This window comes from Neopelma chrysocephalum, unplaced genomic scaffold (assembly GCF_003984885.1).
Source record: "Neopelma chrysocephalum unplaced genomic scaffold, ASM398488v2 Primary Assembly neopelma1_22b, whole genome shotgun sequence".
Classification (NCBI taxonomy): Eukaryota; Metazoa; Chordata; class Aves; order Passeriformes; family Pipridae; genus Neopelma; species Neopelma chrysocephalum.
Window position 1 is genome coordinate 18,194,169 of NW_020897690.1, and position 72,089 is coordinate 18,266,257.

At 40.6% G+C, this 72,089-nt stretch overlaps 3 protein-coding genes across 8 annotated transcripts in view; 1 reads left to right on the forward strand and 2 right to left on the reverse strand.

The window, feature by feature from the left end:
- Positions 1-22,715: 22,715 nt before the first annotated feature.
- Positions 22,716-36,833, reverse strand: ATPSCKMT (ATP synthase c subunit lysine N-methyltransferase). Of its 6 annotated transcripts, none has more exons than XM_027681202.1 (5): positions 36,687-36,833; positions 35,793-36,064; positions 34,633-34,770; positions 33,856-33,906; positions 22,716-28,691 (listed from the first exon to the last, which is right to left on the reverse strand). In XM_027681202.1, the coding sequence occupies exons 2-5, from the start codon at positions 36,057-36,059 to the stop codon at positions 28,494-28,496; spliced, it is 654 nt and encodes a 217-aa protein (XP_027537003.1). In that variant the 5' UTR covers positions 36,060-36,064; positions 36,687-36,833; the 3' UTR covers positions 22,716-28,493. The 6 variants fall into 6 exon arrangements, with proteins under 6 accessions (XP_027537003.1, XP_027536994.1, XP_027536980.1 ...); XM_027681193.1 differs by having other exon boundaries at positions 36,649-36,833; XM_027681179.1 differs by having other exon boundaries at positions 36,611-36,833.
- Positions 36,834-36,936: 103 nt separating this feature from the next.
- CCT5 (chaperonin containing TCP1 subunit 5) lies at positions 36,937-45,186 on the forward strand. Its single transcript, XM_027681161.1, has 11 exons — positions 36,937-37,113; positions 38,097-38,157; positions 38,249-38,413; positions 38,908-39,106; positions 39,839-40,031; positions 40,941-41,090; positions 41,411-41,530; positions 41,913-42,098; positions 43,318-43,455; positions 43,833-44,013; positions 44,899-45,186. Exons 1-11 carry the CDS (start codon positions 37,009-37,011, stop codon positions 45,024-45,026), a joined length of 1,626 nt encoding a protein of 541 aa, XP_027536962.1. The 5' UTR covers positions 36,937-37,008; the 3' UTR covers positions 45,027-45,186.
- An 18,330-nt stretch (positions 45,187-63,516) lies between these two features.
- LOC113966464 (serine/threonine-protein kinase SBK2-like) overlaps positions 63,517-72,089 on the reverse strand; it is a 9,442-nt gene continuing 869 nt past the window's right edge. The window contains 3 exon segments of the mRNA XM_027681226.1: positions 63,517-64,433; positions 64,691-64,893; positions 65,644-65,839. Of these exon segments, the coding sequence (XP_027537027.1) occupies positions 63,837-64,433; positions 64,691-64,893; positions 65,644-65,839 (996 nt within the window). The 3' untranslated portion in view covers positions 63,517-63,836.

The following is a 72,089-nucleotide window of genomic DNA, read 5'->3' on the forward strand; positions in this document are numbered from 1 at the left end:
GTTCCTCTCAGCATATTCTTTTCACTGCATCTCTGGGATACTTGTGAAACTCATAGTAAAGTAGGAAACTTAGCGTAAAAAATTGTCTCTTCAGGAGAAAATTCAAATCATTCATTAAATAAGGCACCTAATGAGGTATGGAGGTGTTGTTATGTCCCTTTTTTTTTCTATTATGGCCATTGAAAATAACCATCAGTGCAGAAACTGCACTCCTATTTGCTGAACACTTTAAGGTTTGTACTTCAACATTATCCTAATGTTGAACTAATTTAAATTTCTATATTTCCTAGTTTTTGAGCACTTACACTGCCCTTCTGCTGTCCTAAAGCTCAGCAAGCTGTATATCACAGGAAAAAAATATAAAAGGGCACAGAAATGAGAAATATTTTTGGAATATTAGAAACTAACTGAGTTCAGCTTCAAGTTCAGATTGAACTTTCACAGTAACTCACATTTTATGTGCTCCTGCTCATCCGATCTCAATTAAAACTTGTACATTTGCCAATAAACATATAGAGATCAGCAGTTCATTTATCACATTTGCTTGAGTTACTCATTTCCAAATTATATGCCCATTCCAGCTACTTACCACACAGTAGTGTTGGAAGGACTTATCAAAGAACTTGGTTTCTGTTGCCAGTGACAACTATGATAAAAGTACTTAAAAGGAGGAAGAATTGGATCTAGTGCCATGACAGTAATGTGCTGAAATATAGCAAAGTTTTTAAATCTCAAGGTGAAAGTATTTTTCAACAAGACAGATGCACTTACCCTGATAAAACTAAGGCTATGAAAGCCTGGCTTCCTGAACACAAATCCTGTGAGTTAAAAAACGACAAATCACAATGTACCCATTTAAAATTAAAAATATTAGATATTCCAGTAGCCAAAACTCAAAAAGAATATTCAGTTTGTTTATGGTTTTCTGAATAAACGTTGTCTTCATGTTCAGATTAAGCATGAACACTGATCCAGAAAGACGTGGCAGGGACCAAAGGAATTAACATGCATAGGGGAAAAAATGGTGTGCTGCAGGGGTAGGCATTCCTAAGATCATCCTGATAAAGGACTATAAATCTGCTTGCTTGCTACAGAAAACTCAGTGCTCAGCTGTGAGCTACTCTTCCTTCTTTCTTACAAACTAAACAGTTTGAAATCTAGCTCTTACTTTTTTTTTTTAAGTCAGTCATGCCTTAAGCAGCTGCACAGCACATCATAAAGAATATAAACCTTTCATCCAGTTTGGCAAAAGCTCAAACTACAGTGACTGAACACTTAAGAAAAGAGGAGAAATCAAAGCATTACCTCTGACTTTCCAAGAGATTCTCCAGGATAAAATGAAGTCCTACAAGATTAGGAGCATTCACACAACCCGTTCAGGGAAAACTCCCAAGATATTTGTAAATTAATGTCCTGAATGAACAATGCCTTATCTCATTTCTCTTTTTTTTTCTTTCACTGTAGAAGTATCATGTAAGAGTAAAATACACTCAGTTAAGAAAGTGCACATCTCAGACATGTTTTTATTATTCAAATAGACATTTTCTGACCTACACTCTCAGTTTCCTATACTTAGCAAAGTTTCTCTCAGGTTCACTAAAGTTTCTGCCTGCATAAGTAAGCATGTGGAAACAGCACACTAAGAAAGTTATGTGGCAATAACAGCTATGGAAGACAGCTAAAAACCATCCAGTTGAAAATTCCTGATTTTAAATGAAGCGCGTGACATTTTGGTAATCAGGTCACGATTATATACTGTTTAAAGAAAGGCGTGCCTGCATGCAAGCTTGTCTGTGAGTTTGATTGTTTGTTTGTTTGTTTGGGGGTTTCCCACAAATCCCCACCACTATTTTAGATCCTCCAACTGTTTAGTCGCTGTTTGTTGCCATCTCTTTTACTATATGGACACAACTATGGCTCTGACTTAGTAACAAACTGTGAAAAAAAATGTTCATTTATTGAGTTTTTGGGATTTATTTCTGGTGAAAGGATTTATTGATTGTTAAATAACATATGGCAGTGTTAGATTATTTAGTCATATGTCCAAATATACTTTTCTAATGTTGCTCTTTTTCACCTACCAGCAATGCCTAAGTTATCCACCTTCATGCTCAGGACTTAAAACTGTTTACTGTACTGGTGAAAGTCTTTGGCACAACAGTGGTATGAAAGTACTCAAATATTTATATGTCAGTAAAAGTCCTGAGGGTAAATACGGATTACGACTATATTGTGAATGCAATTGCTATATCCTTAATTCCATGTCAAGCTGAGACTCAAGTAACTATAATCTGATCCTTTCTTTCCTCAATCCTCCAAGTTATAAATGAAGAAAACCAACCATCTGGACCCAAAGAAGTTGGAAAGGAAGAGGAGCACCCCAAAATCCCCCTGCTTCTCAGTCCAGGCAGATACTTTTTGATGATGTATTTAGACAAGTAGCTGAGTTATTTGAGCAATGTGGAAAAAGTATTTTCTGGCAAGGATGAACTGCATCTACAGACTTTGCTAGTAAAGCCAGTATAGATTAGATCCACATATCTCTTTCTTTACCATTCCTCTCTTAACTTTATCCTGCAACCTCCAGCAGATTCTTATATTTTATTCAGGTGTGAAATCACCTCTTAAAAATTGGATTAAGCAGCCCGATAGAAAAGATGTAGGCTTCCCTTGGATCTCCTTTTTGCGAAGGAAGTCGCTGGGACCACCTGCAGTTTCAGAGTTTAGTCAGCTTTTAAAACTTTTTGCAAAACCAGAAGGGAGGAAGAAGGAGGGGAAATGATTTTTCCCCATGCAGTTTTATTAATATATCTCAACCCAAATTTCCATCTCAGCAACAATTCACAAATTAATCAAACTAACATTTGTTATCAAAGCAGTAATTGGGTATCATAGGAAAAGAAAAACTGCAGTTAGAATTGGAACTCAGACCCTGAGTGGAACTGAGACATTCAAAGAAAATTCCTGTAGAGTGAATTGTTCCTTCTCTAAATACTCAATTCAACAAGCAAATAAAAATGCAATGTAACACTCTAAATCCTTTCCCCGTTAGAAGTTTCTTCAAGATTTTGATGTTGACTTTGGAAAGAAAGAGGTTTCTCCTATCTCATTTTCCTTTTTCATGGTATAATAAATTTCTGTGTTTCCCAGTCAACAAAAGAGGCTTTCTGTTAACATGAAACCCACTGGTAGCATGCAATGAGGAAATGAATCACATTCATATGGGTGCGCTTTGATTCAGGCTTTTGAATTCAGACAATAATGAGACCTTAATCTTAAAGTAATAAAATCCCAATGGTTTTCCTATTTGGGGAGTGGAGATTTCAGTCAAGGATCAATAAATCAATGCCATTTTCAAATTCTCTATAGAAAAATGAATCATCAACTCTTTGAATCAGTCAAGCCTTTAAAAGACCGTATAGAATCTTCTGGAATAGCAAAAAAAAAATATCTCTTATTAATTCTAGAATTCTTCAACTACAGATAGAGGAACAAATTCCTTGTAACTTGTTCCCTGTCAGCAGTATTTCTGGATATTTATAAACATGTCCATGCAGGTAAATATAAAATGCAAAAAATTAGTTTATATAAATAATACCCTAAGGTATTGTTATTATTACATTGTACATATTTAGAAGAAATGCATTTCATCAAAATATATCTCATGTTTTCTCTTGGAGAATTAATGCTTCGGGAAAGGTCAAAATGTACTATCATATTGTAAGAAATGTAAGAACATTTTCCCAGGCCTTTAAGGAAAAAATTACATATCCTAAAAGTATGCTTATTGTTCTGTTTCAAAAATAAATAAATCTCAAGTTTATTTGACATGTTATCCAAATAAAATATCATACTTTGGTAAACAGGCAAAAAATGAGATTTTCTAGAATATGAGTGGATAACATCTCAAAATAACTTTCCTCATAACTATCATTTGCATATTATCATTTTTCAAATATCTTTTCTTATATCTCTATGTTTTTACAGACAAACCCAGATAAGGAAATGCACGGTTAATGACAGAATCAACAAGAGGAGCATTAGCAGAAGTCATATGCTTAACAGGACTTGGATCTCAGTGCCTTAGATGTCTAGCCTCTGCTGAAAACAAAATGTCAGGCATGGAAATTTGTTTGAGAACATGTGACAGGATTCTTAATATAGACCTAGACCAACATAAGCCATATACACTATCATCACATTTTAAAATATCTGTAGAAATGCACAGTCTTTGCCAAATTCCACACAGAAGAATTAAACTTTATATCCATTCTCTACTCATGCCTCAAGAGGAAGAATTAATTATGCAGTTGAAAAAGACCTTTGATATAGAACTCTTGCCAACTACTTATATGAAAAGAGAAAGGGAAATTTAAAAAAAAAAAAGAATGAAAGAAATTTCTAGTGCATTTCCAATTACACAAGAAACCAATGATCAAACACAAACTACTTGGCTGCAACATGTGAAGTGGAGAACTGGGGAAGTCATTTCTATTTCCTGCCCAGGAACCACGTCCTAAGTTCTCTTTAGCTTTCTCAGGTACTCAGAGATTTTGGTTTACAGTGTACAGACTCAAGAAAATTGGTCATATCTGCTTTAATGCACAGGCTAGTTTTCCACCTTCAGCATGGAATTGTGTTTATCTCCCAACAGCTGGAAGGTAAGGCTAATGCTGCAATAAAACATGTCCAGATACAAGCTGGGGTCTTTTGTTTGTTTGTCTCTACCAGAAATAAATTGAAGCAGTTCACAAAGTAAAACTTAGAAGGGTTTATATAGACCTTGATCTTCACTGTCCACCATATTATCTACTTTTCTTATCATCATGTTAATAAGTCCCCTGAATTGCTCATCAGTGTAATGGTCTCTCCAGATATCTCATAAGAACCTTGAGATAATTCAAAAGCAAAGGAAGCATTTTACTGACTAAACTAACAATATCCAAGATCTCCACTTTACAGGGAATCTTGGGCCGTGTTAAGTTTCACATCTAACATTATCAAGCATTCTGTTCCCTTACTGCACAAAGTATTATTTCTTCCTAATATTTGTATTCAAGACAATAATTAGAATGGAATACTGTTTCAGCTGTGAGAATATTTATCTGTGTATGAGATTTTTTTAAAATTCAACACAACTGAGTAGAGACCAATGATAGTAATATATTGATCTCTATGAAGTTATGCAACAGCTTTCTGAAAGTAAATCAGCAGACACACAGAATCACCATTGATACCAACTAGTAGTAGACTGGTCATGTGTTTGTCCCTTTGTAAGTGGCACTCTGAAGGATGCTGAGTTTAATGGTTGCACACATAACCTTGCAAATGTAGCACTGAACATTTAAAATTAAACGGTAACTTCTTCAGCTTGAAGAGATGTTGGGTAGCAGGGGTAGCACAAGATTTGAATAGCCATTATCTTCTCAGCACAGAATTTAATGTTAACTTGGTACTCCACTGCTAATTTTACAGCACCAGCAGTGCTTTTCACTGCTATTAAATTTATGGCTGATAATTCAGCACAAACAACTAACGCATACATTTGTTATGTTAGCCAACAGCAGAACAGGCAAGTGGGTGCACTTAAAACTTTACAGAATAGGAAACTGAGTTCAGAGTACCTTAATGTCATAAAATATCTCTATGTTCATTTCCAAGAGGAAAGAAAAGTGTGTCAAAAGCCTTAACTGACCTTGAGATTGCAAGATCCCAAACCGGGAAATACTGAAGCTGCATTTTTTTCCCACACTTCCTAAAATGTAATTATGGGCTGTAAACACAAATATTCATGACAAGTTGAAAGCTGAACATTTTAGACAAATAAGCAAAAAGCCCATAATACTAAGCTATATAACTACCACTAATATTGGTACTAGTTAACCACTAGTAATAGTGGTATTACTTTTAATAATTAACTTAAAGGTTTGAATTGTAATTTAGCTTTAATTGACACAAATTTTAGGTTGGAAAATATTACTGAAATAAAGAAATTTTTTTAAAAGTAAGCTTTGCTTATTTTGCTGTGCTTATTACAGAAAGCACTTTACCCATCTCAAGGCTGTTGGTGAATTTCAATGGCTGGAGCAACAGAGGTTTCTAAGGACTTGAGGGTGAAATAGCGTACATTATCATCACATTCATTAATCTCCCCACAGGGACAGTATCAAAAGTTCATTATCTGCCCATGGGGTTTAACTGTGATTTGGAAAATGCTCATGGGGTTTTTTTAGAAATTACGTTTTCTTCAGTCTTCAGTACTTTCAGATTGTCTCGTACAATAATTTTCTTTTTATGAAGTTAACTACAGTTGTGAACTACAAGCCAATCAAGTCTACTATTACAAGGTAAAATAATCAGCAGATGTCAGAAAACACATTCACAACAGCTACTGGCTTTCATTCTGATACCTGCATAGTGGTTTGATATTTATTCTTCTGATCTATCAGCTGGTACAACATGATGCACAGCACAAAGGTTATGTTCTTCATCAAGACTGTTGCGGCAAACGTAATTAAGTACATGCCTTGTTTGGCTTGACCCTCTACACATTAAGTTCAATTTAATATAGGGACATAGAAGAGAAAGATAGTTCAAAGAAACATCTTATTCAAATAGGCAGAGCAATTATTCAGCACACAATTGGCTTGATAAATTTATATGACTAGCTTAGAGCTGTATCTTTAGAAATGGAAGAAGTATGGGAAATCTGGAAGGTGGTGTATTGTTCAAATAATAGATATATAATTTTTTTAAATGCAGAAATATGCTAAGATTCTATGCACTAATCTAATTGGAAAGCTATGCATGTGTATTATGCCAACAATATATTACTGCATAAGAGCTATTAGGCATTACCAGAAGACATTGTCTTCACAGAATACAATGTGATGATACAATGAACTGATATTTCCCTACTTAAATCATAAACCATTTAACCTTTTCAAACAAACCTGGTTTTTAATTCCCTATGCATAAAAAATTGAGGCATGTCTTTTCTGCCTCTTCCCATCAATCTACATTCATGCAACTATTTAGATAAAAGAAAGATGAATGAATTTTTGTGAAATTTTAAAAGAGACATGACAGCAGGCTAAAACCATATGTGATGAACCTCAAACCAAACATAATCTTTTGTGGAATTTAGACATTTCCAAATTATAAAAGACATTCTCGTCACCTAACATTATAGCTTATACCAGCAATGCCAACAAGTTATGCTCCTCAGAAATTAGTCTGTGGTGTCACATGATGGCAGCTCCTGATTTGGCTTGCAAGCATGGGTGTCACAGACATGATTTTTGAAATGTACAGGAACTTAGGAGCCAAATTCCTACTAGTGTAATAATCTTCCTAGAAGCAAATAAAATTGATGAAGAAATGAGCTCTACAAACACCTGGGGAACCATTTAATGGTCTCCACTGAGACATAATAGGTATAAGAGAAAGCAGAAGGAATATTCAAGAGAGATTTTTAGATGAAAATGTCAATATTTTGGAGAAACCAAGGCATTGCAGTGAATGGAGTAACATCAGACCTGTCACTAGTGGGGTTCTATTGCGCCCCATCTTAGTCCCTATGCTCTTCAATATCTTCATAAATTACTTGGACACAGGACTGGAAGGATTACCAAGCAAGTTTGCAGACAATACAAAACTGGGAGGAGCTGTAGACTCCCTCGAAGGCAGGGAGGCCCTGCAGAGAGACCTTAACAAATCAGAGGGCTGGGCAATCATCAACCATATAAAGTGCAACAAGGGAAAGTGCTGGATTCTGCACCTGGAATGGGGCAACCCTGCATGCTCGTACAGACTGGGGAACGAGGTGCTGGAAAATAGTGCTGTGAAAAGGGACTTGGGGGTCCTGGTCGATGGCAATATGGATTGAATATGAGTCAGCAGTGCCCTGGCAGCCAGGAGGGTCAACCATGTCCTGGGGGGCATCAGTCAAAGCATTGCCAGCCAGTCAAGGGAGGGGATTGTCCCACTCTGCTCTGCCACTGGGATGGCCTCACCTAGAATACTGTGTGCAGTTTTGGGCACCACAATATAAGAAAGATATTAAGCCATTAGAGGGAGTCCAAAGGATGGCAACAAAGATGGTGAAGGGCCTTGAGGGGAAGATGTATGAGGAGTGGCTGAGGTCACTTGGTCTGTTCAGCCTGGAGGAGACTGAGGAGACACCTCATTGCAGTATACAACTTACCCATAAGGGAAAGAGGAGGGGCAGATGTTGATCTTTCTCTTTGGTGAACAGTGTCAGGACTTGAGGGAATGGCCTGAAGTTGTTTCAGGGGAGGTTTAGGTTAGACATCAGAGAAAGATTCTTCACCCAGAGGGTGGTTGAGCACTGTAACAACGTCCCCAGAAAGTGGTCACAGCACCAAGCCTGATAGAGTTCAAGAAGCATTTGGATGATACTCTCAGGCACATACCGTGACTCTTGGGTATGGTCCTGTGCAGGGCTGGGGGTTGGACTCGATGATCCTTGTGGGTCCCTTCCATCTTGGCATATTCTGTGATTCTGTGATTTTGGAAGACCAAAATTCAGAATCTAAGCAAAGAACACAGACACAAGTAGAAACAGAAATTATATGAAACCAGAAATATACTGAAAAGAATAGGGGAAATAAGGAAGCTAAATCAGGTAAATGAGTTGCCTCCCGAAATGAAAATTTACCCTTTTTCACCAGCTCCGGAATACTGAGGTTTTTGCAACCCCATTCCTGTCCCACAAACTCACAGTGATCAGAAAAAGTCCAGGAAGAAAGCTGAGGGCTGGGCTACAGCTGCTCTCAACATTGAGCGGCAAGGCAAATGAAGCTTCAGGCAATAGAACTGCACTGACAGGAAATTAAATGGAAAGTGTTGTATTAATTACCATGAAATAGACATGCTACAAGAGTCAATGATGCCAGCAAGATCCTGTCGTTCCCCAGTCCTAAGCAGTTAATGGTGGTTTGAAGAGCTGAGTCCATCTGTTCTGTCTCATGATAACCACCACTAGTAAATCTTTCTGCAGACCTCTAACAAAAAAAACTCATCTAGAACATTCTGGGTTTAAAAGGAAAATCTTACTTAACATTTTGACAGCACAACTTTCAGCTGCAAAGCATTTCAAGAACTTTTCCCATCCCCACAACAATCTTCAGAAGAAAAAAAACGAGCTCAGCTGGGCTAAAGTTCCTGCTAAAACCTGAATCATTTCTCTTAACAGAAGTCTACATACAAAAGAGTAATGAAACTCATTTCATGGCTAGGCTTCGTGAACAAAGATTTGGGGAGGGCTCTACCCACGTTTGTTACAAGCGCACTGGTGGCTAAAAAGGCCAATACAAGATAGACACGTCCAGTTGCAAAAGGCACAGTGGAAAGACTCCTTAGGTGGTATATTCTGCAAGGCATGATTCTTTCTGCGTTGTCTTTTCTCCTCGAAAGTGATCCTGTGTGCTTTCTCAAAAGCATCAGCAGCGTTATAGATAGTGTGTTTCCAGACCTCCCGATTGGAGGCCAGAGTAGACCAGTTATGGTGATCAATATGGCTGAGATGTTGTTTCAGAGAGTCCTTGTATCTTTTCTTCGCGGCTCCTCTCTTGCAGCAGCCAGTGGCAAGTTCACCATAAAGCAGGATCTTAGGGAGGCGGTGGTCCTTCATCCTTGAGATGTACCCTGCCCATCGCAGCTGTGTTCTCAGCAACATGGCCTCAATACTTGTGACTGCTGCTTGTTCTAGAACAGATGTATTGGTCACATAATCTGACCAGTGAATGTTTAGGATTGTATGGAAGCAGCGTTGATGGAAGCGTTCTAGGAGTTGCAGGTGGTGGTGGTAGATGACCCATGATTCAGATCCATATAAGAGAGTAGACAGCACAGTGGCTCTGTAAACACTGATCTTGGTACTTTTCTTCAAGTGTTTATTACACCATACTCTTTTATGGAGTTTTCCGAAAGCCCTCTATGCCTTTGCTAACCTGTTGTCTATCTCCCCATCAATCTTACCATCCAAGGAGATGAGGCTACCTAGGTAATTAAACTGCTGGACTGATTTGAGCTCTGATTGGCCAATGGTGATATGAGGATGAAGGAAGAATTCCTGAGGTGCCGGTTGATAGAGAACCTCTGTCGTCTTCAAGCTGACTTCCAGCCCAAAGAGCTCAGCAGCATCTGCAAAGCAGGATGTTAAACGCTGCAGAGCTGCTTCTGTGTGGGCAACAAGGGCAGCGTCATCAGCATAAAGCAGCTCCCGGACAAGATGGTTTAAGGTCTTAGTGTGGGCCTTCAGTCACCTTAGGTTGAATAGGCTTCCATCAGTACGATATCGAATGTAGATACCGTCCTGATCATCGAGGTCTGCCGTGGCCCTTTGGAGCATCATGCTGAAAAAGACTGTGAATAGAGTTGGTGCGAGAACGCAGCCTTGTTTCACACCATTGGTAATTAGAAAGGGCTCAGAAAGTGCATTGCCATATCTGACTTGATCAGGCTGATCCTCATGTACTGAGATGATCATTTTAAGGAACTTGGGGGGACAACCTAAATGTTCCAAAATCTGCCATAGACCTTTTCTGCTCACAGTATCGAAAGCCTTGGTGAGGTCAACAAAGGTTACATAGAGACCTTTGTTCTGTTCCCTACACTTCTCTTGCAGTTGTCTGAGAACAAACACCATGTCTGTGGTACTCCTGTTGGCTCTGAAACCACACTGACTTTCAGGCAGAATTCTTTCTGCTATAGTGAGTATTAATCTGTTCAAAAGTATTCTTGCCAGGATTTTGCCAGCAATGGAGAGTAGAGTAATACCACGGCAATTTGAGCAATCTGATTTAACTCCTTTCTTCTTATACAAGGTGATGATGACTGCATCTCAAAGGTCTGATGGTAGTTCGCCTAGTTCCCAACAGCGCACCACAAACTCGTGAAATTTAGCGTGGAGTGCAAGGCCCCCATGTTTCCAGACTTCAGGTGGAATTCCAACAACCCCAGCTGCCTTGCCGATTTTCACCTGCTGTATGGCCTTGAGGGTTTCTCCTAAAGTGGGGGCAGTATCCAATTCGTACTTCACCAGTTGTGTGATGAACTGAATAGCTGAGTCTTAAACTACATGGTTAGTACTGAAAAGAGTCTGAAAGTGTTCAGACCATCGATTCAGAATGGAGGTTTTATCTGTCAGAAGCATTTGACCATCAGCGCTGAACAGAGGATAATGAATGAAACTAAAAAAAAATAAATAACATCTATATAAAGGTATTTGGCAATCTTTTGCATTGGTTCACTCAAATTCATTACTGGACATAGCTCACAGTCTTATCAGTTAATTCAAAACCTGGCAAATGGCCACAGCCTCAGACTCTTCCTGGCCTGGTTGTAGCTGTCCCACTCTCCCAAGATGCACAGCAATGTTGCAAGACACTCAGTTACTGACTGGCAGAGCCAGAGACTTCTTAAAAAAAAGCAAACTCTGAAAAGGAGGAAAATCAAGCATCCTGATTTCAGCCAAACAATGAAGAAACATTTAAGAATGGAAGGGCAAAAACTTTGCAGTTGAATTCCTATTATCTGGAACGTAACAAAACATCGGTGAAGTGGTAGTTAGAAAATCCATCTTAATGGGAAAAAATCAAAGTAATTAAACAGAAGCTGTACATGTGTGAACTGTGTAAAGATTTCTATCATCAGAGTTTCCTGGTAGCAGATCAGAGTTTATCTTCTGTACATTTCATAGAATAATCTTAAATTGAGGCAACAGGTTTTGCTTTCATAAATTAATTATTTTTCAGATACCAATGTTTTTATTAAGCTTGAAGATTTGTCTGGTAAGGCAGTTCTTCCTCCTTGACTACTCAACCCTGAAAGTAGTTCCAATGGTCATTTAAAATTTGTAAAATATATCATATTTAAGCCTGAGTATTGATTTTCAGTTTCTGTTGATGTCAACAGGAGTTGGGGTACTCTCATCCCCTCAAAGCAGATCAAATACAGCTCTCAATAGAAGGTAAGGAGTACTTCCAGATTCTCTCAGTCCTTGACAAAGCATATTAACTCATGGTGGTATGTGAGATTAAGCAAAGTAGAACATTTAACACATGTCATAATCAATGTGGGAAGACACTTGTCTAAATATAAACAACAGACCATTTAATGCTACACTTAGGGCCCGTATCCTAAGGTGCTTCTTTTTTCGAATCTGTGTGCCACAGACTTCATGTTCCCCACATATTCCATCTCTTGGTAACACAACAGTATTAAAGAGAAGGCAGCAGAAACTTAGAAGCAGATTTTAAAATGACCAGAGAAACTTGTACAGAGGACATTGACAGAACTCACACCACAAACATATTGCAAACCAACTGTTGCCAAAGAAATACCTGTAATTCATGTTGGATATTCGTTTTCCAGATTTTTTTACAGCAGTCAGAAGGTATCTTGAAGGGTTTACAGCTATTGTAAAATCCTCTTTGATGCTTAGACTATTGAAGAGGATACTTAACCTTCAACAACCCTTTGTGTTTTCCACTGTTTTCTGCAAGTACTTCTAGAGTTTACAATGTCCGAAGAACTGCCAACTGTCCTGACAGAAGTCTGAGTAAAAAATTTATGAATGCATAAGAAAAACTTGGGATTTTTATAGATCTATTTCTAAGACAAATTTTGAACAAATAAAAGACAAATAGTATTTGCCCTTCCCATAGCTGAAATTTCAGCCTTTAAAAAATAAACAACTTAAGAACTTCAGTATAATTTTTCCCATACTTACATGATTAAATTCGTGCCACACGAATAATAATTATATATTTTTTAAAATTAATAACTCATTATTCTTCTCCCAGACTACAAATTGCCAGATATAGCACTATCTTAGTAATCATCTGAATACTTTTAATGGCTTTTTTTAAGAGCATTCACCTGCCTGAAGTAACATAAACTTTTATCTTCAACTTTTAAAATAAACTAAACACAAACTCAATATTCCTACACATTATTGACAGATTACCAAGTTCAGACAATGACCTCTATTCACTTTTCCAATAACCTAATGAAGTTATCTCTCTACTTATATGCATTTTTCCACTCAAGGATTAAACATGCTTCAAATTTTCTGATGATTGTGTGAAAGTGTAGAACATAATGTAGATACAACTGTCTTTTGAAACCCATTTTTCTGAAAACAGAAGACATATCTCTCTGACTAAGCTCATATCTCCAAAATATTAATAAAAACCTTAATTTCTGATTATACCAAAGATTATCCTCAAGCATATTAAGAATACAACATCTGCTCTTATAAAGTTTGCATTATTTAGAAGATATTGTTATAAACCTCCATCACATCAGGGAAAAAGCTTAAAAGTTCTTATTTTTCCCCTCATGACAATGTCATCTCTATTTTTTACAGTTACTGTCCATTCACTTTTTTAGGATTGAACATAGTTTTTGAGAAAGTGGAAAATGTAGCTAAACAAAAATTCAAAGAAATCTCATGCAGAAGCTGATACTTAAACTTCACCTCTTTTTAAATTGCATCCATTGATTTTCCTGCAGTAAGAAAATCAAAAGCTCTCTCCAATTATTGTGCCTACATGACAACTTAACATTAGACAGCAAAATCACTTTGCTGAACTTGTTCTTAAGAAATAAAATTCCTTTGTTTCCCTGCACCAAGATCAAAGCAGAAACTCTTTGTTATACAATGGATTTGAATGCAGTAAGTTATGATTTTGTGAAATGTCTATGTGATGTCACTGTTTTATGAAAAATCAACTACTGAAAATGTAGCTAAGCAGGCAAGTTAAGGAATGATTGAAATCAACTTTTTGCAAGTATATGCATACATGACCTCAAATCATTGCAGTTAAGGCAACGGTTTACTCAACAACTCGTTTTTGTAAAAAGCTGTTTACCAGAAGACTAAAACATGAGGTGATAAACTGCATGAATACTTCCGATTTTAGGAATACATTCAAACTTACTAATTTCCTGTATAAAGAAAAAGAGTAAGTTCTTGAAAACCTTCCAACTACAGACTTCTACCAATAATTACAGGAAAAATATGACTATGTAAACAAATCATCATTGCTTTGTCATGATGTTCAAACATTCAATGAGAAAGTCTTTGTCAGGATGAGCAAACTACGTGAAAATAAATATGCTACAAACAGATTTATATAGGAACACTTAATAACAAAAAGCAAGCATTACAGTACACAGGAACTGAGCTGGAAGATTTACTTTCAAATTATAACATTGTTGGTAATACTCAATTTTCATTTTCTTATCAGTCACCTTGATGTGACTAGCAAATTTAATGTACTTGAAATTCTGTTTGCTTTACAAAGTCACTTCATTGCCATAATAACTGCAATTTAAAATCTTAACACACTTTCCATTCTTTCAATTTTCATGTCAAACTCTCTTCTTTTTAGCATCTGGATTTATTAATTTTCAAATAACATCCATCTTCACAAAGTAACATGGTTTTGAGTGTCATTCAATCACAGATTTTGAATTCAATTTGTGGAAAGGAATTGATGACTGACTGTTGAAAGTTTTCAAGCAAATTACATCAAATATGAAATACCTTATTCACCCTTTTGGTGTGAATGTAAGATTCAAACTTCTGTAAATAACAAAACAGGCACCCTAGTTCCATCTACTGACCAAGCATTCTCAAGTAAAATGTATCACTCTCTTGTCTTAAAAAAGACTAGTTAGATATTTTATAATATCTCAAATAATTCTTAAAATAAACTAACAAAGACTTTGAATTAATTACCACGCATTATATTTTCAGTTGTAGCACTGTGGTAGTTAAAATTTTGTCAGATTTTAGTTTCTGTCATCCCAAAGCACATTAAAAAATAAAATATTTCAAAAAGAAAAGAAAAAAACTCGATATATTTAAAATATAGTGGACTACAATAAGTATATGAACATGGTATTTTACATTTTCACCATGCTACAACAGAACGCTTTACTGAGCTATGCATTGTAAGAGACTATAAAATAAAACACATCACAAATGACAGCTTGTTAATAAATTGTTAATTATACTCCATATTTAAGTTTTTATATCAACTAGTTTATGCATACCAGAAGATCAGGAAATCAAGATATCCTTTTCAGTTTACATATATCACATAACTGGTAGTCAGAGCTATATCTGCCTCTCATTTAAGTCCAAAAAAAAGATTTACTATGACAGAAAACAAAGCCTTAGTGTTGCCTAAAGTGTTTACAGGTAGAAAATGAAGAGGTTTGTCCTCATCATCAACAGCATCATTGAAACTTGGGAGCTGGGTGGAGCAGGTAGAACCGTGCCCAATGTTGGCAGCGGCCTTTTCCTGCAGGCCATGACCTGCTGACCCTTTGCACAACAAAAGGCACAGGAACCCACGGCCCAGTCAGGGGACTGGACACTCAGAGACACAGAGGGAGCCAACAGGTCCCAGACTTTCCTGTGCTTAGACTGTGAGGGTATAAAAATCCAGGGTGTCCTTCATTTGGGGTCCCTCCTTGGAGGTACCAGCTTGAGCTGTTACTTAGTTGTTGCACCGTGATTAAATTATTTTAAGGATCTGGATATCTGAGACTCTGCTATGGGAAAGCTGGGATTGGACCAATGAGGAAACCTGGTCTGATTTGTGTGAATGGGGGGGATGTAGCTGCGAAGGGGCCTCAGTCCCAGCTTAGGTGGTGCAACTGTGACTGCCAGAGTGGCTCCTGGATGGTAACAGAGAAGTTTCCTTCAGATGAAGAAGCAGAATGGAGTAGACAGCAGATCCTCAGTAGGGAAATGCTAGAGCAAAGCCTCCCTAGGACAGAGAAGTTTCCATATCACTTCTATACCATGATAATGCATGGAAAGCCCTGATTTGCTGAAAATATGGGGAACACAGGTGACATAAGAAGTGAGAGGAGTTTAAAAGAGTTGCTGCTTAGTTTATGACTGGCGGCAGAGAAATTGCTTCATTGTTGGTTAGGATCTCACTGCCAAAGCTGTCCTTCAGTACTAGTTACTGAGATGTGGGACTCACAATTTGTTATAATTTCATTAAATTCTGTCAGAGTAATTTGAGGAATTCACAGCAGCTCAGTAGGAATCAGCATAGCTACATATGATCATATCAATCCCCACCCGCGAAAGTTGTCTGCAACTTCAGTATTGAGGTCAGCTTCAATTTCCTTGGGCCAAACGAAAAAGAACTGTTCAATCAGCTAAAGGCCAGCAGATATGAAAGAGTAGCAGGGTCAGACCAATGACACTTCAGCAGGAAAAACTAATCACTAGGAAAAACTAATTAATATCTTGTCTCCCTCCATCTAGATTCATTTCAGGAGATAGAAAGTTAATTCTACTTTGTAAGTCACATGAACACTGCCAACTATCAGTGTCTTGCCAATAGCAAGAAATAGGCTCTGAACTCACTCTGACATTGCCACCTCTGCAGCACACATTTAAGAGAAGGAAGCACCTTCTCTTCACATCTAGTAGTATCTGTAACTACATGTCTTGTTTAGATTTGGCCTGGTGGCATGCACTTACCCAGTTTGTTTCAGAAAATACCTGGAGACAACAATTAAAAGAACTTAATCTATCCAGAAGAGGCAGATTCCCATGTGAAAACCCCTGTGTGAGCATCCAGGTTCTCCTCACTTGCTGGACATGCACTGAACTGGGACTTTCAGCCGTTGAGCATTAACTTTTAATACGAACACTTTTTTAAAAATAGTTTTTACCAGCATAATCCATAGTCCTCAATGCATATAGATATATATATGTATAGATAGTGTAACAATTTCGTAATAAGGAAAGCAATTTAAATTAAGAGATACACATTTCTTCTCTATCACTTGTCAATAAATATTTTGAAAGCAGCTAGCATAGAACCTTCTTGCTCTTCAGAGAATATTTAGTGTTTTTCAATTCAGTTGGCCTTTTTGCATTTCCCATCCATTCTTGACCATTGGCTTAAAAAGTGTATTGATTTTTACTTGATCTTATGGCTCTTGCTGTACCAATGTAGCATGACAGTAGTAGTACAGATTGAACATTCAGGAGTTACTGCAGCTGGATAACACTACCTAGTTGGCAGTAACTACTGTTCTCCCTGTCCCCTTTTCTTATTTTATGTAATTCTAGTAGTATTAATTACATGTGTTAACATATTGAACCAAAGTAGTATTCTGCATAAGGTGATACAAAGGAAAGTCTTTCAAGCCTTGGGGCTGGGGAAGGGCTGTCACTAACCTTTCAACTGTTAACTACATGTTACTATGTAGAAAAGAGTCTCAAGCAGCCTTTTCTGTATACCCATTCTGAATAGCTTTTTTTTTTTTTTTTGTAAAGACTGGTCTGATTCCGTGATATCTTCTCATGATTCAGTGATCAGATGCAGAAATCAGCAATGTTGTTTACTGCACTGTTGCTTTGACTATGTTTACTTAACTAATAGATAAGCTATTTGATTGCCATGGTGGAGGTAGTGTATTTGTTCATACATTGCTCACTATGCATTTTCCTGCATAAGGAAGAGAAAGTATTTTGTCTTGGGTTTGTTCATATTTAGAAAATATGTCAAGTTCTTGCCTCATATTTTAGAAAAATCAGACACAGAAAATAATCTAGCAAGAGCCCACACATGATTTCAGCAGCCTGTTTTGTAAGTAGACTAATATAACATCCATCATTGCTGGTTTTGAGCTGGTTAAGCAGATCACTTCTGAAGATCAAGACAGTGACTTTACTTAAAGCCAGTGCTTATGTCAGAGAAAAATGAGTCTGGGATCGTCAGGACAGAAAGTTATAAAGGCAAGGGCTGTTGACAAGTCACAGCAACAGAGAGCTTTTTCATTCAATTCCACATGCCATTTTGATGAAGAATAAAGTTATTAAGGCCTAAAGAAAATAGTTCTTCTCTCAGATCGTCTCATTGGTACCCATGAACAAATATAGAAATAAAAATGAGAAATAGGAACATGTAGGCTTACTAACATAGGCTATGACAAATCAGTCTGATGACTTCATAAAAATTAAGTTTCTTTTATGTTTAGTGAAGTGTCCTCAGGGAATTAAGACACAGCCCACTCACAAAGAAAAAAAAAATTATAAGACAAGTAAAACAATAAGATATGGAAGTCACAACACCTATGCTGGATTGAAGCCTATTTATATTTAATATTCCCATAAAAACAGATTTAAGTTGTTCAAAGATGGAACTTTTCTGTCACAAGAAAATAGAAAGCATGAAAACAGTGAACCCTCACACAAAAATAGGCCCAGATGTAGTAGATCGTGTAAAGTTGTATACTTCAATAGAAATAATGAGTTTTACTATTAAGTAGCATGTATAACCAAATGAGAGAGATCCACATGCAGTTAAAAGCAGTAAGCATGAGACATCAAATATGTTAAGAGCTAATAAAATTGTAAGACCAAAGAAACAAAACCAAAATCATAAATCTGACAGGCACAACCACTGCAAGTGCTATGTCTTACAGTTGTAAGCAGTAAGAAAGCACTACATTGCATAGGTGAGCATTTGCCCTTTCTATCTTTGGCTCCATCTGTTGTGAAAGCACACAGGTACTGCCACCCTGAGGAGCAGTCATTCAAAAAACACATTCTTCCAGCTGTAGACACAGGCATGCAGTTGCAGACTTCATTTTAATCACAGCATTACCACTTATTACATTGTGGTCTCGAACAAATTAGCTCTTTGCTAGTTTTTGCAGTTGTAAAGGGTGAAGATAACACCAGTCAACTCCACAAAAAAGTGTTGCTAGATTTGCTATTCAGTAGCAGTTTGAAAATGAATACTATTGTATAAACATCGCATTTTACTGCAGGGCTGAATGCAAACTAATAACTAGCATTCCAACTGCCATCTTCTATGCTTACTTTTATTTCTTTTTAAATACATGCAAACAAATTCCCTAAAGTTAACAGGCACAACACATACTTACTGAAGGGAGAACAGACTTGTGTCTCCTTCTCCAATTTAGAAATCTCTGTTCAGTAACTTTCAACTTAGTCTATCACCAGAATATTACTATAAGAAGATTATTCTTATATTTTTATTATATTAATACATTGTGATATTTTTACTGAGATATAAAAGAAATTATGCTACTGTAAGGACCAACATTTGGTTTTTGATATTTCCCAAAGAGGCAAGCAGACTGAGAAAGTCCTGCTACTCCAAACTTCCATACCAGACCCAGCATCAAACCCCTTGAACTGATCTTAAGCCACAGGTAATTATACAAAGTTTTTGTTGAAAATCAAGATGTTCTTAGTCCTAGTTGTGGTCCTGACAAATGGCATCTGATATAAATGTATCAGCAACAGGAATTTCAGAGAAAGCCTTCTTATCTCTACTGGTACAGGATCTTTGGGCTGTTAGAGACTTTCCAGAGAGGAAGGGAAGCCCCTCAGTGAAAGAGCTTTGGTCTTAAGTTTGTGCTGGAGAGGAAGGACCTCTTTGTTAAGTCTTTCCCTCCACTGAAGGGAATGGGCTGTACCAGAAACAAATCGCAATGTAAAATTAAAGAACAACGTTCTACTACTATTAGGCAGAGAGAAAACTGGAGCGAATTTAACCTTTGCTTTGCAGAGTTCCAAAACTAGGGGAGAGATCAAATTTGGCAGCACTAAAGCAGTCTTTATAAAAGTCTGTGAAAAACATTAATGCTTTGTTCCATCATGCTACGACAGTGAGCTTCAGGAAGTCTTCAGCACCCAGAGCCCACTTATTTCAGCACCTTCAGAGACTATAAAGATTTCTTAGGCAGACCTTTGACTGATACAGGTGAAGCTAAAACTGACCCTACTTTCACCAAAACATAAGGTGAGCAGGCCCATGGCCTAGACAAAGCTGGAAAGTAACATCGCCATTTGGACTAGCATGTGAAAACCAAAGAATATATTCTGATGGATGAGGTTGAGATGGGGGGCTGTTTATTTTGTAGGGGTATGGGCTGCGTGTAGTGATCAGGGAGGATCTAACAATAAATGGAAACTGAAGCTCAGTACTTTTGATTGGGTTATCTGCTGTAGAACTTGAGCTCCAGTATCCTGGGTTCAATGTTGCTTGGACACCCTAACAAGAAAGCTACATCGTTCACAACCCTGATACTTACAAGTTTAGGCAGTGAATGACCTGCACATCCAACACCAGGAAGGCAACACTGTCTCACCAGGGTAATAGAAGTTCTCAAGGCCAAAAAAAATCTCCTGTGTATTTTGCATAGAAACGGAAAGAGTCTCATATTGCCAACATAGATTCTTCAGGCATACAACAGAATAGAGAGACAAATGAGTGACAAGCAACTTCTAGTTTTATGCCTGTGGAGATGAAAATTTTACCAGAGCCAGACTAAAACAATACTATAGAAAGAATCACTATTGATCACATATCCTGAAAGGGATCAAAGGTATGCTTCAACATCTAATTTGTCCTTTGCCCTTACACCTACAAGTATCACCCAAGTGGAAAAATGTCCCCATTCCAATCATCTGATATTCACAGACTTCCAAAGTACAGACAAACATGAAGAAAACAGCTATAGACAAAACCTCATGACAGATCCAGCATCCTGGCTTCCTGTGCATGGAAAGTGCTTAGACTACTTCATTTTCATGCAGTAGACAAATAATCCTGAGAAGAGTGCTATTTGATCAGTGTTTCTATTAGAATAATCAAACAACCTAATTCAGAGTGTATGTCCAGGAGACTCAAAAGAAACATTAACTTCTTCTAAGTAACTTAAACCATTTTTTAAGTCAGTCTGAATCTGACCTACATTATACTTCATGCTCTCTGGTAAATAAGACCCAGTTGCTGAAGCAACTTTTTCATCTTGGAAGCTGTTTCCCAATGTTTAATTTCTAAAGGTGATAAATGTAGTTTCCATTTTAATTCTGTAATGTTGACACTCCAGAGGGTTGGGGAGTTTTTTGTGTGGGGGAGGAAAGGGTAAAGAAATTATGTGAATTATTTATCTATAGGACAAACACTTCAAGAGGCTCAGTAGTTTCATAAGCTCAGCCAATAATACTTACCTACCATCATACTTTTTATCAGAAAAATAACTGTACTTAATAATTTAGATAAAACCAGAAGGCAGCCTCTGAAGATAGCGTTAGAAAACTAGCGTCTTTTAAAGCACAACACACAGTGCTGCTTTGATACTAGTCTTCCATTCCCTGACTTTGATTGACACATCACATTACCCACTAAAATTAAAAGTACCTCAATGGCAGGAGACTCTACCATCCCTAAATAACACTAAATAACACTAGTATTTTAGATTTAAATTTAGATTTACCATCACTAAGTAACATTTGTATTTTCCCATGATGACCATTATTTTTTTCATTCCTGCTCAAACTCTTTTTAGAATTACTTCAGTGCGACATCTGTGTGTGCAAATAAACTTAATTGGTATTGACCACACTCACAAAGCTGATATACGGATTGAGCATAAAGATATTCAGAGAATAAGTCTGGTTTCTGTGTACTGAAAAGAAGGAAGCAGCAATAAAATACACATGAACACAGATGATGAAGGTCCCTGTACACAATTTAGAGAATGGCCCACTTGGACATATAAATTATTTTGATTCATGTACACTCTGATGAACTTGAAAAAACAATAGGAAAGAGAGAAAAAGAAGTATACTTTCAAGAAGAGCTGCATAATCGTAGGGAAATTAAAAAAAAAAAGATCATCAAACCTTATAAGGCTGGAGTGATAGTGACAGAGAAGGCCCCTTGGATTTTGGCTATATCCCTCACCACTCACATTTTTCTCTCCCAGAACTTTTATTATTTCTCAAGTTTTTATAATTTATTTTGTGTCTCCTCTTCACACTTCCATTTTCAATCAAAAAAAAATCAAGAATCGAGAGCGTATGCAAGAGAGAAGTATTTATGTCTCTCTGAACCTGAGTTCTGGCATGGACAGCTACAGACATTACATCTTTAAGAGTTTCACAAATTCTCTTGGCCTTTTAGGCAGCCTTCATCAGGTAGCAGTTCATCAGGTGTTTTGAAGATGTAAATTTAATGTTTAAGCAGTTCCGAATAAAAAATTAATTAGACCATTATACCAGGGTATATATAATAAATTTCCTATGATATATATCATAAATTACCTATGATATATATCATAGAGTACCTAAAAAGATAGAATTATTAGAATGCAATGGGAATGTGCAAAACCATGCAACTGCTCTCACATAGCAAAATAGGAAGTTACATGCTTACCAGAAAAGACACAGAGGCTCATGCATTTGTACCTCATGCAGAGGTTCAAAGCTCAACAATCCAGGCAAGGAACAATAGAAAAGGAAAAAAACAAAAAAACTCCTCACTTTGATAAATTCATTTTCATTTAGTTAATATCTTAACATAAACCCATATTTTTAGTTCAGGGATTCTCAAATGACCGTTCCTGACACATTAAAATTTTCCAGTGGAAGAACACAACCATGGGCAGCAAATATAAACCTACTGATAGTAGATGTGCTTTTTAAATTACTTTTTGTGGATTCCTCAGAAGGTAGCCACAAACCTCAGGTTGAAAGCCAGTAATTTACTTCTTCTGACCTTGCAAAGACCTCTTTGTGCCACAAGTTTTATATGGCCTTCAGAAACCTAATTTACTTTTAAAAACCACAACATATACAGTAAGCTGAAAAATATCCCTGTGCATTTACTGGTCAGCAGGTTTTATTTCATTTTTACCAATGTTAGCAGTTCACCGGATTGCATCACAGTGATTATTCCAAGTCTGTACAGCAACTTGCAGAAAAAACATCCATCTGACATTTCAACCAAAGCCCCTAATAAAAACCTCAATATTATACTAAGAAAAAGAAGTCAGCAAAAGTCCCACCTGAACAAATAATGCAAATCCAAAGAACTACTGAAGAAGGGATAAAAAGCCTGTATTCATTTGCCAAGTGGTGAAATATAATAAAAAAGTGAAATTAGGTGCTTAAAACTCCTAAATAATCAGAATTGTTGTAGACCAAAGCTATTTTTCAATCTAAATACCATTGGGGTGGATGTGTTTTTCTTTCATCCACTAGAAACAAAAGTCATGCTGTGTCAGCATACAGACTGCTAAATAAATCAAGAAGATAAGTTAAATGCATGTTAAAACATTAGAGAGAAAAAGAACATTCCATAACATATTTAGTCTTCCTGAAATTACTCGGGAAAAAACCAAAACCAAAAAAAAAACAGCCACCCCCAAAAACCCCCTAATTTCCAGAAAAAAAAAAAAAGGAAATTAGAAGATCTGAAAGTCAAACAGTCAAATTGTAAAAAGACAATATGAAAAAATAAAAGCAAACAAATAAAAAGGCAGAATTCAGAAATAAAATGGGAAAAAATTGTAGTTATCCTTGTACAAGTCTCCCTCAGTAAAATATACAAGGGTGAAAAGAAAGATTATCATGCAAATAAAAAGCCGCAGAATTAATATGTTCACTAATCTCACTTAAGGAGATTAATTAAGGGTAATTTTTAAGTTAAACATAGTTGTCATATTGTCTCATCCAAGAATTCAAGAAATCTTCTAGAAGAAACATATATTACTTCTGGAACACAAGTTGGGACTACATTTTAAACCTAGAGAACTGCAATCCTGTCAAATGTAAAGGAAAAATCAGTCAAAGTAGAATTTACTGGCATTAAATCTGATATTAGGCTGGCCTCTTCAACCATAGAATCATAGAATATCCTGAGTTGGAAGCAACCAACAAGGGTCATCAAAGTCCAACTCTTGGCCCTGCACAGGACAATCCAAAACTGAACCATTAATTGGAAGAATTCATGTCCTTTTTTGAAAAAATGCTTCGGTATTTGTAAACCATGGAAAGTGAAACTATGGAAGTATGAGGCAATCTATCAATAGTTTGTCTAAGTGTAATGGTATCAGACATGAACCCATGTCTAAGTGAATTCTCATCACAACCTATTCTTAGTATGGATTTTCCTATTCAATGAGAAATTTGCACAGATGATGGGCAAGTCTGTCAAACTGCTTTTGAAACAGATATAACTGCCATATTTGGTCCATAAGATCCCTTTCCTCCTTTCCTCCCACAGCTCAAAATATAAAAGATAACCAAAATGTTGCCTCTGCTCACTTCCCCTACAGATCCTAGAATGGTATTAAGGTGCTAAGAATTTTGAAGAACACACTTCAGAAAAGCAAAGCTCAAGTAGTTTTTTAAAAAAATATGCAGAATTCAGATCTCTATTGCCTTCTGAAAGGTGTCTGTCCTTCATGGAAAGTGAAAGACTTCCCCAAAGCCTGGGCTTTGAAACTTTTTTCCACAGATCGTACTCATGCAACTGATTTGTGAAATGTGGTGCTTTATTTGAAAGTGGATTCTGTATCTTCTTATCTGGCTACAACTCATAACTCAGAAATAAACAGCAGCTCAGAGCCAGAGGATTGGAGGAGTATTAGATTAACTGACAGAATATAATCAGACCAGAGGATAAGCCAAGAACTTCTATACACTCAGTGATACAGAAATGCCTAAAAGTCACATGATATGCATATATTTCCCAAACAAAATTGGACAGGCTTTGTTGATATTGCAGTGTGGCTGTAGTGACTGTGCAGTATAATGAGCAAGCTGCCTATCAGATGGCTCTCTTGTAGCCATGACCATCTCCTTTTTCCTAGAAAGCCAATTTATGCAAAATGGAAATGGGAAACTAAAAAATTAGAATTGCAGCACTCAGATGCTGCATTGGTACAATTTATCTTGCATCACAAAACCTGTGGGGACATAATGTGTCTTAATATAAGAAGAAAGGAAAAAAGGGGAGAGGGGAGGGAAGAACAAAAAAAAAATGAAAGTCTGACTCTGACCAGTATTATTTGCAAAAAAATCAAATTCTACACTATTTCAGGAAAGAATTACTCGTTCGATAATGTAACAACTTTTTTTGCTAAGATCTGGTAGGGCAAGGAGAGAATAAAACATGTAACTCCCGAAAGGCAAGTGATTCTACTAGAAGATACAAACAAAAATAAACTGTGGGGTTTTCTGTGTATCTGAATTACTTTGGTATTGAACAGCATGTGTAGCTTGAAGATTTCCTCTTTTTGGCTTCAGACCTACACTGTAATTTGATAAGGGCTGTTCTCTTTCCTGTTTTTCAGAAGAAACAAATTTGTACTCTGAAGTAGCATATCAACAAAATCATAATACATTACCTTAGCAATTGGAAGTGTATCAACATAATAATCCATACAGTGATAACTGAAGTCACAGTTAAGTATTTAATCTTGCAGACCAAATGGAGAACATAGCAAGTGATAGAAAAATTGAGGCCAATATGATCAGAAAATGATTTCCCAGTTCTCCTGTGTAAATTAGAGCAATTTGCTTTCCATTTCATACCTAAGCCATGGAAACAGGAAATACAGCACATTTCCTTATGTTGTAAGGAATTCCAAACTTTCAGACCGCTGCTATTTTAATGTAGGCCCCTGAATGTAAGTGGCCAGAGGAAGAAACAGCCCTCTGCTTTACATTAAAACATTTAAAAATCTCTCCTTGCCTTGACAGTAGCACTTAGTTCTCCTAAAGCTCAGACCATCACACCATTAATTCTATTTCACCCTCTTAACAAATATTTCTGGAGCAGTAGGTGGTAATTAAGAAGTGCACTTCCCAAAACCATTACCACAGGTAGAAATGAGAAATTCAGTTTTACCTGTTAACAGGCAAACATTAATGCAATAGAAAAATATATAGTCAAACACAGAAGAAAAAGCAAACAGCTGCTTCATTCCCTACAAAATAACTGCAGAGAAATTAGGCTGCAGAAACCTGTGTCACAGCACTGCACTGCAGATGGGTCACAACTCAATTGATCAAAATCTTTTGCATCCTCTTCTCCTTTATAATCATTTGAGGAAGGACCCTGCTTAATTAGCTAATTTACACTTTGTATGATCTTTTTCCAATAGAAATAATTTCAGATTTCTTTTGTCTAAGGTTCCAGTTTTATGGCCTTGGGATATTAAATTCAGTTGTTTTAGATAAGCCACTGTCCTGTCACTGTGTAATAATCATAACATTTAGATCATGACAGAAAGAATATAGTGTAGTTTTACAAGATGCTTTATGTAACATTGCAGCGAAAGGCTGTAAAAGTCTGCTTACCAGAAACCAATGTACTTCAGTATACAGTCTCCACGTTTACAGTTGTGCCTTGCCATGCGAGGCTGAAATTACCTCTCCTTTGCAGACTCCAGATACATTTGCCCGTTTTTTCCCTGTTTTGTATACCTTATCAGGACAAAACCATGCCACTGCTCCATTTCAAATCCTCAGTGTAGATTTGTATTTTAAATTCTCCTTCCTTTCCCCTCACATCAAACCCAAAAAGCCTGGATACTGGTATCATTGTAGGCAACACATCTCAAATAGCACACAACTTCTCTTCAAGCCAGATACTATTGTCCAGCAAATTTGCTTTCCTGACGCATAATAAAATGTCACAGACTTTGTATTTACCTGAAATTATACAGTCTCAGCACTTCTCTTGGCCTGAGACAATTTTAGTTGTGATAACGACTGCCTTGAAGTCAGGTGACAATCATTTAGCTTGTTTAACTTCATTCTATGGGTATCATGTATGCAAAGGTCTGACAAACTTACATAGTCACCGCTTAACAAACAGGCTATATGTTAACTGGGGCCAAGAGAGCCTGACTATGAACTTTGACCAATTGTTACTGGGTGAAAACAGTAAAACTTTACTTGGGAACCAGAAAAAAGAACAAGTAAGCAGATAATGCTTTATAAAACATTTCTGTTTTATAAAACAGAAAAGTGCTGTAACCATGGTAGAAAAGGAAAATGCCAGTGCAGTGACAGTACCCCACTGCAAACCAGTATTGGCAAAAGGACAGGGAGAACTTGCTTCACTTAGACCATGCAGCAATACCAAGGGTTTCTGAGATCTCATCAGATGGTATAGAAAAGTAGAAGGGAAAAGAAGTCTAATTGAAAACCTTCCATCTCATCTCCCATCATAAATTAAATGAGGTTCAATCAGATTTAGCCAAGCTAGCCAGAACAACTAGCTCTGGAATCACAGACAGCCTTCAAACATTCAAGTAAGCAACTCTCATCCATACCTTTATCCAAAGTTTGAGCACACAGAAATGTTGACACTTCACTGACAAGTAAATGACTTCTGAAACCCCTTCCTAAAGCAGAGGCGTTAGGAAAAATTATGGCCATCTGCAAAGGCTTATACCAATAAGAGTTCAGTAAGAGCATATTTCTGCAGTTTGTTTTCACATAAGTGAAATTAAAATTCAGTAATATAATGAGAGGCTGTACTTATGTTAATGAATAAACAACTTATTATATTTGCTTCTTTCATCATACTCAACTACTAAAGGTACACATTCAAGGTTGAGGTGTGAACAATCAGTATCACCATCGTACTCTACTTGGAGTAGTTTTGTGTATGCAGCATTGTGCCTGCTTGCCATACACAATGAAGACATTTGGGAACTACAGCTCATTTGAGAAGCCACTTGCACACCACTTCCAACACCAACACCAAATTCTACATAGGGTCAGAAAGAACAAATATATTAAGTTCACCAATTTGAGCATTTTATTCACACAGATTCCCCCTAACAGTAGTGGTCTGTGGTTTTTATCCCATTTTCCATATTAAAGCTTTCCACTTCTATAAAACTTTCTCATAATTTTTACTAGCTACATGTCATGTTTCATCTGGGATAGAGTTAATTTTCTTCCTAGTAGCTGGTAGAATGCTGTGTTTAGAATTTAGGATGAAAATAATGCTGATAACATTGGTCTTTTAGTTGATGATGAGCAGCATCTGCCCCAAGCCAAGGACTTTTCAGTTTCCCATGCCCTGGCAACAAGGAGGCATTCAAGAAGCTGGGAGGGTGCATGGCCAGAATAGCTGATCCAAAGGGATATTCCATGCCATCATGCCCGGTATATAAACTGAGGGGAGTTGGCAAGGAGGGGCCAATTACTGCACTGGGATAGACTGGCATCAGTCAATGAGGGCATTGCTCATCTTTCTTGGGTTTTACTCCTGTCATCTTCTGTCTCTCTTTTCAGTACAATTTTTAATATTATTAAATTTATTTCAATTATTAAACTATTCTTATCTCAACCCATAGAAATAATCTTTTTCCCAGTTTTCCTTCCCATGACATGGGGGGAGTGTGAGAACTGGGGCGAACACCTGTGTGGTACTTCATTGCCAGATGGAGTTAAACCAGGACACTACATTAAGCCATTTAATTACATCTTTCAGTAACCTTTGTTTGCTTTCAGATAAACAGTGCACTTCAGTTCTTTAAGTGAATATATATATCTCCATATGCTGGGGCTCTATCTTATCTTCAACAGGTAAAGTCAAAGTTAAAAATTTCAGTATAAAAAACAAATTAGTTGTTTAGGATTCTGTCTCTGGTGTAATTTCCAAGTGTTTTGTTTCACATCTTCTATAATGTTTCAAATCATAGGCCCACACAGTGTCTATTCCCTCTCCAGTAGTATGATCTGGAATCCAGCAGGGGAAAGGAAATCGACAGGCAATGATTCTGGCATCACATTCAAGTTCTTCTTCCAGCTTCTTCTCCAACTGTGGCATCTGTTGAGTAATAATAAAAAGCTTTCAGAAGCAGTAAAAAACAGAAGCATTCTCTCTAGAATCTAATTCAAGTGTTCAAGAGAAGTCCAAGGTTTGAGGGTTTTTTTAAACTCTTATGAAAATATTCATGATATATATTTTGGCTTTGATGCCTTGACAAAGAATATCTAAAACTAGAAAATGGCTATTGTGCCCAATTGGTGACATCGAGAAAATCGTTAACTCTAAGTTCTAAAAATTAAATCAAAAACTTATCCCTTAGATTAAAAAAAAAAAAGACAAAGAAAAGACTTTGCATGTTCCAATTCATGATTCCCTTCAGTGAGATTCTTCTCTGTAGAGAATGAAAGTTCTACATGAATGTCCTCTGAAGTCCTCTGAATTTATGCTATTTCTGACACCCCTAGGTTCATGAGCTATTGTGTGGTACTCAAACGTCACCAGTGCTCATAATTTACAGTCTAACCCCAAGACAGATCCTAGGACACTCAAAACATCACACAGACAACAACCGAAAGCAAACATTCTGCTGTCACTGTATGGAGAAGTGCTGGTATGTGAAATGCCATTGAAATTGAGCTTTGATGAATCCACAGTCTGTTAACACATGCATGTAAGTCCCTGCAGCAGCACTGCATGAAACAGAATGTAGAATCATAGAATGGTTTGGATTGGAAGGGACCTTTAAAGGTCATCTAGTTCAACCCCCCTGCCACGGACTGGGACGTCTTCAACTAGGTCAGGTTGCTCAGAGCCCCATCCAGCATGACTGCATATTTACAGTGATGGGGTACCTACCACCTCTCTAGGTAACCTGTGCCAGTGTTCCACCATGATAAAAATTTTCTTACATCTAGTCTGAATCCACCCTCTTTTAGTTTAAAACCATTACCCCTTTTTTTGCCACTACAGGTGCTACTAAAAAGTCTGTCCCCATCTCTTCTAAGTACTTCAAGTACTGAAAGCCACAACAAAGTCTCCCCAAAGTCAAGTCTTCTCCAAGCTGAAGAACCCCAACTCTCTCAACTTGTCTTTATAGGAGCGGAGCTCCAGCCCTCAATGCTACACCCTCTGATCATGCTTGTAAGCCTTCCTCTGAACCTGCTCCAACAGATCCATATCTGTCTTCTGCTGAGGACCCCAGAGCTGGATGCAGTACACCAGGTGGGGTCTCACCAGAGCAGAGTAGAGGGGCAGAATCCCCTCCCTCAACTGGCTGCCCACACTGCTTTGGATGCAGCCCAGGATACAACTGGCTTTCTGGGCTGCAAATGCACATTGCCGGCTCATGTTCATATTTTTATCCACCAGCACCCCCAAGTCCGTCTCAGCAGGGCTGCTCTCAGTCTGTTCATCCCCAGCATGTATTGATACCAGGGTTGCCCTGGCCCAGGTGCAGCACCTTGCACTTGGTCTTGTTGAACTGCATGATGTTCCCATGGGTCCACCTCTAGTCCAGGTCCTTCTGGATGGCCTCCCATTCTTCAGGCATGTCAACTGCACAGCTTAACTTGGTGTCATCTGTAAATTTTTCTGAGGGTGCACTCGATCCCACCATTTGTGTCATTAATGAAGTTATTAAGCAGGACTGACAGACCCCTGAGAAACAGCACTTGTGATCGATCTCCATCTGGACATTGAGCAACTGACCATTATCCACTGGACAGAGCCATCCAGTCAATTCCTTATCCACTGAATAGTCCATCCACCACACCGATCTCTCTCCAATCTAGAGAACAGGATGTTGTGGGGGATCATGCCACATACCACTATGCAACTCTCCTTGGTTGAACACCTATGGTCTAGCTTTCCTCCATTCACAAAATCTGAGAGGATATGAAAGTCGAGGGAAATACCACTACTCTTCTAGAACAGAGCAACACCCTTCCTAATCAGATGCTCTCCTCGTAAATTTTGCTATGAATTGAGAAATGAACGCACCTAGAATTCAAAGATATTTTTTTCTCATCCCAGATACTGATTAAGTTCTGGATGAAAAAAAAAAAAAAAAGAGAAACTTAACAGATTTAGCCATTTTTGTCCTTTGGAAAAGTTTGATGGCATTGGCATGCTTAAGCAGATCAGCAGTACACATCCATTTGGAGTTCCTTTTATTCTTACATACTGTATGTATCTGAATGAGTAATTACAACAGCAAACTCCACAGGCTACTTCTATTATGTGTAAAACTCTATTTACTTTGATACAATGATGCAACATTTAGATACTAAAAGGTTAAAAGGACAGTAGTTATTTACAAATGTAGCTCGCCCTAAGACACAAAGACACAAATATATAAAAATTCCACAAAAATAAAAAAAAAAACAAAACAGAACATTATTAGAAAACAAGACTGACTGAAGAAAATGCATTTCCAAAGGGTGCAGGTAACTTCCACTGTCACATACATGCAGGGTGTGCCTTTCATGTAATACCCTATTATAGCTGCATTTAAGCTTACAAAAGAATATTTTAGGAACATTATTACAGTCATAGACCCAATATATCAAAGAGTTGCCTCCAAATATTTTTAAGCATTCTATGCTCTCAGTTCATCCATACTGTAAATGCTTTTAAACATTTTTGCTACCACACCTTAAACAAACTAGAAAAATAAGCCCACTGTGGTACCTAATACTAAGCTGAGACAGCAGTAGAAGAAGGTCTGATTTGTTACAGAAATTACAAATAGAGACATGGCCTAATTTTTAATGAGTTATTACGAAAATTAGTGAAACTGCATATCTATGTTCCCTTAAATTAGAAAACATCATTAATAGTTCAAACAGGAAGAATTGCATCCTTGAACCACTCAAAATAGTTTTTAAGCTAAATCTATCAGTTACTTTAGCTATTTTATGTATATTATCTCAGGTGGAGGCTGGGATTTTTTTGGTATGTCTACATAGATACATAGTTTAGTAAACCTTTTGAACAGTATATAATCAGTTAAATACACAAAAGCTGTGAACATGAACACCTGGTAAGAATTCCATCATCCAATCTGAACAAGTAAAGGTCTCTCTCTCCCTCTACAATGACTCAGAAGCAAATGCACCTTCCCCTAGATGCTTGCAAGAACAAGAGAGGTCTTAGTCTTCCCTGAAGATCAATAAATCCAAATTTTGTAAGCTAATCTTGCATATGAAATAAAAGCACTGTGTGGCAGCATCAAATCAGACTAGCACTATTAAAAAAGCTAAAGAAATCTATTGTCCTCAGTAAAAAAAAAGAAAAAAATGTATTAAGGCTTCTAAAAAACTTAATTCAGTCACTCCAGAGGGCTGTGACTGAAGTAAATTTAAAGGGGATCATAAACAAATGAATGCTCAGGAAACACAGGTTCGTATGATTGCATCTGTTGCATTTATGACAGTATTTCTACTGAAAGAATTTAGCCTAGGATTTACAGAGGTTTTTCTGAGCCCTATAGTTACTCTTTCTATCACAGCTGTTACTAATTTATCTCACTTTATTACATTTAAAGTTAAGTCCGCATTTCTGCTGCGATTACCCACATTTTCCCAGGGCATTTGTTAATTTCTAATTCACCAAAGCTGCTTTCTTCACCCACACTTTTCCCCCTCGGTGCCATGGCAGAATTCCTGACTGCAAATCCAAACGTTTGCACTGCCCCCTGCTGGAACTCAAGTAGGAGAGCACTAAAGCAGTCTATGCAACTCAATTTCTACACTAGTTTTAAAGAATGCATTTTCCCAGGGACACACTGAACATAGGCTAGAGAGCTACTTAAAGTATTTGTGTACCTTCCTAAACACTCACAATCCACACGTGGGCAAGGGGTCATTTCAATATATCAGCTGCTGGCCTACTTGAGGTGATCTGGTTTTTGGAGAACACAAGCAAAGTTCAATACTCTCCTCCAACAAGGCTACAAAAATTTCCTACTCCATCTTCTCCCTGTAAACTCCTTTTTTCGGAATGAAAAACTGAAATTTCCAAGAACCAATTTATCGGCTTCCCTCCAAGCAACTTTAGCACAGCAGTTTTCATTTGATTCCAAATGAATGGACAGAAAATTCTTCTCAAAAACAGGTGTATTTTCAGAGCTCCAGTCTGCATACTGTCACAAGTTTTACCAGGCTTTATCATGGACATTAAGAAGCAACAATGAAATAGCAAAATATTATTATTTGGGATCAAGTGCACCCTCAGCAAGTTCAGTGACAACACCAGGCTGCATGCTATAGTTGACATGCTGGAGGGAAGGGATGCCACCCAGAGGGACCTTGACAGGCTTGAGAGGTGGGCTGATGCAAAGCTTGTGAAATTCAACAGACCAAAGTCCAAGGTCCTACACTCAGGTCACAGAAAACCCAGACACACCTACATGTTGGGCAGAGAAGTGATTGGGAACAGCCCAGCAGAGAAAGACTCAGGGGTGATGGTTGATGAAAAACTCAACATGAGCTGGCAGTGTGCACTCCCAGCCCAGAAAGCCAAACCGAATCCTGGGCTGCATCCAAAGCAGCATGGCCAGCAGGTTGAAGGATATGATTCTACCTCTCTGCTCTGGTGAGACCCCATCTGGAGTACTGCATACAGTTCCGGTGCTCCTAACATAAGGATGTGGAACTGTTGAAGCAAGTCCGAAGGAAGGCCATGAAGTTGATAAAAGGACTGGAGAACCTCCCCTAGAAAGACAGGCTGAGAAAGTTAGGGCTGTTCAGCTTGGAGAAAAGATGTTTGTGTGGAGACGTCATAGCAACCTTCCAGTGTTTGAAGGGGGCCTACAGGGAAGCTGGAGAGGGACTCTTAGGCAGGAACTGAAGTGATAGGACAAGGAGGAATGAGTGCAAATTAAAAGAGGGGAAATTTAGGTTAAATATTAGAAAGAAATTCTTTCCTGTGAGAGTGGTGAGACCCTGGAACAGGTTGCTCAGGGAGGCTGGGGGTGCCCTGTTCAAGGCCAGGGTGGATGAAGCTTTGAGCAACCTAGTGGGAGGTGCCCCTGCCCATGGCAGGGAGGATGGGACTAGATGATCTTTAAGGTCCCTTCCAACCCCTTAACATTCTATCAATTCTGTGATTGTAACTGACTACCTGTGACCTGCTACAGGTTGGTTCATTTTGCAGATAAATGTACTATCACTGAATGCCTTAGTATTAAAATAATTAAACAGTGTAAAAATAGTAAACTTACCATCTGAGGTACACCAAAAACAACAATATTTGTATAATGGGAAAAAGAAACCTAAAATAAAAATTGAGAACAAGTCTTAATGAAAATGGCATTTATATTTGGAGACGTCCTCACCATTCTTTTCTCTCAATCCCTCTAGCTGCACTTCTTTCAACAGGCATTTAAACCAAAAATATGAAAGTTTTCATCACACAAATTTTCGCATAAAGAAAACTTTATATTGCTGAACAGCAAAAAATTCTACTGTCTGGCCAAGAATATGGCACCAGTTCTAGTAGCACAGGAAGCAATAATTTAGAAAATACCTACATGACTTTATTTATATCTAAGTTTGGAGTTTTTTCATAGCTTCTGTAAATGTTAAAATCATGTATAGTTTAAGTTTTTGTTAAATGTTAGCTAGTTATAAAATCATACCAGGCATTCTAGTGCCTGGGTTCTTCCAGTCAGTGCCATGGAGTTTTCCTATGTTCCTCTCTGGAAAAAAAAAAAAAAAAAGAAATCCCAAACCCACAAAAAAAGCCCCACATAATTCATCAGCCACAGGCCCGCTCAAGGAGCCTTTACGGATAAAGGGCAGCACATTAACAAAGCACAGAACCAGCAGAGCAGCATAGTAAGCCTGTAGAAACTTGACTCCCAGCACAAGTACTTTGCTCAAAGCCCAGTACAGCACCTTGTTGCCAGTCAGCATTCTGGTTCCTTCAGGAAAATATTTCCAAACTATGAAAATCTCTCAGTCATACCAGATTCCTTTTTACATACTTCACTACCTACCTTCCATAAGTCTGAAATATAAAATTTGGTATTCTGATGTACTCCATCTCTCCAGGCTCTGTATCTGGAGTACCAAACTAGCCAGGGATTTAATTCATAACCGACAGCTTTGAATCCCTTTTTTGCAGCTGCTATCACCTACAAGAAAGAAAACAAATTTTCACTTAGAAACGTAAAAGCCTATTCATCTATGCAGGAGCACAGAGTTTTATTTAAAATATAAATCAAAAGAAAACACTTGTGTAAGTCACTCAGGTTTAGATGCCCAAGAGTATAGTGCAGTATAGTGAACAGAAACTCAAAACTGCATTTTACTATTATGACTAATCCAACTGAAATTAGTATATTCAGACAAACAAAATGAATTTGTAAACATTCATAGGGCAAAACTGTGACCTTGTAGTACATGTATGACTTACATAAAAGTTTAATTAAACACATTCACAACACTATCTTGGAATCAAACAGTACCAAAATTGACCATGGAGAGAACAGTGAAACACACAAGGAAAAATGCTCAAAATTAGGCCACTTATTTGAAAAGCAGTGAGAGGTAGGCACTTGAGCAACCCCTAAATCAAAGCCAAAAAGACATACTAATAGCAAGAGTCTGAAAGTAAATACAAAAAGACACCAGTTTCTAGAATAAAGGTTTAAGACATAATTTAAAAGGTTACTGATAAGTTTTAATCAGGAAACTTCTTCTGATGAACTATGAATTTTTATTCTTGTAATCCATCAGTCATTTCTCATTCTCCTTTTCTCTTGTCACCTTTATACATTAAGCTTGAACTGCAGCTCCAAAAGCACAGTGTTATTTAATCTCACACTGTCACTTGCTGCAGCTATACACCTATGTGGAATCACAGCACCAATATTTTGATGGCATCTGTTCATGTGAATGCAGTGCAATTACCTCCAGTCACCATGACGAGGCTATCATTTTGTATGCTGCCCTGGGCAAGCTGCAAGACTGGAGCAAAAAGTATCTATTACTCACCTAAACTTTCTCAACTTTGATCCTTTGCATAAGACTCAAACAAAACCACTGAATGCCAAAGACAAAACATTCGTAAGTATGAGAAAACAGCAGCCACAGCTACAGAATTTGGTACTTTTTTGAGACATGGTATGAAAGGAAGGCAATGTCCATAACTTACAATGCGGCCATCACCGCTACCGATGTCAACTAGGGGGCCACTTCTATTTTCCAACATTTTCAGCACATTCTGGACCTGAGTGGCAGTTGCAGGAACAAAGGGCAGGCACACCTTCCTCAGGGCTGGGGTCACAAAGGGGGTGACCACAGCATAGAGGGCCACCAAAGTCCCGCCGACCCCAGCCGTGACCAGCAGCCCCCAGCTGCTCCTTCTGGAGCCGCCCTCGCCATCCTGCTCCGGGCTCTCCTTCGCTACCGCCTCGGACATCGCACCTGGGGGCTGACAAAGAGTATTTTCACTAACAGCTTTATTAAACGCTTGCTTGAGATAAAGCAGTGTGTTATATCAAATAGAGAGGACATTCGAAACAAAGCAAAACAAAACCAAAAAAACCCAATCAAACAACCCCCTCTCCCCCTTATATTCCTTTAGCCGATTCCCAGACCCTAGAGACACGCTACAGTTGCTGAGAAGCCGAGGCACAAGGTTACACTGTTTCAGGGCAGGAGCGCAGTTTCCATGCAAGCCCACAGCCCCCCCACCCGGGAGCACCTGGGAACAGCTCAAGGGCGGCGCAGGCAGGGACGTTCCTGCCAGGGACCGCCCGGGAGCCTGCGCCCAGGGAAACATCCCGGAGGAGCTCTTGTTCTTCCTCCCAGGAGAAACTTTTTTCCAGGGGACGGCAACATTCACCAGTGCCCGTCTGGACGCCGCAACGACGACCAAAGACTCCCAAACCAACCCACAGTCAACCTTGTCCGGCGGGATTTATAGAGAAGGGCAGTACCACTTCGCTATGCGGGGTGGGGGACAGAAACCTTTCTGAAGGCGCTACGGAGAGGGGCGCCGCGCACACTTTTTTCGTCGTGAGTCTGTCTTCACTCTGTCGCGCACACTTCTTCCGTCGTGTGTCTGTCTTCACTCCGCCGCATTCACGCCACCCCGTTCGGCCCGCTGCCGCCGCGCTCAGCGCCCATATTCCACCCCCATGGAAGAAATCCTCCCTCCCCGCCCCCGCGAACTGGGTGATGCCACCTCCCCCCGCGCCGGACGCTTCCAGAAGGGTCCGCTGGGGGCGCCACAAAGGTTCCGCCCGCGAAATATGTCCCGCTGGCGCCGGCTACGCAGGCGCAGGGCCGTGCGCGGCGTCACGGCGGGCGCGGCGGCTTCCGGGAGGAGCGCGCGAGCGCCGGCGGCAGTGGCACGAGTGGGAGCCATGTCGGCCATGGGGACTCTGGCGTTTGACGAGTATGGGCGCCCCTTCCTCATCCTCAAGGACCAGGAGCGCAAGACGCGCCTGATGGGGCTCGAGGCGCTCAAGGTGAGCGAGGCGGGGCGGCTGCCGGGGCCGCTGGTTCACCCGTGGGCCCGCGCTGGGTGGGCCGCGCCGCGCCATGCTATGCTGTGCCGTGCTGTGCTGCTGAGAGGGGTGGGAGGACGGAGCCTCTGGTGACAAGACGGTGCCGTGCTCTCCGGCAGCCCCGCGGATGGCGCAGGGCGGATGGAGCCCGGTGTAGGCCCGCAAGCGTGGGAAGGATGGAGGGAGAGGAAAGACATCGCCCTCGGGGCCGGGAATCCGCGGCACAGCGTCCGTGCGGTCACCATGCCGTGAATCCGCCCCGCAGTTGCGGGCTTTTGGGGCCGTAACCCCGCAGGTGGTGCAGCGCGCCCCTCCCGCGGCTCCCGCAGCCCCTCCCTGGGACCGCCGCCCCCGCCCGGAGCGGTCGCTGCGGGAAGGCCGAGGCTAAGAGAGCCGGCACCGTGTGAGTGCAGGTGATACAAATAGCGAGGGAAGAGCAGAGTAAGCACTGGCACAGGTTGCCCGGGGAGGTTGTGGGTACCATATCCTTGGCAGCGTCCAAGGCCACGTTGGATGGGGCTCTGAGCAACCTGGTACAGTGGAAGGTGTCCCTGCCCCTGACAGGGGCTTGGAACTGCTTGATCTTCAAGGTTCTTTCCAACCCAAACCATAATAAAGTGATTCTGTGATGAGTAAAATTGCACTGACTTCTCCTTGTAGCGTTGCCTGCTCCTGTTGCTGCCCTGCTTTAAAGCTGGGTGCTGTCTCTTTGGCTGCTCTGCCTTTGCATGCTTTAGCGGAGCCAGTACAAGCAATACAAGAAAAGTCGTAGGAAATGTTTCTGGCATAAAGATAATACACATATATTGGTTTCTTTTTTTCAGTCATAATTGGTTGTTCTCAGTTGAATTACAGTATTTGCGTTACTGTATCTTTTTTAGCTTATCGTTATGAATTCAGAATGCATGGTAATGATTTACCTTCTTTTTCCTTTGTTTTTTTAGTCTCACATAATGGCAGCAAAGGCTGTAGCAAGTACTCTAAGAACATCCCTGGGGCCCAATGGTAATAATGAAACACTTCTACTGGTTCTCTCTTAGTAATTGTTTTGAGGGATTTCCTAGGTTTTCTTCATGCTTTGAACATGTATTTTTAGGCTTGGATAAAATGATGGTGGACAAGGATGGTGAGGTGACTGTGACAAATGATGGTGCTACCATCCTGAATATGATGGATGTGGATCACCAGATAGCCAAACTTATGGTGGAGCTGGCTAAATCTCAAGATGATGAAATTGGGGATGGAACTACTGGAGTTGTTGGTAAGAAAGTATTTTAAATTTAACTAAGATTTTGCAGCTTTAAAATCAAGTTTCTTTAGCTATTTTGAGAAATTTTCTGTGAAGTAACAGTAAATTTTCTGTAGCACTTCTTTAGAGTATTGCTGCAGTGTCCTTTTAGGTTCTTTTATTAGAAATGCTTTAATCAGAAAGACACTTTTGTGTCTTTTCTAAGTATTTTAAGGTAATGCTGAGAGCCCTCTTTGTACTTTAAACATTTTTCTGCATAATTTTCTTCCATAATCTTCTACCTGTCCTGCCTTGGTGCCTGTGCTTCCTTTTGGTCTTAACATTAATGCTGTTTTCTTTCTAAGCATAGCAAGTAGGGGGTTGTTTAGAGTTACTTTGTTATTTAGGAAATCTCGAACTATAATATTACAGAAAAAATGAGAAACTACGCTTTTTAATGTGTTGATAATGTATTAAAAATGATGCTCCAATCGAGAATAAAACTTATTTTAATTTTTTTTTTGTAGTTCTAGCTGGAGCATTATTGGAACAGGCTGAGCAATTACTAGATCGAGGTATTCACCCCATCAGAATAGCAGATGGTTATGAGCAGGCAGCCCGCATTGCTATTGAGCATCTAGACAAAATCAGTGACAGCTTTCCAGTTGATCCACAAAACATTGAGCCTCTGATCCAGACAGCGAAGACGACTCTGGGCTCTAAAGTGTAAGTCACAAAAACTTCAGAATATTTAAGCTTCCCTTGAAAACTCTTTGAGTGGAAAGGAGAAATCCTGTTGTTTTGATGAATTATTAAATTGTTTGCGTTGTTGAAGTGCTGCTGAAGGCCCTCTTATGTTTCATTTTGGCTAATTTCTCAGTGGACTCATGTTCTGAATCCTTTGTCTCTAAATGGTCAATTCCATAAAGTTAAACAGCGCAGAATCAGCTTCATTCTAACCTGTTAGTTCCAGATTTCTGCATCACAGCAAATTCCAAGAGTAATGTAAATCTCATAAAAATAATTATGTGTAATGTTTCAGAGGTTTCGTTTGTTGTGGGTTTATTTCCCCTAAAAAAATTTTACCTCAGGATAGTTCCATAAGTTTATTTTCATTTATGGATTCTGTGTGTAGTTCAGACATTGGAAGGGCTTCCTTTGCAAGGCTGTCTTAACTGTGGTTTCTGACATTTGAATGCTTATTGGTAATTAGTGCTCCTCACTGTACTATGTCCACAAAGGCTGTTTACACCAACCCTATTGTGTGTTCTGTTTTCTGCCATATCCAGCACCTTTTATTTCTGTAAGCAAGCAGACAGGACCCTCTCTTTTAATGTAGAGTGCAAAAGTTTCTAGCTATAGTGATACTTCCTGCTGTTTGAGATTGATAGAATCACTTTTTTTCTCCCAAATTGAAGAACTGTAATTCAACTTAATTGTATTTTTTTTTAAATGTAGAGTTAACCGTTGTCACAGACAAATGGCAGAAATTGCCGTGAATGCTGTACTGACAGTAGCAGACATGGAACGTAAAGATGTTGATTTTGAGCTGATCAAGGTACAAGGCAAAGTGGGAGGTAGACTGGAAGATACACAGTTGGTTAAGGGAGTGATTGTGGATAAAGATTTCAGTCATCCACAGATGCCTAAAGTAAGTGATGTCCCTGTGTGTGTCTGTCACGTATAATGGCTTAAATAAGATTGTCTTCACATGCTATCCTGGCATTTGTTTAATATTTAAACAACCTTGTGGTTTGGCTTGGCTTTTTACCCATGTATCAAGAGGAAGGGGAGAGCAGTGTGAAATTCTTCATGTTGGAAGTTTAGAGTTTACAATAATATTGAGAGATTATGGCAAGGGGAGGAATTGCAGTCCTCCTAAGTGAGGACAATTGCAGAGTTCTATGTTAAAGCAGAAATAATCATCCATAGAGTGTGATAGGCTTAATTTGCTTAATGAAAGTTAATATCAAGAAGTGCTTCTTAATCTTTGAGTTTCCATGTTGTGCTGTTTGGAACACCCCAGAAACTGTCCTTGTATTATATTTAGTGTAGATAAGGTCTCCAAGTCTTTGGGCAGTGGGCAGTGTACTGCAAGAAGAATGGAGGCAATTAAAAATTTCTACTATTCTTAACTATTTTTCTAGCTGGTGACGCTGTTTATTCTGTAAAAAAAGGAAGACTAGTGAAAAATATCAGTCACGTAGCACTTGAAATGTTGCTATAAAAATTATTAGTATTCTCAGTGGTCACTGTGGATAGGGCGAATAACAGTTTCATTGAATTTTTTTCTGGTTTTTAAACATTAAACTATAAAAAGACATCACTGTTAAAGATTGTTAAGGGCTTAAACAGCATCTAATTTATTCTAAGAGGCTTACAGAGATTATTGACAGAATTATTTAGTTATAGTTAGTTCCACTTGAGCATAAGTTAGATGGTCTTCGCATTTCCTCCTATGCCCATGTTTACGAAGATATGTCTCTAAGTTTTGCAAATATAAGAAAGAGGTGCTAATGAGGTCAAAACTCAACTTTTTGGTTTTTTTTTAATTGCACAGGAGCTAAAAGATGTTAAAATTGCAATCCTTACTTGTCCATTCGAACCACCTAAGCCTAAAACCAAACATAAGCTTGATGTCACATCTGTGGATGACTACAAGGCACTGCAGAAATATGAAAAAGAGAAGTTTGAAGAGATGGTGAAGCAGGTAGTCTTTAGGATTATTTCTGTTTTCTTTGTCTTTTGTAGCCTTTACACAAAATAGCGTAATGCATTGATTTATTCCTGGAAATGCTTCTTTATAGGAGGCAACATACAAGCAATTGTAGTGCTATGAATAAAAGTAAAGTTTATGTATGAAAGAGATACCACACTGGTTTAAAATATATTTTGATCTCTATGTATGCCAGAGGGTTCTTCTTCAAAATTCTATTTTGAGAAAATTATGAGAATTAAAACCACGAAGAGATTGTTTTTCATTCCTGTGTTAGTTCTGATCAGAAGATTGATGATTTTTGTTGCTTTCAGATAAAAGACACTGGTGCAAACCTTGCTATTTGCCAGTGGGGTTTTGATGATGAGGCAAATCACTTGCTGCTCCAGAATGAGCTGCCTGCTGTTCGTTGGGTTGGTGGACCTGAAATAGAAGTAAGTAAAATTGGACTTTGTACCAGTTGTCAAACATTTGTTAAATAATAGGCTGTACCAGCTAAAAGTTCAGGCTTTCTGGGTAGAACTGCATAATTGTGTGCGTGGGTGGCTATTGGAGAAAAATCACTGGGGATCTATGGAGGAACATACAGCGAATGGGATTATGGTTTATAATTGGAGTTTATGTATATGACTTTAGATGTCTAGGAACGTTTCTGCTTCAGTCTTGCAGTTTGCAGAAACAAAGCATCGCCTGAAATACTTTCAAGTCGTGGGAAGATAAGCTTTTGGAGTAGGCATTTGACAGATTCTTTTTCACTAGTTTTGTGTTATGAAAAACACAATGGAAAAATCTTAACTGATGGTTGTTTAACTTCAGTTAATCGCCATTGCGACTGGAGGACGCATTGTTCCTCGCTTCTGTGAACTCACACCAGAGAAGCTGGGTTTTGCGGGTGTTGTCCGAGAGATCTCCTTTGGAACAACAAAGGACAGAATGCTTCTCATTGAACAATGTCAAAACTCCAGAGCTGTGACCATTTTCATCAGAGGAGGAAATAAAATGGTGAGATGCTTGGTTTGTTACAAATGTTTGATACATAAGTTGCAGAATGTGTAGTTTCTTTCTAAAGCATGTTAATAAACTCCTCTTGATTTTGTCTACATTTTCCTTGCAGTGTGGACAAATAGAAGGGATACAGGGTTGTAGGCAGTCATGACTGTGTGTCAGAAATCACTTGTTAGATTCATATTCTGTGTTTTTAAATAAAAACTTTGCTCCCTCTCTGTTAGACTGTATAGTTCATAAATATAGAAATAGTTTTACCTGTGGATTCTCTGGTTTTTTTCTCATGGGTCACTTTTATGAGTAAATACTAGCATCTTTGAAAGGTTTTATTGTAGACCTAGTTGTAACACTTCTGATTTAGTCCATTTAAAAAAATGAAAAATAAAAAACCCAAGCCAACACACACCCTACACCCCCCACCCTCCCAGAACGAGACCATTTTAAATGCTTATGTACTTAACCTGGGGTTTGGTTGTACTATTAGCACTAAATTCTATTTACTATAGGTCAAGTCCTACTTTGAGTGAAAAAAAGTTAGGAAAAAAGAACATATCCCGAAAAGTTCTTTAGGGAAGCAAACATACTGCTTTAAAGGTTAGCATAACTTGTTAAGTCCTCCTCTGTAACCACAGAGCTGGACAGCTAGATTGACAAATTCTGTCTCGATGCCGACATACTTGTCCTGGTGGCAAATTCTGAATCAACATTGATGCAAACTGAGAAGCAGTTCTTTCACAAGCTGAGTGAACATCTGTCTCAGCCCAGTATATTTATTTGTTAAATATGTTTGTTAAATGTATGTTGTTAAATATATAATGGTGTTAAATATGTATTTGTTAAATATATGTTAAATCCTCCTGTGTCTATTGAAATTGGGAGTTGACAGAAACTGCAGTTGAAAAAAATGTTGGCATTTAAATCTTGGTGTTTTGTGTCTTGTAAATATAGCAGATTAAAAACCCTACTACGTAAGGTTTTGTCCTTCTTAATTACAGATTTAACAAATAACACTGAAATGATACACATTTTTATTCTTTCTTTGTCACTGGATGTCTAACATTCTGTATTTTGAAGTAATAATAGCAGCAGTAGAGCTGCATTAGAGCCATGAGAAGATCCTACAGTTTAGTTGCAGTTTTCATTTCTGTGTTAGGAAATACCTCTTCATAGCCTTGAGATGTGTATACTGTAAAATACATACTTTTTGTAATTCCAGATTATTGAAGAAGCAAAGCGATCTCTTCATGATGCATTGTGTGTAATCCGGAATCTCGTTCGTGATAATCGTATTGTGTATGGTGGTGGTGCAGCTGAAATTTCTTGTGCCTTGGCAGTCAGTGAAGCAGCAGATAAGGTGAGAAAGGAATAGTTAAAATTGTCTTTAATTTATGAGGGATTAAGTCTGCCTTTAGAGATTCCAGAAAAACATCAAAGATCTTCCAAAACATGCGTGTTGTGGAACTTTCTGACATTCACTGATAACCAGCATTAAAAGTTTTCCTTCTCTTCTCTGTAAAAAGTCATTACTAATACTATTTTTCCTTTTATGATAAGAGCAGTTTAATTTTTTTTTTAATTTGCAAGTAGTTATCATCCAGAGGTATTAGCTCAGTTAATTTATTCACAATAAAATCTGCATGTTGTGCATATATATTTTATAGCTAGTATAAAAATCTGCTTTTACTAACATTGGCATTAATAGCTTCTGAATTCAAATTTCTTGTCCTCTAGTGCCCATCTTTGGAGCAGTATGCTGTGAGAGCTTTTGCAGATGCCCTGGAGGTAATTCCCATGGCACTCTCAGAGAATAGTGGTATGAATCCAATACAGACTATGACCGAAGTGCGGGCTAGGCAAGTGAAAGAAAATAATCCAGCCCTCGGCATTGATTGTTTGCAAAAAGGAACAAATGGTAAGAACTGCAGTGTGGAGAAGGAGGAGCTTACAGGCTTTTCTTCCTCAAAAGCTCAAAATGCTTACTATGTTTTTTTTTAAAACAGCTTCAGTTATTCAGACTTGCAGCTTGTCATAATAAACAGGAAGGCAGGTGGAGAGATACATACATGTCTACCAGGAAGAAAATATATATTGCTTGAAAACCTTTATTTGGTGGCAAGATTAGTTGAAGATGTGTGCTGACATTGTGGCACAGGAAAAAAAGAAGCTACTCTCATAATGAGACAAGAGCAGGCTGTGTTTTAAATACTGTAGTTTTAGTGATCCAGTTTACACTGCAGCCCTGCAAATAATTATGAGGTAAACAAAAGGCTGAAAATATTTTCATATAGTATTGTTCACACCGGTAGGTCTGCATATATAGACCTGTAACAAGCATATGAAGACTAAGGAGCCAGTATATAAAACCTTATTTTCTTCTGGATGTACACTTTTCAGAAGAACAGGGTAAATTGCAGAATTTGTCGATTCATAACTTTTCTTTGATTAGGTGTTTCTGTTTTATGACATTTGAACTTGCACTTCTTTAGTGGTTGCTCAGCCCTTAAGGTGCTTTCGGTATATGTGTATAGAAACTGTGCTTTTCAAAAAGTAATGCAGAATGGTGAAAAGTTACAATTGGGGAAGAGCTAGTTGGGAAAAGAGTTGGATCTTGATGTCCCAAGATCATTGGTAAGAACCCAGATGTAAAACTAATTTGTACAAATGATGTTTGTAAACTACAATGGCCAAGAATAATAATTTCAAAACGTTCTATAAAATTACATGAAAATCTATTTCCGGTTAAATATAATATCTAGACTTGAGGAAACTGTCTAATTCCTCTGCTTTCCTTTGGCAGATATGAAACAGCAGCATGTTATAGAAACCTTGATTGGTAAGAAACAGCAGATTTCTCTGGCGACTCAGGTTGTTAGAATGATCCTGAAGATTGATGATATCCGTAGGCCTGGAGAATCTGAAGAATGAAGGTTGAAAAGCAAGAAACATTAAGGGGCCACAACAGTAGCGAAGACAAGTAGTATACTGATGCTTCATCTTCAGCTATTTATTTTGGACGCTTTTTGTTTCACATACTGTAATGGCTAATTGTTGGAAATAAAACACAATTTAGCATTGGTGATTTCAAGACTTGTTTCAGAAGTATTGTTGCATCTTTTCTTAGACAAGTGTGAATATTCATAGAAAACACTGCCTGAATGTATAGGGAAAAAATATAAATAATGCAGCAATAAAATTCCTTGGGTCCTTTTCCATTGCTCCTGCAGCTAACTGTTAGCTGCTTATGAACAAAGCCCACATAGTCTAATTTTAAGAGGTCTGTCATTCTTCAGTGAAGCAAGCAGAAATTATTAAAATAAATTTTCATTTCATTATTTAATTACTAACTAATTATTTTAGCCTCCAGTAATTCTCATATGTTAAGTATATCAAGTATGAAGGTTCAATCTGAAGATTTAAGGGAACTTATTTCATGATTTCAGTCGCTTCTATTTTTTTTCTCTTGTTGGTACCGTGTTCCTGATTTATGTATGAGGAGGGTTTTCTTTCAGGAATAAACACATCCACCTGAATGTTTTTTTCCCCAGAACTATGTCTATAATACCACAATTGAGAGTGTTTACTTCGAAGGTCCCCTGTATGATCTTAGAATGGTAGAGTAAATGGTAGTAAGGTACCTGGCTTGTGAAACTATCAGCAAGAAACAAGTGGTAGACCAGAACCTAATGTACAAATTTTTTTTGCGTATTTCAAAAGCAAGGGAAGTATTGTAAATATCAATTCAGTATTACTTGTGTTACGTTTCACATGCATAGTTTTAAATTTTCAGTGTAGTGTAGGACAGAGGAGACTTTTTCCTGGTTACTGTTTGCTAGCAGGTCTTATTCTGATTGTTTTTTGCTGTGACTATACCTCACTTGTGCCAAGCAGTGAGTGTTGATAGAGGGAGAAGGGTAGAAATAACAAGTTTACTTGTGGGACTGGTTATATTTCTAGAACCGTTTGAGGAAAATCATGCAAAGCTTTATTGTCATTGTTAGTGAGTAGTGGGTGTTTTCTTGTTACTCTTTTACCTTTTCCCCACTTAGCTTCATGTACATGCAGTTCACTGGACAGCAGCAGTTATTCAGTTTTACTGCTGCTGAACTCCGGCATTCTGAATCAGTTCAGGGTTGTAAGTGTGAATCTCAAAGCCCATCAATACCTGAGCTCATGTAGAGCCATCTCTTACGTTTTTTACTAACACAAAAAAAACCCCAGGTGTAGCCAGAACTTAAAAGGGAGTAATGTAGTTGTACTAATGTACCCCTTTCACCTCATAGTGAAGTTGTACATGTGATAGAGAGGAAGTGAGAAAACAGTTATTCCCATTTTACTAGTTTTTTCTTACACCTCCTGTCCCCTGTAGTTGTGGTTTAACTCAAGCTGGCATCAATCACTTCTTCCCTGGTGCAGTGAGGGAGAAAATCAAAGTGAGAAAACTCATGGGTTGACATAAAGACAAGTTTAATAGAGAAAGTAAAAGCCAGGCAAAGCAAAGCAAAATAAGGAATTCATTCACCAGTTCCCAGGGTTAGGCTCATCCATCTCCAGGAAAATGGCTCTATCATACATAACAGTGACTTGGGGAGCTTTGGCATGGGCTATCCCTGGGGCTAATTCAGGTCATCTGCCTGGTTGTGACCCCTCCCAGCCTCTTGCACACCCCTAGCCTCTTTCCTGTGTGTCAGGGACAATGAAAAGCAGAGGCTGCCTTGATGCACTGTTCAACAATAGCAAATACATTGGTTTCAGCAGTGTTTTGGTCACAAATCTTAAAGCACAGCCCCATACCAGCTATGTGAAGAAAATTAACTTCATCCCACCTGGGGCCAGCACACCTGTCTGTCCACATTGGTGAATTCCATTACTAAATTATTTCAGTTTCACCTATCAACTCTTTTTCAGTTACTTTTCCTTTGGCATGGCTTAGATATTGTGACTCCTCTGAGATGTGAGGTGCCAGGAAGAAATGGACAGTACTGCGCACCACTTTGTCCTGAGTGGAAGATGTAGAGCAGGCACTGCTGCAAGTGGCCAGGAGGAAAGTTCTGCAGATGTGCTCTGCAGATGTGCTCTCCAGATGGTACCTAGGGTTGGTTCACAGCAATTGGGAGCTGACTGTAGCGTTGGACAGAGCATCAGCAGGATGAGCTGGTAATCTCTAAGAGGATGTGAGCTGAGACATGGTCAGAACTTGGTGGTAGTATGTTGGGTTTGGGTGGTTTTCTTTTTCTTCCCGGGGCAGATTTTAACTGTAATCACTGCTTAATTCAGAAGCCTCTAGGAACACAGGACAATTTATTTTGAAAACTGAAATTGTGGCTTTGCTGATCTGACTTACGGAAATAAACGTTTTGTGCTCTGTATATAAATATTTTTTAACATTCAAATAGATCTTAGTATGGGAAGTCTGAAGCTTGGTAATGGAACTTTGACAAAATTGTAAGACATTGAAGAGGTTAATTTTTCAGAGGTTTGTAGTTCAACATATATAGCATTAGCACTGTCAGTCATGGCTGCAAGGAGGCAATTGCAGGACAAATGGCTTTCATCACAGCACGCAACACACAACTGAAAGTATTAAACCAAATTAACGAAACCAGTGCAGCTCAAACTGGTACACTTTTGTGGCAGGAGTAATTAAATTTGTGTTTTGACAGAACAATGGGAATACCTGTATTGGGACTTGGTGTGCGGGTCTGGTCAAACAAAACACTAAATGTATCTGAATAACGACAAGGTTGTGGGAGACAAACTGATGTTCAAATTAATAATGGTGCGTTTGTAACCACTGGGAAATTAAACCTTAGTCTAGTGGTGTGTTTGGAGCTGCGGGCCCCAGTCCCTTCAAGTACTACTCCCTTACTCCAGGGAAAATGCGAGGTTCACCACAGGAGGGCAACATATGCCTGTCACTGTCATAGCAAACTGTATCCAGGTTTTTTAAAAGCGAGATGAGGCAGCCGGCAGGTCTTTCCCAGTATCGCTGACATGGCATATCTACGTCATCAGTAAGAATGAATCTTTCTGAATTCCCCTCAAGGGATCAGTGACTTGAGCTAATTTCATGACTGCCCTGTGTCCTCGCTCACATCCAAGTTTTCACATCTTCCTAGGACCCTTACCAAGCCCTGCCTCTATGTTACCAGCTGGCTGTTCCCAGCCTCATTTCTTATTCTCTCTTGTGTTCCCAAGCCTGGGCTCCTTTCCTCTGATCACTCGCATCTCTATGCTGACCCAGTGCTTGTCTGTGCAAGCACACAAGGCAAGGCTGCCAAGAGCACAGTGCACAGCACAGCATGTAGATTCCTCTCCATGCCCTCCTGCTCACACCCAGCCTGCAGCAGCTGTGGGGTGCACTGCTTGAGCTCAGGGCCATGCTTCTGAGCTTAGAGCTGAGCTTCTGACTTTGAGCGCGCCACAGTGATTCAGAGAAATCGGGTTTGAGTGGATTTTTTTTTCAGGAATAGGGTTAAGCAGACCTGTGAAACAACATTCTTGTTTCTCTACAGACACTTCTTATAACTAACGTATTTTTCCTTTGTTTAGGAAAAAACCTGCTGTTTGACCATTTCTGCATACTTCACGGGGAAAAATGCCTCATAATGTGAGCAGTTCCTGTCTGAATGGTCCAATCTGACAAGCTTACAGATGGGGTCTTTAGTGGAGCAAGTCAAGCAGTCTTGCTAACACTCTACCAGCTATCTTGCTAATATCAAGACACCTGAATATTAGGATACCTAGATCTAGACCTACCTAAACTAAGCTGAGCAGCTCCAGAACATGCCAGGGCTGTATGTTTTTATGCTACATCTGTACAGAAAATAGGGCACCGTCGGAGCTGGTCTCTTCTATGGGAGGATGGCATGACTGTCCCTTGCACTGCTAAAAATTACTGTTACGTTGGCCATGGGGATGGTTATTACATTCTCTGGACTCAGTTCACCATCATCCAAAGAGGGATGATTCAATTGTGAGGTTTGGGTCTGGGACACTAGCCTTGTATGTCCTCCCTCTCCATTTCACATCTTGGAGGTTTTCCCAGGAACTCTCTGCCAGGGAACATTTCTCACCATGCTAAAGAGCTAATTAAATGGACTGACAGGGTTTAGTTTGTAAACAACTCATCTCTGTGATACAAGAGAGACAGTTTGCTAAACTCAAATGACTATGAAGTAAACCTTTAGTACATTCTCTGTAACACAGACTCTGTGATTCCTGCCTGGTGTACATGCACTAGAATCTGCATCCTCGTGAGATTCCTCCCTGAGCTATTTGGGACCAGTAATTGTGTTGTGTTGTGATGAGGCTCCTGCCTTGCAAAGCTGAACAGCAGCAGCACAGGCACTGGTCTCTGCCAGCTCTCTGGTGCCTGCATGCTCATTGAACATGGGACACTGTTGTCAGGGCCTGAGTGTGCTCCCCTTGCTCCCCATACCAGGGGATTGGCTACTTGTCACCTTAATCAGACTGCTGGGGAAAATGCTGGGAGTGAAAGAGAGCTGGGGAAAAGCTCTCCCACTTTTGCTCCAGAGCTGCATTTAAGCTCAGCCCATGTCCTTGCTCCTTGCCTGAACTATGTCTCAGCTATGCTTGTGCCTTGCTGATACTGATGCTGGATTGACTTCCTGGCTTGTCCTTAGCCTTGCCTTGTCAAGTCAGACTTGCCTGATGATCCTGACTTTTCTCTGACCCTGGTTACTGCGGCTGGACCTGCTCTGCTTTTCTTGCTTGGGTACAGTGATGTCAAGGAGCTCTGGAAGAGAAAAGCAGCCAGAAGTTGTCTGGAAAGAGAATGTCAGGAGGCCATTGAAGGAGTCCTTACTCTTTGGCACGGGCAGCTCTCCTGCAGTGTACAAGCGAGGTCTAGGAAAGCAGAAGTGGAGCGAGCAAAGGAAAGCTGGGGAATCTCAAAGAAATCAGCACTTGATTATAGTGAATGGTGGGCACCTGGAACTTTAGTCAAGTAAAGAAGAACAAAATATTAGAATTAGAAAATAGATATCATTATGAGTAATGCTATCATGGTTTGCTGAAGACATCAGCTCTGTGGGATGGGGTACTACCATAAGCTCTCTTGCTCTCTCAAAAAAGTCGAGCAGCTGTGAACACAGGATTATAAACCCTTGGTGTGTATTCTAACTCTTTTTCTGTTTGCTGTAGGGCCCATAATGGGATACAGTGTTTTCTGCCAACAAGAAAAGATCACAACTGCTTCAGCTTCATCTTTGAATTATCCCAGTGCAATGTTTAAGGAGGGAGCAGCAATGAGGAACTTCAAAATGCTATGAGTGAACTATGATGCTAGACTTGGTGATTGTTGTGTCCCACTCCTACAAAGAAGGGAGCACCCAAGATTCATAGATGTCCATGGTCAAAAAAAAATAGCAAAAGCCAAGAGGATCCAGAGAAGAAAGCTCACAAAGTTTTATTAGTGAAACACACTCAGCATGGAAATTGATAAATGTTTTGCCCCTACTTTCTAATAATAAGACAAAAGACTAAAAGGAAAGAGGGAAGAAGAGGAGAATGAAAGAGAGATCAGAAAAGAGAAGAAAGAAGACCACCAGCCAATCCAGCCAACAGATGTCGAGGGTCCTGAGGAAGCCACCCAAGCTTTGTAGAGGCACCTTCTAATAGGTAATTTTTCCCTCCCTGGGGTGGGATTTCTTACTCTTTGTGTGAGTGAGCATGAGCAGTCCATTCTTCTGGACCTTTCTGGAAACCAGTTGGGAGTCTTTGAGGGTCTTTTGGTGGTCTTGATCCCCCTCTACTGGTCTTGCCCACTCCTTGACCCCACTTCTGCACTCATGCTGTTCTGTGTTGTGCACTCTTCATGGACCAGAACAGAGAAGTTGGCTCCAGAAGGGTGCTCTCCTACATCAGTACTTCCAGGCACATCCTGTTCTAACTTGTCAGCTGCAAGGTTCACTGGTGCTGGAGGCAGAGCAAAGCATTAACTCCTCACTGCTCAGCTGCTCATTTGTACTGTGGTCATGTCTCAGGGATTCCCATTCTACTTAGCTGGTGTTTCACTTCTTCTTTGCCTCCATCCAAATGATGGCAGATTTCTTTCTTCCTTCTCTCCGTGAACTGGCAGCACTGCCAAGGACTACATATTCCCTTCCCTACACTCCAATGTGTAGTTTCATTCTCAAATCCATGGGGGAGAAAAAATCTATCAAGGACCACTACATTTGAGGTCTCCATTTATCTGCAGGCTCCTCCTAAGTCAAAATCTGCTGAAAACTGGGAATTGTTGTCACCATATACTTGATCTGTTCTTATAACTATTTTTTAAGGGACAAGATATTAGATAAGACGAGACGTTTAGTAAGTATAAACATTTAGGAAGTATAACTATATTGAGGCAAGCTCTTCAAACTTTGTGCTATATAGATAAAACTGGCTGAGGTAAAGAACAGGGAGTAACTGGCTAACACTGGTCAACTGGCAGATAGATTCTGATTCTCATAAAGCAATTGTCAAAATTATGTAGTTGTCTAAGACTTTTAAAAAGGCCTTTAAATGTACCTCTTTTCTTGGAACATAATCCAAAGTTACAGGAAGAGTACATTCTTCCTATACCCTAAGTTCTGGCAGAAAATAAATAAAATTGTTTTATATTTGGGTCAATATTGTATCAGTTCAATAAGCAAAAAACTTTAGCTCAATAAAATTTACAGAGATGACACTGAGGCAGCATTGCTTTCCTTCTCTAAATCTTTTTATTAGCTGGATATCAAATGAATGGTCTTGAAAAGATTTCCTTGAATTCACGTTTAATTTGAAATTATTTGTTTTAAAAAGAAAAATAAATATAACACAAATATTTAAAAATCTGTTTTGAATTTAAAGATTTTGTGATTTCTGATAAAGTATAGTACCTTTTTAAACCATGTGAAAACACCTAAGTAACTAATCTGATTCCTAAAAAATGTCATTTATTTTGTCACTCCAGATCAGGAAGGAGTGGTTTCGCTGCTGGCACAAACAGAGCCCATGTACTCAGGGGACTATCTAGTGTCACCTCAGCTGCTCAGATCTCAGGGCATCAGGGCCTCGGACTATCTCAGTTTCAAGAAGCTGCTTTGATTTATGTGCCTTATGGCACCTAGTTCTCAGAGTATCATTAAAAAACCCTGCCTAATATGAAAATTGCTGAGTTCCCACTCTCTAACTGAACTGTCTCATGGTGAAATTCTCTACCAGCTGCTCATATTCATCACTCACTGACCATCCTCATCATCCAACTCACAAGTGAAAAGTCCTGAACAATCTCCTGACCTTTCTCCTATGTGTACACCACTGACTCCTCAGCTGCCTGCTGCCAGGTGTGTGTACCCGCAACCCACTGGCAGGAGCTGATAGTTCCCACACTCAGTTGGGTTTTGCAGTGAACATAACACTTCTCCAAGGACCACTGAGCCATCTCTTCACGTGCTTGTCCCAGGTGGTCTCTGTTGCTCTTTGAATATGAGTCTTGCTCTGAGCTGACATTAGCGAGTTTCTTTTTTTCACATCCAGCTACTGTGCTGGCTGGCATTTTGCAAGTGCCTTGACTAGACACTTAGATATGAGGTCTTCTCATTAACACGTCTGTTGTAATTGAAAGAAGGCCAAAAGCCGAGAAAGGCAAGTTTCCAGCACTGCATTTGATTTAAGGGCAGCACTAAAGGTTAAGTGAGTGCAAGTGCTAGTGACAGGCAATGAGCACAGAGGGACAGAAGGTAATGTATGGCAAGTGCTGGGGAAGAAAGGAATGACTGAAATGACTGAAAATCCACTTAGGAAACATCCTTAGCCGAGTAACTTTGGCACAACATTGCAATGGCACATCCTCTTAATACTTGCTATGCTGCTTTGCTTTTTAGCTATGTTGACTCACTCCCTAAGAAAAGCTACTGCTACAAATCCCATGGACTCCTCAGGATCTGGGTCAAGCTCTCTCTCTTGCTATTTCATGCTAGGATCATGCAAGTGTCCAGGAGGTGGACAGATCAGCACAGCCTTGCCTTCTCTTCCTTGACAAAGTTTTCAGCAATTTCTTCTCTTTTGCTAATATAAAAAGTATGTAACCTCCAGCTCCTGATCGTTTAGGAAGAGCAGAGAACAGAAAATGTACCTATTCCAAAACTGGGCACTGAATATTAATGCTTTCGAGTAGAAGTGCAAAAGCTAACAGAGCCAACAAAGTTCAGTGGCTGTTCAGAAGTGATTTCATTCCTTGGCTGAAACTAAGCATGGGAAAAGATGAAACTCAGTTCTGGAGGGAGCAGTTTAGAGCTGGTGGAAAACAGGTCATGTTACTAAGTGCCAGGCAAATCTGGATTCCTGAGGCAGGGATTATTGTGGGTATGGGTGTTTGAATCCCTGGCACACTCCCAGCATTGGAAGCTTCTGCTACTGCAACACAGCAGTGTGAGCATCCAAGGGACTAAGATGTAGCAATGAGAATCCCTATAGTGAAACAGTCTCTTTAAAGTAATGTAAAAACCAGATCCCACTTTGCTTCAAAAAATTACTCTGCAGATAAATCAGAATGGGGACAGGACCACACACCGGTGACAGTGAGTGTGGGATTATAATCCTTACCTCCAAACCTGAGCTGTAGGCTCTGCTCCAGGTCATTAAAGGAAGACAGGCTAGTTCCTATTAGGGTTTAAGTAGTGCCACAAATGAGATATCAGAGGTATTGTTGAGCACACAGAGAAGGTAATTCAGTGGCTCTGGTGTCCTGATTGTCAACAACAGAGACCTGGTCCTGTTGGCTTCTGCTCTAATGTGCCAGGATTTCTGTGAAAGTCAGGACCTGAGTGATCAGTAACAGTGCACACACAGGCTGTGCTCCACCATGGAGGAGAAATACAGAGAGGGTGTGCTGAAAATAACTCAAAATATTCTGTGAAACCTGTGAAATCATTTATACATATCCCAGTTTACATACTTACCAGAGTTTACCAGCCCCTAATCTAGGCATGTTAAATTTATCTAGTGTTCGATTTACTCACCTACAGAAAACATATACGTATCCTCTCTGGTACTAACATAACTAAATCCCAAGGTGAAGCTATAGGCCTGGAAAGGCGACATGGTTCTAGAAGGTTATAAAGCCCTTTCTCAGGAACTATTCTCAGCTGTTTCCTAATCATTACCGTAGTGACAGTACTATAAGAAAAGAATAAGTGTGTGTGTGAAGACAATCAATAAATGCCTCATCTCTGAGGCTGTGAAGTCTGCCTGAAGACATGCATTGGCTGATTTTCCATTCTCAAATGTTTCTTTTCAGCCCCAGGACACAAGGAAGAAATTATCTGCTTTAATGACTGCCTAGATATGACTGGTGTGCTAGTGCTTGCCTGACAAGTTATATAGAGGGGTGAGTTTTAGTCCTCTAATCTAAGAAGTTTGTCTACATGAGGTTTTTCCTTGTCTGCAGGCTGACACATGGTAGTCTTTGGTTCGTAACTGCAATAAAATGATCTGTCAATGAAATGGTGAGCAGATTTATTTCTGAAGTAAATAAATACATGTTAGAATCACAAAGACAATGAATCTAAGGCTAATGAGGGAGATTTGCAAAGCAACAGCCTTGTGAATAGCATGGAAATTCCTCCAGCATCTCAGGAGACCCCACAATAAAGGGAGGAGTCAGGAAAAAAGAGCTTAACACCATCCATCCTAAGTGACCCTGCATTGCAAATGATCTGGGTTTGCTCATGGTAAGGAAAGGTTCCTCACCTCTAGCAAAGAGTTTTTCATTTCTCTTTCTTTTCCTTTACCATCATCTAATTAGGGTTGCTAATGGGAAAATAGCAGATTTCCCATGCCATTTTCCTCCAACCTTAAGAACAAGCTGAATGTTTAGAAGCAGAGATGTGAAATCCAATTTCATCCAACCTGAGTGTTGGTCCTGACCTGCTACTCTCCCCTGGATAATTCTAACATGTGGGTGCTACCCAGCCATCCTCTGCTAGCAAGATGAAAAAGTCCCATGAGCCACTGAAGAACAACAAAATCTGTATCAGAGCTTGGCAGAAGGAGTAGCCATGTCAAAAACTGGGAACACAAAAAACAGGACCCGAGCCCATACAGGCATTATTGCCCCTGCTTTCCCTAACATGAGGTAAGAAGGGAAGGAGTGGAAAGGAAAATGAGAAGTCAGGGTCAGGACTTGCAATTCTTTGCACTCTGGCAGAACAGTGACATGTCTACTGGTTAAGGAGACCTGAAGTCGGGATTATGGAGTACTGTTCCCAGGCCCAGCCTGCTGGGTGAGCTGAGTTACAACTCAGGACTTTGTTTTGTGTCCAAACTTCTCACCAGTGAGGTTTCCACTTATTGAACCAAACTGATTTTTGGTGGTGGGTAGCAAATTCCCTTCTTGAGGTCCCATCGTTCCTTTGGCCAGTGCCACTTGGCAGCCCCCAATACCACATGCCATAAACTCATCTCTCTTCTGTCACGGAAAGAAAGGAAAGGACAGGGGCATCCTATTACAGCCAGGTCTCTGCCAGCCCTATCCAATTCCTGACATGCCTTTGTGCAGCCAGGAATCAGTGGGAGGGTGGCAGGCTGCTCAGGGGTGGAGCAGAATCGCTGCCTATCATGGCTCCCACTTCATCCCCAAATTTCCATTAGGAAGCAGTACAGAAGAGACCAATCAGTTCAGCAGTTCCTGGGGCAGCCCAGCAACAGTAAACTCAAACAGAGATTGACAATGGCCACCTTCAAAGACATGCAGATAATCACCAGGAGGTCCACCTTCCCTCTGCCCTAACCTCCTCCAGCACCGGGAATAGAAGCTGCCCAACCTGCCTGCTGAAGTCCCCTTCCACCCTGTTACCAGCAGTACCCAAACAGCAGCTGCTCTTTGTGCAAGTGTTCTCTTATGTTTCTAGCTGAGTGATAAACAGTCTCGTTGGGATAAAGGCACTGCACTCTTCTCTGAAGAACTAGGAACAGTATGGGCATGAGAGAGGGGAATCTGATGACGCAAGTGCATGCTGCTTCTTGCTACAGCCTCCCAGATCAGTGGTGTAAGGAAATAAACTGATCCAAAAGAATAGCACCTTTGCCAGATGGAAGAAAAGAGCACTGAGCACCCTGTATTGTTTCTTGAGAGCATGAAGTCTTACAGAGTTTTGTATCGAGGGATACTTCTTTTACAGCAGGATGACCTCATCAAGGTGAGATAGTGGATAGGCAAGTGATGCAAAAACAGGGCTAAAGGACTGAGAAAGATTGAGCCAAGAGCAAGAAAGAGAGAGAAGAGAAAAAATACCACAGAAGGAAAATCCCTGAAAGTTCCTCAGAGCCTAAGGAGGAATGAAGTCTCTGGTAGGTTCCTTTCTTCAGCATAAGGGATGTTAGCCCATAGCACCATGAACACTGTAATGTTACCAAACCCTCATATATATGGAGCAGCTCTCACCACTCACCTGGGGCAATCTGTACTTTTGAGCATAGCACAACTACTACTGTCATGCCTTGGTGATACGTGTTTGGCTGTATGCAACAATGCTATGAGTCCTGGACTAGAACAGGCTTGTGTCTGTCTGTAGTCAGATCATCACATAAATCTGGTGTATTATGAAACTCCTGCACTCAATCTGTATTGACCAGTTCAAAGGTATGGAGGTCTACCATCTGCTCATCTTGCTTAGTTTCAGGGGTTTTGACTGGTAAGCACATCCACACCTCAGGGTGTGTGACCTGTAGGTGACAAAGGGCTTATCCCATCATAAAGGTACAAGTAATTAAATGTGTTTTGGTTCATTCCAAGAGGGCTGAGCGGCCAGAAGTTATGCAGCAGCAGCAGAGAGGGGTGCAGGGTAAAGCAGTGAGATGCTCTGCTGAAGGAATTGTCAGGAGTTAAGCCTGCCCGGGATGCCCCTGGGGAAGACAATTATGAGTTAGCTCTGCATTTGACTATCTCTGCAAGATTTACTGTCCTGAAGAGGAAGATGAAATAATATCTCAAGGAAAAGTGTCAGCTGGAACAACTGTTAATGGCAGAACAGGGAATGTGAAAGCTGTCACTTTTTCCCTACCTGGCTTTGGAGAGAGCAGATTCAGCAGATGTCAACCAGCGTCCACACATTTCTGTCCTTGCTCTGTTTCCATCTCCTACTCCACCAGTGGAAGTGAAGGTAACCAGCTGAGCAAGGCACAGGGCAGCGCAAGGACAGGGGACTGTTCAAATGGCATTTTGCAGACCATCTGCACAGCATCTAATCATGGTAATATGATTGCTTTGCCTGAAGCCAGCTCTATATAACCAGATGTCAGATACAAACTAAAAAATTTACTGTTTTATCACTCTAAGATAAATTGTCTCCTAAGCACCTCACTTAAACAAATCTGTATAGTTATAGATCATCTCTCTCACTACCCCCTAAGAAATATGTTAGCAAAGCTCAGGTGGAAGCTCCACTCAGTGTTAGCACACAGAAGGTCAAGAGTGGGAGCTGGAGCCTTTTGTGATTCCACCCTGAGACAGGAGCCAGACAGAGACACGAGTCCTTGGTGGGGGGCAGCTTGTAAACAGCAAAGAGGTTAGAAGTGCAATTAGTCTGTGTGACAACCGTGACCACCTTCTGTCACCACCCTGGGTCAGGCCAAATCCCCTTTCCTCCCTCTCTTGCACAAAGCTGAGCCAAGGCCCAGGGCATGAGCATGCCCAGCTGCCTGTCAGCCCAGGGGAAAAAAAACAAGTGCACCCACAGCAACAGACCTATATATGGGCAAGACCAGACTACTGGCTGGTGTGTCTGGCTGTAAGACCTCAGTGGATCCTAAGCAGGGAAGTTTAGGATACGGACTGATACTAGACGTTAGGGAACTTAGCAGTGGTCAATTCTCTTCTTGTGGTCAGCACCGATGCAGATAGCCCAGCACAGTATAAGGGGAACTAAAATTATAGTATGGGTAGCAAAGTACCACGGAACCCAAGATACAAGATGTGGAAAATGCCAAGGCAGTTCATTTAGTCTCTCTGTCCAAGGTATTTCCCTTTGGTTTATACATCTTCACCCAGGGATGCAGGATTGAGGTAAAAAAAGCCTAACACCTGAAACTCCATGAGCCATTTCATGCTTCCCAGTCAGGGACCAGGTATTTTCTGATCCAGTTGCTTTCAGTGTTGCATCTCTTTGGCATGACAATGGCATTTTATGACTTCTCAGGGTTTCTTGGCTACAGGTAGCTCTAGAAGACATCAGCTGGGTTGCAGTTGTTGCCAATGTGCCCCACATGAGTAAGAATGAAAGGTAACAAATTCCCACCATCTTTATTCCATATCTATTTTCTCTTTCCATCCCTGCGCTCAGGATGGAAGGCACGTTGCTCAGAACAGGGTCATATTTTATGGTTTTTTATCAAAGCTCTGGCCTACTTTGAAGTTAAAGTCAAAACTCAAGAACAAGCAGTGTGGGAAGAGGCAGGCACAGGCATCATGCAGTCCTGCATCTGCCCTGTCATATTGTCTGGCCTGAGATGCATTCCCCCATTCATTTTTGGTAACTGGAGCTCAACTCTTTTGCAGTCTTGAGACCTGACATCTGAGTGCAGAGTGGGCAGGGCCACACAGGATAATCAGCATGTGGTCTTGATCAGGAGACAAGGCTACCAGGGAACACTGTGGAATACTACTCTTCCTCAAAAACTGCAGTCACAGTCCTAGTAATTATACTTAAATGGCCTTTAGTGGGAAGGGATGGAAGTAACATCTGACAAGGCTGTAACTGCTGACAAGGCAGAAGGAAGGTTATATACTGCAAGCTTCTAGAAATTATGCTGGAAGCCTTAGTGGTGAAGTCCTGAAGGCTGGGCCTCTGCCCTGCCTTCAGTCACTGGGTCAGCATCCAATAGAGTGACTTTCCACTTCCTGTAGAAAGAGGAGATGACATCAACCCCACAATCCAACTTCGTCCTATCCTCAGTTTTATGTCCTGAGTCCAGCCAGCATCACAACACAGTCTATATCTAGAGGACACTGCTGACCTGTGGTTAGTCCGAATAATTTGCCTACAGGTTATCTTTAACAATCAATATTTTAATTCTGAGATGACTCAGCTGGGGCACTGTTTAACCATTATCACAACTTGTGGCATCTGTCTGAATTTTCACATCTCTGTCCAGCAAACAGCTTGCACTTTCCCTTCTTCCTACCAACACTTCCTATCTGGGAGAAGAGGGACAATTAAGATATCTGTCCAGTTAACAGACCCAGGCTCAATCCATTGCCCTGCCCCTTCAATACCAAAGTGCTTCCCTACACCCTGCAGTCTCTGATCTGCACCACAATCCCCAGGCCACTGCTGAGCGCAACTATTGAGAAGCCATGTGGACTGCACAGTGCAGAAGACAGAGCAGAATCCGAAGTGAGGTGCACAAGGGGATCTGGAAAGACAGACCACACATCCCATCCGAAGCTATGGGATCCACGCTCCCGGGCTGCATGTGCAGTGTGCTGCAGGTACCAAGGCACTAGGGCCTGGATTCACACTTCATGGAGTCGCTGCAGCCAGACCTCACATCGTGGAGTGAGCTCTGTAATTACCCAATTTATTTCTTCATTCCATCCCAGAGAGGAGTGAAGTACTGCATCTTCCCCTCCCCTTTGGAGCCACCTGATGCCTCTTTGGGCATGACACCAGATCCACCCCATACCTTGTGCCTACATTAGCTGAAGTGTTGCCCTTTATGGTGCTGGGCTCCTGGCCAGCACTCCCACAGCCAGTGGCTGCGCGTGCAAAGGGCCAGCATGTTTGCACACAGCTCTGTTCCATTCATCCTCTCCCAACAGCTGCTCTGGGAGGGATGGGGACAAGCAGATCCTTTATCAGACCCCCTGGGGATAGTCTTTGCCAGGTCTGTTTTTTCATTGATTTAAGAAATCCAGCTGTAATTATGATCAAGCTACTGAGAAAAGGAGCCCAGGCTAGGGACTTGGCTCAGGGCAGGGCTTTTCACCACTGTGCTCAAATCTGTGCTTGCTTCATTGTAGCCCTTCCTGCACCACCATCACATGCATGACACAGCCACAGTGCTGATTTCATCACTTCACTATGCATCACACAAAGTCTGAAGGCTCTGTGACGAAGCAGACAGAGAAACAATCCTGGTCATTGCAACTCCTCACTGCCATTAGCCTCTGTCACACTGACTCGTCAGGCAGCATTGAATCCCTGATCCTCATTGCCATAATTGGGTCCTGCAAAAAAACAGCCTTGGTCCTGGTGGCATTCGGCAATTTGATCTGTTTTCCCGAAGATGTCAGTGTTCCATCAGCTCAGGTTCACTTTAATTTGGCTTAAACCCTAAAATCTTACTAATCCTTCCTTGTCAAGCCAGTTTCTTATCCTGTGCCCAGTTCTGCTGACCATGCTGAGAACTTCCAAAGCAGAGACATTTGGGAGCCCTAAACATCTCCAGCTACAACATAGAGTGTCCTCAAGATGAAAAATGTTGTGGAATCCAAGCGTGGCTTACAACAGACAGGACCTCTAGAGATTGCCCACACTAATCTCCTGCTCAAAACAAAGACATCTAGAGAAAGTTTACCATAGCCTTGTCCAATCACCTTTTGAACATCTCCAAAGACCAACATACACAACTAGTGTTACAAAGTTTGGCCACCATCACCATAAAGCCATTTTTCTTATGTTTAAATGGAATTATCTGCATTTCAGTATGTACACATTGCTTCTTATCCTGTCATCCAGTACAACTGCAAAGACTCTAGCTGAGTTATAGGAAGCTATAGGAAACAACGAGGTCACATTTCAGCCTCCTTTTTTCCAAACTAGACAAGCCAAAGTCCTCAGCCACTCCTCACAGGACATTCCTTCTAGCCTTCTCACCAATTTAATCACCCTCTTCTGGGCAAATTTAAGGACCTTCAAATCCTTCTTTAATTGTAGGGCCTAGTACTGCACCCAGCACTCCAGGTGAGGCTGCACCAATACTGAATGCAGCAGGATAATCCCCTCTCTTGACTGGTTGGTGTTGGAGTATATGATGCACCCCAGGATGGGGTTTGGGCTCAACTCACACTGAGCTGCTGCTGAACAGCCCCCACAGGTCCCTTCCTGCAGGGCTGCTCTCCAGTCACTCCTCTCCCAGTTTATACTAGTGCCTGGAAGTATACAAAAGTATAAGATCCACCCTGACCCTTCTTGTCTCCAGGCTGAACACTCCCCAGTTCTCTCAGCCTCTCTTCATATGATAGTTTCTTTCACTAGGCAAGAACCCTCACTGCTGCAGTGTTGAGGCTTACTTGAATGTGTTTGGCTTCACCCTCTCATGGGTGCCCTTGGACCTTTCTCTAATTAAAATAGGTCATTATTAGGTGGAATTTTCTTCCCAGTATTCTATACCATAACCAATTCACCATCTAGTCTTCCTATTTTAGATAGTTTAGATTGTTACCTTCTTTAAGACTTTCTTACAGACTTATACCACAGCCCTACCAGGGTTCTTTTCTGAGCTGTCTCCAATTTTCCAGCTTTCCCCAGGATTTCCCCATGAGATATCAAATACTGATCACTCACTCTTGCTTCCCACACTCATATTTAGGCCAGCATGACTCTCGTTAGCTGCCTTTGTTGGAGATTTGACCACCCTGGCTGTCTGCTCCTCTTTAGCTGTGCAAGGAGCCCATTAGACTTTTTTGACAGCAAAACACAAGGAGAACTCTTGAATGTGTTTCTCCTGTCTGTAAGAAAATGTATTTTGTTTGAATATACTCAACTTACCACGTTTTCCAGATCTCTTTGAGTGGCCTGTTCCTCCTCCTGCTTATCACCCTATTCATTTTTTGTGTCATCTGCAGGGTTTTACTTGCAGTGGTTTTTATTTTCCTTAAAATCATGGTTGAAAATGTTAAATGGTTTTCATTCAACAATTGATCCCTGCAGAAAACAATCAAAATACCCAAAGAGCATTCCAAACTGACAATTATTTCTTCTATCCACTGAAAGTTCTCAATCCACTTAATCTATGTTCTATGTACCTTGCACAATGCATTTTCTGAATCAATACAGCATACCATAATTTTCTTTATATCAATAGGTCAGGTTTTACAAAAATTGTGTACCATAACCCTATGAATTTAGTTTATCAAACACAAATTTATTATAAAATTGAATGCTGAGTGTCGCATTCCAAAAAGCCACATTACTGCTATAATTCTCAAGCACCTGTATCAGATTTTCAATTATTTTTCAATGGATAGTTGCCAGCTACCTGGCCTATAGATCCGTTGGTCTTAGGGCTTCTCCACTTTAAATACAGGAACTGTGTTGACACCTTAACATTCCTCTGCTATTCCTACAGCAATCAAAGAATAATTAAAGCCGAATCTCAGCAGGCCACAGTTGAGCAGCATTTTTTATGATTCGGGGTAATGAAAGATTCTAAGAGATGGAAGTAAGAAGAACACTTTCTATCTTGAACACGGTGAGCATTATGTTGGTTGGTAAGGTAGGCTGGGGAGTGGGAAGGAAGGTACAAGGCATAAGTGATGTAGGGAGCAGGAATAGTACAAAATACTAGTACAGAGGTGATGTTGTTGAGAAAGGAATGAGCAAAAAGTGTTCACCAGGTGACGGGTAGTGGAAATGGAATGTTAGTTGGGAAGTTAAGTAATGATAAAATGCCAGTGGATGAGAAGAAGCTGAAAAAAAAGAGCTGGAGGTTGGCAAAACACAGAAGGAGTGTGTGCAAGAAGAGGCCTGAGATGAAAGCAAATCTGGGATGCTAGAAAGTTTAGTACTGGAATACTGCATTTTTAGAAGTTATGAAGCCCCTGAGATTGGAAACCTAGCCGGGGATGTTTCCAGCAAAAGGACCAGATTAAGTGCTGGAAAGGACTACCGACAACATAATCCTGGGGACTGGAGAGAAGTAGAAAAGTAAGAAGGGCTCTAACCCCTAAGTCTCTCCTTGCTACTCCTTTCCAGAATTAAAATGTGCACCTAAGAAGACATTAGGAGAGGTGTGTGTCTGGGGAAAGGCTGAAGTAGTGATAGGAAACAGGAGAAAGAAAGTCTTCTAGAGGGGTAACCAGGCATCTAAAAGACCATGAAGGACATTGTCTTTGGACCTGAAGGCAGTACAAGGCAGGAGATGTAGTAGGGCTCATGTCAGATAACCCGAATGCCATAAGAATTTCCCAGCTACCATCCACAGCCACATGCTGGGGGCTCCACAGCATCTCCACCCCACCAGCCTGAAGCCAATTTTCAAGGATCCTGGTGGAGACCCAGGTAGCATTCAGGGATGGCCCCTGCCTTGAACAGTTTGTCCTGCGATAGCTGCATTCTCTGTCATGCTCCCTGCTCCCCAATAGCAAGTGGGTCCCAACAGGCGTTTTTATGAGGGAGAAAGAGCCACATACAGAACACAAAAGTACATACTTTGCTCTATTTTGAGACAAGGCAGGTGCTGCAGCCTAGAAAACTCCCTGGAGTTCCTGTGGCCAGGAAATGAGAGGATGCCTCATACATTTCCAAGAGAAAGGAGATGTTTTCAAGTCATAAGGGAGCACAAGGAGGTGGCACTGGGCAGCATTGAGTCATGGGGTGAGGACCATCAGCTGCAGAAGGAGCTTGACTCTGTGGCAGCAGCAACAATGCTGCAGAGAAGTTGCTCTGGGTCACCACGGCCTCTCACATCCAAGCGACCGAGGTGCCCCAAACCATGAAGTCCCTTGCAGGGTGAGACCTTCCTTCACTCCTGCCACACAGGGAGCTGGCTCTTGGACTTCACAGCAGTTTCCTCACTGCGCCCATCCCCCAGCCTCCAAGGGCAGTCAATGTAGCGCAGCACCCCGCTGACGGGGCCACGCTTGGCGGGATCTAGTGCCAGCAGGCTCCGCAGCATTAGGGCAGCCTCGGCTGTCAAGCGCTTCCAGTGGTGGGGAACATCCTTCTCTAGGCCTGTCTCCTGCCACAGCATGAAGTCCTCAAAGAAAGGGTCGTCTGGCAGGCTCTGTTCCCAGGGGAAGTAGCCGGTCAGCAGGCAGAAAAGCAGCACACCGAGGGCCCAGGCATCCATGCTGCTGTCAATGGGCACCCCCTGGGCATCAGAGGTGTTGCTCAGCTCAGGGGCGGTGTAAGGGATCACCCCAGCCACCAGCTTGAGCTTGGTACCCTTGGGCCGCGTAAGGCCAAAGTCAGTCAGTTTGATGAGCCGACAGTCGGGATCGAAAAGCAGCACATTTTCAGGCTTGATGTCACGGTACACCAGCCCCCGGCTGTGGATGAACTCCAGCGCACTCACGAGCTGCTTGGCACAGTGCTTTGCGGCTGGTTCAGGGATCCCATCCTGCACAGGGAGAGACACAGGCGGTATGGCAAATGCCAGGTACCTCGGCAGCCCTGACAGCTGGGCCCTCACCATCATGCTCTTCACTGGGAGAGACTTTTACCTTTCTCATCTTGCAATCCCAAGGCTGCTTCACTGCTGCAGACCCCAGAGAGACCCATAGCCCACTGCCTTTATCTCCCTCCCTCTGACCCAGCCAGTCTGCACACCAGCCGAACGTGCAGCCCCAGTCCTCACAGCCTTGTGGCAACACTCACACGGGGCTTGATGATAGAGATGAGGTCTTTGTGCAGTGCTGGTTCATAGAGGAAGCCATAGTACTGGCTGGACTCAATGGCAATTCCAAACATGCTGATGATGGCAGGGTGGGTGGCGAGGGAGAGCGCCACACAATACTCATACAGGAAGGTGTGCAACTTGGTACTGGCTTTAGGTAGGAGCTTGAGAGCCATCAGAGTCCCTGGGAATGAGAAGAGTGGGTTAGGCTCCTCTGAAAATCACTCATACCAAGACAAGACAGAGAGGCCACTGAGCAGCCATGGGTCTGGGCACTCACAGCCACAGGGATGTCTCTGGTCCAAAGCTCTGTGTGAGTATACCCTGTGCACACCAGGCTTGGGAGCAGGCATTACCACTGGTGTGAGTTTTGAACCAGTCAGGGTATGCACAGGAGGCACTGGGCAGAGCAAGAGACATTCAGGATACGTGGGCTCATAAGTCTGAGCTGAGACTACTGGGGAAGAGCAATGTTAGGGCCCTGTGGGCACTCAGATGGCCAACCCAGGACCTTCATTCACACCCTCTGCCCATGGGCCTTAGGGCACCACTTCAGGTGAGTCTTGGGGCTTCACTCCCTGCCTGAGCTCTGTGGTGTGCCAGCGGGTTTCCAGCCATATCACATCCACGCTGGTGTCTAGCTGTGAACTCTATTGATCCTGACTTGTGCATTGACTTCCTAGCTTGATCTTGGACCTGCCTCATCACCATCACCTTGCCTGATGTTCTAGGCTGCCACCAGTCATCACCTGCTCCCTGGCTGGGTGTAATTGGATGGCTTCTGTCTGGGGAGGTCTCTGTCCTGCTGGTCTCCCTGGGGATCGCCCCACCATGCCTGATGCCTGGCCCTAAGGAGTCACCAGCCTACCCCGTGCCCTCATGAGCAGAGAGGAGACAAAGCACAGTAGTTCGCAGGGCGCAGTCATTTCCTTACCTCTCTGCCTGTGGGTCACCAGCATCACGTGGCCATACTTGCCCCTGCCCAGCTCCCGAATAACCTCATAGTGCTCAGTCACCTCGGCGCGCACCAGGCTCTGAGCGGTGATCTCCAGGAGCTCATGCAGCATGGTTGGTGCCACTGTCCCTGACACTGCTGCAGTCGCAGCTGAGCTGTCGGCCATTGCTGAGTGCTGCAGAAACACCACAGCCAGAGTCAGGGACATCACAACATGAACAGAGAAAGCTAGATTGGACATGCAACACAAACCATGCCATGGCAGGGGATATTTCTGCCACTTGGAGCCTGATCACTCTTGCAGCTGTGCTGGAGTTGAACTTGTACTTTCATTCAGCACAGCTCTGAGCAAAGACCCTCACCATATAAAAGGTCCCTGTACTGAAGGGAAACTCTTTCAGCCCTCCAATCTTTCTGCCTAATGTTTTGCCTTTCAGGCAGAGTCTCAGGTTATCAAGTGTAACCCCTCTTGCTCTCCTTAACCTACTGCAGCAAGACTTTATCTCTCTACTCAGAAACCCACCCTTACTGTTCAGTGAAGAAAATCCTTGAGGTAGCAGCAGAGACAGACCTGCCTCTTAGGCAAAGGTACAGTTGACACATGAAAAAAAAGGGATTACTAGTCAGAGGCAGTGCTCCAAGGAAGCCAAAGGGAGCTCAGTACCTCACATGCCCGCTGACATTTCTGACTCAAAGTCACTCATCTGCGCAGCCAAGAAACTTAGGCGGGAAGTAAGCTTGGACATCAGTGCCATTTTGAGCTACTGCCAGCTGCTTCAGACCCATTTCAAAGAAATACTTTTTTAGTCCCCCCAGCCAGCTACAGGGCAGCATTTTAAGGACCCAGTGGCAGCACTCTCTCCCTGTCTACCTCCCTGACCTCTGAACACAGGCACCTCGGGCCTGGGAATTCCTCCTGGTTTTGGAGCAAGGTGACAGAACCAGAGTCACAGGATGGTCAAGGCCAGAAGGTAGTTCTGGAGATCATCTAGTACAAACTCCTGCTCAGAGGACGATTAACCAGAGCAAGTTGCCCAGGACTGTGTCAGGTTCAGTTTTAAATATCTACAAGGATGGAGACTCCACAACTGCTGTGGGTAACCTGTTTCAGTGTTTGATCACCTTTATGGTAAAAAAGTTTTTTCTTATGTTTAAATAGAAATTCTGTTTCAGGCCCACAGCCTCTTGTCCTGTCACTCAGTATGACCAGATACTGTGATACACCTAGCTGTGTATTTTTGCAGGTATTCATATGCATTGATAAGACGATCCGCACAAGTCTTCTCCTCTCTTAGCCTCTCCTCCTACGAGCAATATTGCAGTATCTTAACTGTCTTCACAGACTGGATTTGTTCCAGTATGTCCACATCTCTCTTCTGCTGAGGAGCCCCACTGCTGCTACATCCAGTCATTCTTAAGAATACAGAAATTTAGAAAAAGAATTATGTAAATGTAGGAAATCTAGAAGAGGGCTGGATTTGTACAGGAGACTGGGACTATTTGTGGGAAAGTTCCCCTTCCCTTCTCTCCTAGACTGTATTACTAAGCCTTATCCAATTCAGAAGTACCAAGTAAATGGCCCTACTTTTCTGCAAAGGCTTTGGCTTGGTGTGAGAGCCAACAGCAGTCCAAGTTAGAACAGTCTGTAGGGAGTACAAAAATGAACAAGTGCCTGCATGGGAGGGGATGAAGGCTGGGCAGAATTCACAGGGAGAGACAGTCTGGAAAATATTTTAGAGATTTTGCTTTGATGTCCTCCTGTTGGCTGCCCAGCCAACATGGCTTGTGAAAATCCACACAGTAAGGGCATCACAGAGCCCGCAAACCAACCCACTCTGCTAACAACATCTCCAAACTGGCATTTCTGCATTTAGGTGTTATATAGAGAAAAAATTAGGTAAAATATAAAGAAAATACTTAAAATGTAATAGATCTGGGAAAGGCATAGACCTCCCATTGACATTAGACAGGCTAAAGCCAATTAAATAGGTGGTGGAACAACAGGAGAGATGTCACGTGCAGAACACATTAGATTTATATTTGTGAAAAAAATATCAAAAGATATTTTCTGTTAGACAGTGTTTCTCCTATATCAAATTCATGGTCATATACAAGTTCTTGTCAGCAAATGGTTCATGATCTTCTCAGACAACTTCTCAAACTTGAGTTAGATAAAATTTCTCCCATTGCATGTTGGCCACCTGTTGGTGTTATCTAGCCCAAAGGTTAGAATCTTCTCACTGCATCCACTGTAAGTATTATTCAACAGTTATATACTTTTCAAATACTTATTAATGAATATGTTTTTATTTACATTGAATTATTTATCACATGATTCATCCATTTCATATGATTCATTACTTCTTTCCTATTTACTATGTGAAAAATTGCTTTCATGAATGGGAAGATATGCTTTCCTGCATATTCTTGGTTCTCTCTTCAGGTTTGAGAGTCAAAACATTTCAGTTCATGAGCTTTGGCAATTAAAAAAAAAATCCGTAAACTTCTTGTGTCCTTCTACTCCACAATTCAAGTAAACTGCAATATAGATGACACAGATCCATACCTCCATTCCTTGCCCCTCTGGCATGGGAGGGCAAATGGTCTGGGTACAGAGTAGAGCATTAGTGAAACAGCCAGCTTGGAAAAACAGATCAGCCATAGGAAATGGGTACAGTTTCTTTTCGGACAGTGATCCGCGTGTCTGATCAGGGCTCCATATGAACAAAGCCCCACCTGCAGTCACCCCAGAACAGTTTGCAGACTTTGGTCCTTGCTGCCCTTGAAGACATTAATTACAAGGCACAGTCCATACTTCAGGAAACCACCACAGTTGTCAGGTCTTTCTCTGAGATGCCACTGCCATTAACTAGGAAGATAAGTGAGGGACAAATTTGGGCCACCACTGAATACAGTGTTTCTGGGTGCTCTGCACCTATCTCTGATACCTTTTAAAGTGCCCTTTGCAGAGTGACAAGCACTGAGGAGGAGGTCACCAGGGCCGTGGCCAGGATGCATTCACCATTTGTCTCTGCTATATTGAGGGCAGCAGGTAAAGCCCTATTCAAAACTGTTCTTTCCTCCCCTATCCTTTTCTGTGCTTCATCCCTGCTAGAGGTCCTGTTTCCAGGCTGTTGACTGTGAGAAACCCTAATTCCTCAAAAGAATCTCTAATTACAGCAGAAAAAAACTCATATCCTTTACACCATCTTGAGATGGTTCTGAGTCATCTCAGAATCTGAGGATGAGCCTATGAAGATACAGTGTCTTAGTCTAAATAATGTTGTTCTGATTCTTCAACCAAAATTATTAATAGACTTAGTGCAGAAAAACACTTCATACGTGTCAAGAGCCAAAACCTGTATAACAGATAAAGAGTTATGATGACAGAGTCATAGAGGTGTTTAGGCTGGAAGAGACCTCTTGAGATCATCTGATCTGATTTCCCTACTCAAGCATCAGCAGCAGAAGCAAATTGCCCAGGAAGATGTTCAGCCAGGTTTTCAGTATCTCCACAGATGGAGACTCCTGTCAGTGATCACTACTAGGAAGAGTCTGGCTCACTTTCCTTCATTCCCTTTCATCAGGTATTTATATACACCAATAAGATTCCCTCTGAGCATTCTGTTTTTCAAGCTGAAGAGTTTCAGCTGTTTCAGCCTCTCATATCAAAGATGCTCTGTTAAAACTGGCCTTCAGCACATGGCACGTAGGGTCCACTTTCTTGTGTGCCCTCCTACAGAGCTTTAAGCCAACCCAAATGACAAACAGCATTTGGGGCATCTCTTACAAAAAGTCATTCAGGTTTGATCCAAAGGCAATTGGTCAATTATAAATGTCAGTGTGAACATTCTTGCTGTTATGTATTTATATGAGACCCTAATCTGAACTTATCTAATCAGCTGGTGAAGTTTCTCAGATAGAAAAAAGAAGGTTTTAATATCTGTTAAATTTTTCTGGACTCTGACAGGATTTATATGCACTGTGATCAGAGGTATAACCACCTATGAGAACATATTTTCAATTAATTACATTGAGTAAAACTATCAGAATACAGACTGAAACTCAGGCTATGTATTTAACCAACACTTTACTTAGGCTTCACAAACCATTTGGCTCACTGTGTTTCTGCAATCCTCGCATCAGTTTGTTTAAAAATAGGCAAGATGCTTCCAGAAAATGTGATCACATTTTTTTTATTGAGAATAAACAACTCTATGCTCTACGATCAAGACACTCCTCAGTCTTCTTATTGGTTCAGTGCCTTCAAATAACCTTCTGCCTAATTGTCAAACCAAGCTCTCAGGTTATTCAGCTCATTTGTCCAGCTCTCAGATCTGTTTTATGGTTCTTCTGTAAAGCCTCACAATTTTTTTTGCCCTCTATCCCCTTGCCATGTTAAAACCCTGACTGTCTCGGGGGAATGCCTCCTGTCACACATTCAGCTAGAATTACCCTCTGCCTCATGCTGTGGCCTCAAGATCTCTTTCTGCAGGAACACTACACAAGCTGCACTACCTTACCTTAACCCATCATTACTCCAGAGTTTTTCCAGATTACTGAGGGGTGTTGGGAGAAAAATCCACTTCCTCTTCATGTCCCTTTATGGTGGTTGCCTACCTTGTTTCTACCTGAATACTTCTGCACCACCTTTAATAAAGCACATTTTGCTCAAATGGACTTAGTGTACCAAGTAATTCAGATCACTTAGTGCCTCAGTTATGAAGGTGTGTTATGAAAACACCACATTCTTTTTGTTTTAGGGCTGGTAAGGACCCCACCTGCAGGCATTTTCATGAACCTCTAAATTGTTGATGGGAGTTTGGAGCAGTTCTCATCCTGGTATTAGTTCAACAACACCTGCCAGAAACATCCCATTCACCGGTTGTTTCCTGAAAGTTATCTATACAAATTCACCCTGGTATTGCTCAAAATCAATAAGCCACATATTTTTAATTAATTAAAAATAAGCCCTATAGAGTGGAAAATACAGTATTTTATTGATGTTCTTACCCTACACAATAATTTTATTAAATCCTGACTCTGTTATAAACTCTTCTGTTATAATACTTTTACCGTAATCAATGATCAAGAAGAAAGCACTGAAATCATCAAGGAAATGTTTGCAAATGGAACAAAAAGGGTTTGGGTAGACAATGTATTGATTGATAAAACTAGTGCATGCACATACACACATACCAAAGGGTTTCAAACAACCAAAGAAGTCAGGATTTTAATCTGGCACTGTCTGGGTGACAGAAAAAAAAAAAAAAAGAAAAAAAAGTCCTATTAATCAGACATATCTAGGTTCTTCATGCTGCTTAATGGGCACTACGTAAATCCAGAAATGTAGATCTGGTATAGTCTCACTTCCTTTCCAGGCCTTAAGACATTCGATGATACAAAATCACACCAGAAATAATCTATGGTGATATAGATTCAACAATTGAGATACAAGTCTGAGAGGATAACAGTACAAGGGTTACTGATGTTGCAGATTCCACTTTTGCATTAACACTGCTGAAGAGAATTCCCAAAAACCATCAGATGCAGGAAACCTCTGCAGTGAGAGGTAAACCAGCATTTTCCAGATGCTAAATTAAGAAAGTAAGCTTCACTGTAAACAACAACAAAAAAAAATAGATACAGCTGTTCAGCTCTAGGTAGACTAAGATAGATTGTAATGAAAGAAGAGATTTGTTCTGAGATGATGTAACTCTTACAGTGAACTTCAGTTTCTGCAGAGGTTCCTACATACAGATGCCATGAAACAGTCTGAAAATTAATCTCTGAAAATCAACTGAGTCAGGAAAACTGTATTTCTGAAGAGTTGGTCATCTGCTAAGAGCTTTTGCACTACAATTAAGAATATCACACGCCAGTGGAATTTGTATTTTTATTATGAATTTATTTTCTCCATTTGCTTTGCTTTGTACTCTATCTACTTTTTAATGGTGTTTCTTGTAATGTTAAAAATATACTGATGTGAAGAAAGTCTGGGTAACTTTTCTGGAGGACAGCTGATAGGTCAACAGAACTAGCTAGTGGATGTTTTCTATCTTTTTAATGACATCAGTGAGCCCACAGTTCAGCAAGCTAGCACTGGTGTCCCCAGTTTGGCAGAAAAAGGACCAGAGAAGAATCATGAGAATGATAACAGGGTTGAAAATTACTGGGAAACTTCCAGGGGAGCAGTCTTCATAGCTTATCAAATAGATAGTGAAGAAGTTACTCTACCAACTGTATGTACCTTTCTGGGTACTAAAATTTCATTAAAAAGGTCTCTCCCAGTTAGGTAAAAGCATTATAATAAAACCAATAGATGAAGCTCAACTGCGGTGTAGATTTTGTGAAGAAGGATATTTACCCCTAAAAATCTCATCAAACAGTATGAAAGAATATCCTTCCATCTCTGGAACTTTTAG

Bases quoted from the DNA above. Each gene is read 5' to 3' on its own strand.
- CCT5 (XM_027681161.1), top strand. From the start codon at position 37,009: ATGTCGGCCATGGGGACTCTGGCGTTTGACGAGTATGGGCGCCCCTTC. The intron at 38,158-38,248 runs GTAATAATGAAA...ATGTATTTTTAG, and splicing joins AACATCCCTGGGGCCCAATG to GCTTGGATAAAATGATGGTG. The intron at 44,014-44,898 runs GTAAGAACTGCA...TTCCTTTGGCAG, and splicing joins TTTGCAAAAAGGAACAAATG to ATATGAAACAGCAGCATGTT.
- ATPSCKMT (XM_027681176.1), bottom strand. From the start codon at position 36,422: ATGTTTCCCTGGGCGCAGGCTCCCGGGCGGTCCCTGGCAGGAACGTCC. The intron at 34,771-35,792 runs GTAAGTTATGGA...TCTTTCTTGTAG, and splicing joins GTAGCGGTGATGGCCGCATT to GTGATAGCAGCTGCAAAAAA. The intron at 33,907-34,632 runs GTAGGTAGTGAA...TTTTTATTTTAG, and splicing joins ATATTTCAGACTTATGGAAG to GTTTCTTTTTCCCATTATAC.